The following is a 72,089-nucleotide window of genomic DNA, read 5'->3' on the forward strand; positions in this document are numbered from 1 at the left end:
GGACTGTTTACTGTTTTTCCATTGGTAGGCAGAAATAATTTACCATTATCATATTGCATTTAAATAAATATTAGGTATTGGGAATAGGTTGCAAAGCAAAAAGGAGTTAAAATGAAAGAATAAAGTCTAAATAATATAGTAATGAGTTATTAAAGCATAGATTAACTATAGATTTGTATTAAAAAGATGGTATGCCTTTTAAAAATTTGATTGATTGGCTTCTTTTAATGAATACATACTTATTTTCTTTATTCTCTTCACCTATTATTAAATATGTAATTTGACAAATATCAATAAGACAAAAGCCTATGCGCAGACTATTCAAAATAAACTAGAAACATAATTTAGGACTAATGAGATATGGTTGGGCTGTGTCCCCACCCAAATCTCACCCTTGTAATTGTAATAATCCCCATGTGTCAAGGGTGGAGCCAGGTGGAGATAATTGAATCATAGCGTTGGTTTCCCTCATACTGTTCTCCTGGTGGTGAATAAGTCTCACGAGATCTGATGGTTTTATAAATGGGAGTTGCCCTCACAAGCTCTCTTGACTGCCATCATGTAATATGTGACTTTGCACCTCATTCACCTTCCACCATGATTATGAGGCCTTCCCAGCCATGTGGAACTGTGAGTCAGTTAAACCTCTTTCCTTTTTAAATTACCCTTTCTCGAGTATGTCTTTATTAGCAGCATGAGAGCAGACTAACACATAATGCCAATAAAATTACTAAATCTTTAAGAACATAAAGTAGAGCATATGCATTTAAATTCTGCTTGTATTCTCTTAAATGATTACTTATTCCCAGGACGGAACATATTTTTCAAAAGTTAGGGAGATTTTCAGTGCCTTTATGGTAAAAATCTCTACTTTTTTGTTTACTCAGTGAAATTAAACGTAGACTTTTTTGAGATATTTATTAAATTCAAAGAGTCAGATTTTAATACTTTCAGTGAAAAGTAATGAGAATATCCACAAACTCTTTATATGACCTCTTATTTCTTATCACTACAAAGTTGGGTAAAATTTCATTTCATATGTAACTGTAATTAAAGTAATTCCATTCCTCATCACTTGATAATGTTATTATTTCCCAATATTTTCTTCACAGCAATTAATTAACATTATATTATTTATGTTTATTAACATTTAATTTCTGTCTATTAATCCTAAGTGTGTGATACAGGCAAGCAGAAATTTTGACTAAATTACTTACTATGTATGTAGTAGATGCTTAATAAATGTTTAAAAATCAAGTCCACTCTCTGTTTTGGCTCATAAAGAAAGTGCATCTGTAAAGCAATGTGACAGAATTTATCCTTGATGAAAGTTAATTTATACTGATGAAAGGTAATTAAAACCAAGACTTAAATAAATCTTAATTTGTAACAAGATTGCTACACTCAGTCAGATTCTAGAATGTTTATTAAAATATTTGTCTTGTGATGTGGTATGTCTGACTTAAGCAGGTTTGAAAATAATGATTAAATAAAGTCATCAAAATGACTTTCTTAGACTATGAAAAATGTTTCTACAGGTTAAATCTTCCTATAAGGTAGTTGGCTTCATCCTGTCAAACACGCTGCCTTCACAGGCATATTTTATACCACTATGAGATGCTAGAGAAAGTGTGTAGATATGTCAGTTCAAGTATATAACTCTCATGGGAAAAATTCTAAAATTAATTTTGCATTAATATTCACTTATTCAAGTTCAGCAAAGATGAATTAAGGGTGTACTATATCCAGGTTTTGTATTTCTCACTTCGAATGTTACAGTGGCTAGTGCAATCTACTTTCAAGGGATGCAGAGTAGTGAAAAATGTAGATGAATGAAATAGTCTGTTAATGCCTCTGAGTATATTGAATGCAACTGACTGAATCATGGGGATAAACAGGTAAGTCAGCAATTCTAGCTGAAGAGTTTAACACATCCCTTTCAGAAATTGACAGATCAAGGCCACAAAGTCCCAAATAAGAAACAGAAGATCTGAATAACATGATTAGAAACTCTACACTCAGCCTACAAAGACCATACGCTCTTTTTAAGTATTCACAACATTTTATCATATACTAGGACAAAGTGATCCTTAATATATTTCAAAAAATGAACGCAATATAGCATTCTTCTCAATAAAATGTGCTAATACTGGAAACTAATAACTAAAGAAGAACTATAAAACTCTTATGATTGGAAACTAGATAACATGCTATTAAGTAGCCATGTATTACAAAGAAAATCTTAAGGAAAGATATAAAATAATTACAATAGAATGATATTTAAAAGAATGTATGTCCAAAATTGTGACACACAACGAGATCAGTATTTAAAGGGAAACTTATCATTTAAATATATTTATGAAGAAATCAGAGGCATTAATAGCATATGAACTAAGTGTTCAAGAATTAAAACATCAGCAAACAAAACCAAAGAAATAGATACAAAATAAATTATAAAGGTAAGAGTATATGTCTAAACTACACACCTCTGAAATGCAGAAAAACAGCACATTGAGTGGAGAAACAGTAGGTGTTTTTCTTTAAGATTGGAACCAAACAAGAAAGTATACTGCATCTGATGGGATAAGCTACACTAAGATGTAATAATAAACACCAGATATCAGAAGTTTAAAAACAATGAAGATTATTTCTCACCATTACTACATACCCATCACTAGGAGATCTCCTGCACATAATTCTTGCTCAGTGAACCAGGCTAATGAAGTGTCCATAATCTGTAAACCTCAGGCTGATGTGGCAGAAAAAAAAAAAAAAAAAAAAGGTATGTGGTAAATTGCACACTGGTTTTTTTAAGATTTACTTCTAGAAGTCACAAAGGTTATTTCTGCTTATATTTTATTGGCCAAAGCAGGTCACATGCTTCTTTCTTCCTTCAAGGGAGAAGGTAGACACAATTCTTAATTTTACCATATTTCTTGAAAAAGGAAAATGGATGGTCGTGGGGTATGGTGGGGTGGAGGGGGAGTAAGGAGGCTTAATGAATACCACTTTAGTATCTTTTTTACTATTTACATATCACTAAAGATCATGAGAACATGGCAAAAAAAAAAGGTGAAGATTTTTGTAGGTATGTCAGGTAAAAATTGCATTTGGCAGCTCGTAACAGAAATGCAATTACAATTCAAACACACAAATATTTAATCTTTCATATACAGTCAAGAGTAAATAGATTTAGGCTAGTATTGTGTGTCCACACAACCATCATTTATCCAGTTTCTTCCTACTTTTCTGTTCTGCCATACTCTAGAGAAAAAAAAAATCATCTTTTTATTCTCTATTATGAGACTTTATAAAATGAGGGTCTTGCATGCAAACCTGGAATCAGGCTGACAAAATAGCAAGTTAAAAAGTAGAAATAATTAAAAATCCATTAAGTGTTTTAATATTATGTATAAAAAGAAAATTCTCATGGAACCCAACTTTTACAAAGATTTCAGATCAAGTTTTATAAAGATAAGATCCATTTTGATTTCATAAGGCCACCTCTGCATTCTACCATTAACAAGAGCCTAGAAAGACTCAGAATAACATAACACCACTGCTCACCTACAGCCTCTATTTGCAAAACACAGATCTTCTTCAGCAGGAATCTATCAAAAGTTCAGAAACATGTGCTCCTGGTAAGAGCTTCCATCCATCCTGACCCTCATCACTCGTAGTCTTGATACAACCATCTCTAACCATCACCAGAGCAGACTTCAACATGCCCTTTATTCGTGTTGGTCACCAGAAGCAGCCTGTAAATCCTTGGTCGCCAAGATCCCCAAAGAAATCTGTACATTATGTTATCTGTTTCTATCTGCCCTTCCTCTCCATTTCCTGAAACCTTTGCTCTGTGCCCTCTGAAACTTAAGGTAACTGTTAGCTAAATCACCTACATCCTCAACTCATTCTCTGATTGATTGATCTTTTAAATTTAAATTGCTCTCACTGGCCATTGGCTGTCCTTTACTTCTTTGGAATTTCTCTTTCCAGTGGTAAACACTTCTTCTTTCACACCCATGTGAGAATGAAGAAACAATAAGCATCTTGCTATCCCTCCAAAATGTGTTTCCCCTACTCTCTGACTGCTACCTCTTCTCTTCCTTTCTATTTCAGTTACTCTAGGGCCCTAGTTCCAACCATCCTTTGATTATACGGAGAACCGCCACTTCATCACTGTTTTTCACTCCATGTGTTCCCACATTTATCTTCATATCGAGCTTAAATTCCACATCGGTCATTATAGTTACTCCTTAAATCACCCTAAACTCCTTTGATCTTTTCTAGCATCACCTTCCTCCCTTGACTAAACCAGAAGCCATCTTCCTGCTTGCCTAGTATCTGTACCAGCACAGATAAACATAGGGAGAAGGAAGAAGCATACAATCATGCTGACTGTTTCATTTTAAAATCTATGACCACTAACTTCAAGACCATTCACGTTGCTTGGGAATCTTATTATGTTTCCCTCATCTGTTCACTGTCCCTCTCTCCTAGTGGACTATTCTATACATTCTTCCCCTTCTTCAGGTCTTTGACACTACTCTCTAACCCTTAAACTTACAAAAGGAATTTGAGATAATGAAAGCAACAAGAAAAGAATTTTCATAAGCACCCGCCACCACCAAATGTACATGACAGTTTGCATTTGTGCTCACATACTCTCTGTTCTTCTCTAATAAGATAGAAGGACTCACAACACATTTGTCTCCGCTTGCTGTCTACATACTGTTTCCTCTCTATTCACTCAACAGCAATGCTTCAGCCATTTTTCTCTCTCCAATGTCATTTTTCTTCTCTTTAATAAATCATTTCCATCAGCACAAAAAATGTAGATATTTCTTCCATATTAAAGAATCACTGCTGGGTGCGATGGTTCACATCTGTAATCCCAGCACTTTGGGAGGCCAAGGCAGGTGGACCACCTGATGTCAGGAGTTCAGGACCAGTCTGGCCAACATTTTGAAACCCCATCTTTACTAAAAATACAAAATATTAGCCAAACGTGGTGGCAGGCACCTGTAATTCCAGCTACTCGGGAGGCCGAGGCAGGAGAATCACTTAAACCCGGGAGGCAGAGTTTGCAGTGAGTTGAGATTACGGCTTCACACTCCAGCCTGGGAAACAAGAGTGAAACTCAGTCTCTAAATAAATAAATAAATAATAAAAAAAACCTCTAGATTTTAATTTACTCTAGGTATTTTCCTATTTCTCTCTTTTTTTAAAAAAATAGCTGAAGTCCTTGAAAGAGTTGTCTTTACTCAATGACAGTAAATTCTTCCTTTCTTTTTTTCTATTGAACTGACTACAATCAGATTTTTGCTCCCCCATTCAACAAGTTGGCTATTGTGAAGTCAATAACTTTCATTGGGCTAAATCCAATGGTCAATTTTTAAATCTTTCCTTATTTAACCTATGAAGGAATATAAAATATCATAATTATATTAGCAATTACATTTGACATTTGACACACTTGATCACTCTCCTTGGAACATTTTTTTTCCCCACTTGGCTTCTAAACTAATATCAGTGCCTGATTTTGAGTTTTCCTCTTTAGCAGCTTCTTCCAACTTTTCTCCACTATTTCTGCCTCCCTTCTTGGCCAGTTAACATTAGCTTTTTCTCAGACCTTTTTTTCCTTTTAAACAATGTTATTAAGATATAATTAACATACCATGCAATTCATCCATTAAATGTTTATAATTTGTTTTTATTATATTCACACATAGTTGCAACCACTGTCAGTCAATTTTAGAACATTTAGAACACTTAAAAAATAAGGACATCATCACTTCAAAATAAACCATGTCCTCTTTAGCTATCTCTCTGCTACTCTCTCCTCCAGCCCCAAGAGCTAAGCAACTCTTCGTATGTTAACATTGCCCTGTTTTGGGCATTTCATATAAACAGACTCATATAATATGTGATATTTTGTAACTACCTTATTTCACTTAGCATAATGTTTTCAAGGTTCATCTATGTTGCATTATGTATCAGTAATTCATTCCTTTTTATCACTGAATAATATTCCATTGTATGGATACACCACATTTTGTTTATTCATTCATCTGTTGATGGACATTTGGGTTCCTATCTTTTGGCTACTATGAATGATATGTTTTCATTTACCTTGAATTATGTCTAGAATACCATTAACTGATTTTTGACAAGAGTGCCAAGATCATCTGATTGGCAAACAATCATTATATCAACTAGAAATGTTGGAACAAATGGATAGTCAAATGCAAAAGAATAAAATCAGTCTCTTACCTCTTACTAGTCATAAAAATTAACTCAAAGTGAATCAAAAGTCTAAATGTAAGAGCTAAAATTATAAAACTTTTGAAAGAAAACATCGAGAAAATTTTCACGACCTTGGATTTGGCAAAGTATTCTTAGACAGAACACCCAAAGTAAAAGCAACAAAAGAGAAACACCAGAAAAATTAAATTTTTATCAAATTAAAACTTTAATGTTTCAAAGGACACCATCGATAAAGTGAAAAAAATTATAGAATGTACCAAAATATTTGCAAATTATATCTGATAAAAAAAGTATTGAGAATATATGAGAAACTCAAACAATTCATCAATTAAAAACAAACAGCCCAATTACAAATGAAGTATTCGAGTGGATATTTCTGCAAAGAAGATATACAAATGGCCAATCAACACATGACATAATTTTCACCCTCACTCATTATCAGGCAAATGCATATCAAAATAACAATGAGATACCACTTCACATGCCACTATGATCAAAAAGTCAAATAATAATAAGTATTGGGGAGGAGAATAATAAGTATTGGGGATGACGTGGAGATTCAGAATCCTCACATTGCTAATATGAGCATTTTACACCCCTGTCAGGTATGTAAAATGTAGAGCTGCTTTGGTGAAGAGTCTAGCAATTCCTCAAATGATTAAATCTTTTACTATATGACCCAGAAATGCCACTCTTTTCTTGTTTGTTTTTATCTCCTACAGCCTTCAGATGAAAGAATTCCACATTTATATATACATTTCTTTATTAAAATATCTACATTTATTTCCTTTGTGCTCTGATCACTCATCATTTTAAACACTCTATATGCTGATGAATCCCAGATTTATGTCTTCAACCCAGACTTCTCACATGAAATTAATTGCCAAGTAAACACATCTTGAATATCTAATGAGACTTCTTAAACTGATTTCCTAATATATCCTCATCCTCACTCAAACCTATTTCACCTACATTCTTTCTCAACTGAGGAATGACATTTCCATATTTCCATTTGTTTAACCTATTTGCATTTTTCACTCTCCCATTTGATGTCTCTCATGACACTTCTCTTCATCTCATTCAATCATTCCTCAAATGCTTTTAGCTTTGCTTCCACCCTGGTCTGGATCACTATCCTCTCTCCCATGCACTATTTCAGTAGCCACTTACCTGGCACTCCTTCTTCTACTCTTGCTTTCTTTCATTCTATTTGCCCCATATCATGAAAAGAATCTTGTTTAAATCTAAGCCAGATCACGTCAGTCGTACTCAAAACTTTCAAGTGGTTTCTACTATTCTCAGAATACAATAAAAATTCAAACAATAACCTTAAATGTTTGCATAATTCCTCAGCACATCCTTCCTTTTCCAACTCCCCACTCTTACTACTCTCCTCTCATTCTCGCTACATCAGTCACACTGGCCTCCTTGCTGTTTCTCCAGCTTGTTGGACATACATGTGCTTCAGGGCCTTTGCTCTTGTTTTTCTCTTCTTTTGATATTTTCTTCCTTTAGATATTCAAATGGTTTTTCCTTCACTTACTTCAAGCCTTCACCTTAATGTTAAATTTTCAGTAAGACTTCCTCTAGCTAACTTTGAAGTTTCACAAACATATCTGACACTACCTATCTGCCCCTCTTCTCTGCTGTATTAGTTTGTTTTCACGCTGCTGATAAAAACATACCCGAGACTCAGCAATTCACAAAAGAAAGAGGTTTAATTGGACTTACAGTTCCATGTGACTGGGGAAGCCTCACAATCATGGTGGAAGGCAAAGAGGAGCAAGTCCCGTCTTACATGGATGACGGCAGACAGAGAGAATGAGACAGACGCAAAAGTGGAAACCCCTGATGAAACCATCAGATCTCGTGAGACTTATTCACTACCATGATAACAGTATGAGGGAAACAGCCCCACGATTCAATTATCTCTCACCTGGTCCCTCCCACAACACATGGGAATTACGGACAATTCAAGATGAAATTTGGGTGGGGGCACAGAGCCAAACCATATCACCTGTTTTCCTTTTCAGCATTTATTATGATCTAACATAAAATATCTTTTACTTATTTATTTGTTTATTGTCTGCTCCCCGATTAAAGTACAATCCTTATGATGGCAGAGATTTTGCTTTTTTTGTTTACTGCTGGCTCCCAGTGCTTAGAATAGTACCCACTCTAACAGTAGTCACTCAATAATATTCAGTCAAGGAAAGATGGTAAATTTTTCAAAGACAGAGGATACTATTCAGAAAGGAACTTAATTTTCTCTGGAGGGAAATGTTTTCACTGGATAATTTATTTGGCTAGACTCCTTGGAATTGCACCACATGAGGGGCATTTGCCAAGACTCAGTCAGAAATTGGTATATATCAAAACACAGAAGATTCGGTTGAATTTGACTTATGAAGCCAGTCAATTCAGTTGAATTTGACATGTGAGCCTCCAAATTGTCAAGCTAAATCTAAGCCTCCATTATGTCATTCAAAAACTTCATCACATACATAAAAAAATCCACAAATCTTCCTTCTCTATGTATAATGAAATGGTCTCATTTCACAGGGTCATACATTACCTGATTTTTTTAATTATGAAAGCTTTATATGAAAAAGGCTTTCTTTCATCATCACTGGCCATCAGAGTAAAGCAAATCAAAACCACAATGAGATACCATCTCACACCAGTTAGAATGACATCATTAAAAAGTAAGGAAACAATAGGTGCTGGAGAGGATGTGGAGAAATAGGAACACTTTTACACTGTTGGTGGGACTGTAAACTAGTTCAACCATTGTGGAAGACAGTGTGGCGATTCCTCAAGGATCTAGAACTAGAAATACCATTTGACCCAGCCATCCCATTACTGGGTATATAACCAAAGGACTGTAAATCATGCTGCTATAAAGACACATGCACACATATGTTTATTGCAGCACTATTCACAATAGCAAAGACTTGGAACCAACCCAAATATCCATCAATGACAGACTGCATTAAGAAAATGTGATGCATATACACCATGGAATACTATGCAGCCATAAAAAAGGATGAGTTCATGTCCTTTGTAGGGACATGGAAGAAGCTGGAAATCATCATTCTCAGCAAACTATCACAAGGACAGAAAACCAAACACCACATGTTCTCACTCATAGGTGGGGACTGAACAATGAGAACACTTGGATACAGGAAAGGGAACATCACACACGGGGACCTGTCATGGGATAGGGAGAGAGGGTAGGGATAGCATTAGGAGACATACCTAATGTAAATGATGAGTTGATGGGTGTAGCACACCAACATGGCACATGTGTACATATGTAACAAACCTGCAAGTTGTGCACATGTACCCTAGAACTTAAAGTAAAATTAAAAAAAAGAAAAAGAAAAAGGCTTTGTTTAATAAGACCTTGGATAGCCTGTTTGAAGTTTCACCCCAATTACTTTACTAATCACACCAAATTTGTATTATTATCTTTGTTATTTTCTTGTTTGTATATAGAAACCTTCAATATTGTATATTCTTCAATCTGGCACTAAAAGGGCAAGACATATTTGCTAGAATGCAAAGAGGAGAAAGGTTGCTTTGATTTGTCATAGATAATCATAGGAAAAGATTACCTTTCCCTTAATGTACCAGACAGTTTAAAGACATCTTTATATAAAGAAAGATTCCTATGGGAATTAGCATTTCCCACCTTTTTGCAACCCTCACTTTTACTGCAAGTGGACATCACACACAAAAACAAAACAATTTGTTACTTACATTTGCTAACTATAACTCAGGTGATGAGACTTATTAGGCACTCAATAAATATTTGATACTTTTGACATTTTTAAAACCTAAATTTGTGTTGGTAAATGCTAAGGGCCTCCTCAGACTTTTGACAGTAAAAAGTTAATAGTACTAAATATCGGAAACTTTTAGTGATATTAAACTTATGACTATCCCTATGAATATTCATATACATACGCGGCAAAAGGATGACAGGTAAAGACAAAAACATCTAGGATTTCCATTCAGGCTTATGTTTGACATCCATGTTTTATTATTTTATGGAAATTGGGTAACGTGGGACATTAATGCAATTCTTTCAAAGTCAAATGAAGAATCATGCTAGAAAATTTTAGGTAATGCTTATCATAATAAAGAGTGAATATTACAGAGTCATAAAAATAGGCAAATTAAAACATAGATTATTCATGTAGTAGACAACTTGTGATGATACATTTCAATATATAGGATAAAACTGGAAACATTTTGATAAACTAAAACTTTTGCGTTTCTTCTCTTTCATTTTATTTTATTTTATTTTATTTTATTTTATTTTATTTTATTTTATTATTTTATTTTATTTTATTTTATTTTGTTCCAGGGAACATGTGCAGGATGTGCAGGTTTGTTATATATGTAAATGTGTGCCGTAATGGTTTTCTGCACCTATCAACCCATCACCTATGTATTAAGCCCAGCATGCATTAGCTATTTTTCCTGATGTTCTCCCTCTCCTCCCCTGACAGTCCCCAGTGTGCACTGTTCCCCTCCCTATGTCTATGTGTTCTCATTGTTCAGCTCCCACTTATAAGTGAGAACATACGGTATTTAGTTTTCTATTCCTGCATTAGTTTGCTGAGGGTAATGGTGTCCAGTTTTATACATGTCCCTCCAAAGGACATGATCTCATTCCTTTTTATGGCTGCATAGTATCCCATGGTGTATATGCACCATATTTTCTTCATTCAGTTTATCATTGATGGACATTTGGGTTGATTCCATGTCTTTGTTGTTGTGAATAGTGCTGCAATAAACATACACATGCATGTGTCTTTATAATAGAATGACTTATATTCCTTTGGGTATATACTCAGTAATGAGATTGCTGGCTCAAATGGTATTTCTGGTTCTAAATCTTTTAGGAATCACCATACTGTCTCCCACAATGGTTGAAGTAATTTAGGTTTCTACCAAGAGTGTAAAAGTGTTCCTATTTCTCCACAACCTTGTCAGCATCTGCTGTTTCTTGACATTTTAATAATCACCATTCTGACTGGCGTGAGATGGTATTTCATTGTGGTTTTGATTAGCATTTCTCTAATCATCAGTGATGTTGAGCTTTTTTTTCCCCCCTCAATGAGACGTTTGCTTATATTCCTGAAGATTTTTGTGGACAAAAAAATGTGTTACCCACAAAAACTCAGAATATCTCCAGAAAAAAGCCTCATGAATCATCTCTTCCCCCAGGAACCTCCTCCCAGCCTCTAGTCATCAGGTATCTCTTCTTTTCCACGCGACCTCTTGTGATTTTTGCACATTGATGTTGTATCCTAAGACTTTGCTGAAGTTGCTTATCAGCGTAAGGAGATTTTGGGCTGAGATGATGGGGTTTTCTAAGTATACTATCATGTCATCTGCAAACAGGGACAATTTGACTTCCTCTTTTCCTAATTGAATACACTTTATTTTTTTCTCTTGCCTGATTGCCCTGGCCAGAACTTCTAACACTATGTTGAATAGGAGTGGTGAGAGGGGGCATCCCTGTATTGTGCCAGTTCTCAAAGGGAATGCTTCCAGTTTTTGCCCATTCAGTATGGAGATACTGGCTGTGGGTTTGTCATAAATAGCTATTATTATTTTGAGATATGTTCCATCAACACTTAGTCTATTGAGAGTTTTCAGCATGAAAGGCTGTTTAATTTTGTCGGAGGCCTTTTCTGCATCTGTTGAGATAATCATGTGGTTTTTCTCTTTGGTTCTGTTTATATGATGGATTACGTTTATTGATTTGTGAATGTTGAACCAGCCTTGCATCCCAGGGATGAAGCCAACTTGATCTTGGTGGATAAGCTTTTTGATGTGCTGTTGGATTCAGTTTTCCAGTATTTTATTGAGGATTTTCACATCTATATTCATCAGGGATATTGGTCTAAAATTCTCTTTTTTTGTTGTGTCTCTACCAGGCTTTGGTATCAGGATGATGACGGCCTCATAAAATGAGTTAGGGAGGATTCCCTTTTTCTATTGATTGGAATAGTTCAGAAGGAATGGTACCAACTCCTCTTTGTACCTCTGGTAGAATTTGACTATGAATCCATCTGGTCTGGACTTTTTTTGTTTGGTAGGCTGTTGATTATTGCCTCAATTTCAGAGCCTGTTATTGGTCTGTTCAGCAATTCAACTTCTTCCTGGTTTAGTCTTGGGAGGGTGTTTGTGTCCAGGAATTTATACATTTCTTCTAGATTTTCTAGTTTATTTGCATAGAGGTGTTCATTGTATTATCTGATGATAGTTCGTATTTCTGTGGGATCAGTGGTGATATCCCCTATATCATTTTTTATTGAGTCTATTTGATTCTTCTCTCTTTTCTTCTTTATTAATCTTGCTAGCAGTCTATCAATTTTGTTGATCTTTTCAAAAAATCAGCTCCTGCATTCACTGATTTTTTGAAGGGATTTTTGTGTCTCTATCTCCTTCAGTTCTGCTCTGATCTTAGTTATTTCTAGCCTTCTGCTAGCTTTTGAATGGGTTTGCTCTTGCTTCTCTAGTTCTTTTAATTGTGATGTTAGAGTGTCGATTTTAGATCTTTCCTGCTTTTTTCTTGTGGGCACATAGTGCTATAAGTTTCCCTCTACACACTGCTTTAAATGTGTCCCAGAGATTCTGGTATGTTGTATGTTTGTTCTCATTGGTTTCAAAGAATATCTTTATTTCTGCCTTCATTTTGTTGTTTTACCCAGTAGTTATTCAGGAGCAGCTTGTTCAGCTTCCACGTAGTTGTGCAGTTTTCAGTGAGTTTATTTATCCTGAGTTCTAATTTGATTGCACTGTGGTCTGAGAGACAGTTTGTTGTCTTCCAACTATGTGGTCAATTTTGGAACAAGTGTGATGTGGTGCTGAGAAGAATGTATATTCTGTTGATTTGGAGTGGAGAGTTCTGTAGATGTCTATTAGGTCTACTTGGTGGAGAGCTGAGTTCAAGTCCTGGATATCCTTGTTAACCTTCTGTCTTGTTGATCTGTCTATTATTGACAGTGGGTGTTAAAGTCTCCATTATTATTGTGTGGGAGTCTAAGTATCTTTTCAGGTCTCTTGGGACTTGCTTTATGAATCTGCATGCTCCTGTATTGGGTGCATATATATTTAGGATAGTTAGCTCTTCTTGTTGAATTGATCCCTTTACCATTATGTAATGGCCTTCTTTGTCTCTTTTGATCTTTGTTGGTTTAAACTCTGTTTTATCAGAGACTAGGATTGCAATCCCTGCTTTTTTTTTGTTTTCCATTTGGTTGGTAGATCTTCCTCCATCCCTTTATTTTGAACCTATGTGTGTCTCTGCACATGAGATGGGTCTCCCGAATACAGCACACTGTTGGGTCTTGACTCTTTATCCAATTTGCCAGTCTGTGTCTTTTAATTGGGGCATTTAGCTCTTTTACATTTAAAGTTAATATTGTTATGTGTGAATTTGATCTTGTCATTATGATGTTAGCTGGTTATTTCACCCATTAGTTGATGCAGTTTCTTCTTAGCATTGATGGTCTTTACAATTTGGCATGTTTTTGCAGTGGCTTGTACCGGTTGTTCCTTTCCATATTTAGTGCATCCTTCAGGAGCTCTTGTAAGGCAGGCCTGGTGGTGACAAAATCTCTCAGCATTTATGAAGCTTAGTTTGGCTGGATATGAAATTCTGTGTTGAAAATTCTTTTCTTTAAGAATGTTGAATATTGGCCCCCACTGTCTTCTGGCTTGTAGGGTTCTGCCAAGATATCCGCTGTTATTCTGTTGGGCTTCCCTTTATGCATAACCTGACCTTTCTCTCTGGCTGCTCTTAGCATTTTATCCTTCATTTCAACCTTGGTGAATCTAACAATTATGTGTCTTGGGGTTGCTCTTCTCGAGGAGTATCTTTGTGGTGTTCTCTGTATTTCCCAAATTTGAATTTTGGCCTGCCTTGCTAGGTTGGGGAAGTTCTCCTGGATAATATCCTGAAGGGTGTTTTCCAACTTGGTTCCATTCTCTCTGTCACTTTCAGGTACACCAATCAAACGTAGATTTCAGGCAGGTGGGCCTTGTTGCATTGTGGTGGGCTCCACCCAGTTCGAGCTTCCCAGCCTCTTAGTTTACCTACTCAATCCTCTGCAATGGTAGATGCCCCTCCCCAAGCCAGGCTTGCCACCTCGCAGTTCCATCTTGGACTAGCAGTGTGCAAGGCTCCCCGTGTGTAGGGACCCGCTGAGCCAGGTGGGATATAATCTCCTGGTGTGCTGTTTGCTAAGACTGTTGGAAAAGCTTAGTGTTTAGGTGGCAGTATCCTGATTTTCCCAGAAAGTCTCTCATGGCTTCCCTTGGCTAGGAAAGGGAAATCCCCTGACCCCTTGTGCTTCCTGGATGAGGTGATGCCCTGCCTTGCTTCAGCTTGCCCTCCGTTGGCTGCATCCACTTTCCAACCAGTCGCAATGAGATGAACCAGGTACCTCAGTTGGAAATGCAGAAATCACCCGTCTTCTGCATTGATCACTCTGGGAGCTGCAAACGAGAGCTGTTCCTATTCAGCCATCTTGAAACTCTCCAATGTTAAGCTCTTTTTCATGTTTTTTGGCCATATGTATGTCTTCTTTTGAGAAGTGTCTGTTAATGTCCTTTGCTCACATTTTAATGGGGTTGTTTTTCCTTGCAAATTTGCTTAAGTTCTTTGTAGATTCTGGATGTTAGACGTTTGTCAGATGGATAGATTGCAAAAGTTTTCTCACATTCTGAAGATTATCTGTTCACTCTGTGACAGTTTCTTCTGCTTTGCGGAAGCTCTTCAGTTTGTCAATTTTTGCTTTTTTGCAGTTGCTTTTGATGATTTCATCATAAAATCTTTGCCCAGGCCTATGTTCTGAATGGTACCGCCTAGATTTTTTCTAGGGTTTTTATATTTTTGTGGTTTACATTTAAGTCTTTAATCCATCTTGAGTTAATTTTTGTATAAAGCGTAAAGAAGGGGTCCAGTTTCAATTTTCTGCACATAGCTAGCCAGTTCTCCCAGCATCATTTATTACATAGAAAATCCTTTCTCCATTGCTTGTTTTTGTCAGGATCCTTTTTAAGATAAGATGTTTGTAGGTGTGGGGTTTTATTTCTGAGTTCTCTATTCTGTTGCATTGGCCTGTGTGACTGTTTTTGTAACAGTACTATGCTGTTTTAGTTACTGTAGCCTTTTAGTATAGTTTGAAGTTGGGTAGCTTGATGCCCCCAGCTTTGTTCTTTTTGCTTAGGATTGTTCTGGCTACATGACCTCTCTTTTAGTTTCATAATTTTTGTTTGTTTGTTTGTTTTGTTTTGTTTTTGAGATGAACTCTCACTCTGTCACCCAAGCTGGAGTTGGAGTGCAGTGGCACAATCTTGGCTCACTGCAACCTCCACCTCCTGCATTTAAGTAATTCTTCTGCCTCAGCCTCCTGAGTAGCTGAGACTAGAGGTATGCTACCACGCCCAGCTAATTTGTGTATTTTTAGTAGAGATGGGGTTTCACCATATTGGCAAGACTGGTCTCAAACCCCTGACCTTGTGATCTGCCCACCTCAGCCTCTCAAAGTGCTGGGGTTACAGGTGTGAGCCATTGCTCCTGGTCTCATGTGAATTTTAAAATAGTTTTTTTAATGATTCTGTGAAGAATGTTAATGGTAGTTTAATGGGAATAGCATTGAATCAACAAATTGCTTTGAACAGTATGTCCATTTTCATGATATTGACTTCCTATCCATCAGCATGGAATTTTTTCCCATTTGTTTGTTTCCTCTCTGATTTCTTTGAGCAGTGGTTTGTAGTTCTCCTTGAAGAGGTCCTTCACTTCCCACTTCCCCTTGTTGCCTGTATTCCCAAGTATTTTATTCTCTTTGTGACAACTGTGAATAGGAGTTCATTCATGATTTGGCTCTCTGCTTGTCTGTTGCTGGTGTATAGAAATGCTTGTGATTTCTGCCACTGATTTTGTATCCCAAGACTTTGTTGAAGTTGCTTATCAGCTTAAGAAGCTTTTGGGCTGAGTCAGTGGGGTTTTCTAGATATAAGATCATGTTGTCTGCAAACAAAGAAAACTTGATTTCCTTTCTTCTTCCTTCTTTCTATTTGTACTGCATTTCTTTTAGTTATTGAGACTTCTATTAAGATAACTCAAACAGTTAACTAAAAATTACACTAAAAATGTTTTAGAGTTTGCATCTCCTACTCTGGCTGAGAAATGAAAGTTCTTTTTTTTTTTTTTTTTTTTTTTTTTGAGACGGAGTCTCGCTCTGTCACCCAGGTTGGAGCGCAGTGACGCGATCTCGGCTCACTGCAAGCTCCACCCCCAGGTTCACGCCATTCTCCTGCCTCAGCCTCCTGAGTAGCTGGGATTACAGGCGCCTGCCCCCACCCCTGGCTAATTTTTTTCTTGTTGTTGTTTTTGTATTTTTAGTAGAGAAAAGGTTTCATCATGTTAGCCAGGACGGTCTCCATCTCCTGACCTCGTGATCCACCCTCCTCGGCCTCCCAAAGTGCTGGGATTACAGGCGTGAGCCACTGCGCCCAGCCAAAATGAAAGTTCTTTTGAACAAAAATGTTAACTACCTTTTGAATTATTAAGACATCAGAATGCAAAACTATAATTAGAATAGCTGAAATTCAGTAAAACCAATAGTATTATGGAAAAAAGGGAACGAAAGGAAATTCAAATATTCTATTGTATAGTTGAAATACATACCAGATAGAGAGCATTTGTTTCATTTTTTTTATGCAAGACAATTCAAAAAAAACCACAAATGTTTTATATTTTAAGATTATATTAATATTTACATAATGATTTAATGATTCACAATTTACTAGGCATTTTTATAAACATTTCTCCTTGGTAATCTTCACATCACCTTGCTATAAAAATTAAATCCCTTCCAGAATATGGAACACAGCTGTGAAGGTTAAACAATAGATGCTGAATCACACATCAAGTGTTGGGTGAGCCACTAACTCCACCTATAATTCTCCCATTTTCTCAACTGGCTAAGAAAAACACTGTTAACATCCATTATGAGCCAAATTCTGTGCCAAAGTATGTAGATACAGGGTAAAGAGACAGCCATGGTTTACATTATATTAAATTTACAGGAAAGCAGTTGCCAGATTCCCTATTTTTTCCTCTCCAGTACTCTTTCCTATACTGATTACTGAATTTCCTGTAATGATTACACTGAATCTCTCATGCTAGAAAACCACTTCAGGGGAAAAATAGAAAGTGTTCCTCTTTAATAGGCAAAAGATATTAAATTTTCACAAAAAGGAATATACTTTATTTCAAAAATCACATTCATCAAATTATCTGAGCTGGGCATTCAACAGGGTGCTGGAAAGAAAGAAATGAATAAAACAAGAGTCTTTCATTAGAAACTAATGAGAGTCACAGACAGAATAATTTGAGTGTTGAAAGAAAATACAAGTACTTTCTTATGGGAGAGTGGAGGACAAGGAGTTTCTCATGTTTACATCCTTAGTGAAGTACCACATAGTAATATTTTAAAGAGGATTTGTGGGATTTAATAAAGTAGCACTAACTTCTGTGTAAGGGGAGCCAGGGAAGGTCTTAAGGAAAATGTGCATCTAAACAGTCGTCAAAAAGATACCACATTAAAATTCCATCTCATTTACAGTTAGTACTAGTAGAATAAAAGTCAGCTAACTGGGGATAATTGTTTTGTTTAACTTTCCAAGTAATACATCTCAAATTTCTAAATTGCCTGTAATCTAATAAGCAACACATGACATTGGTGTTATCTCCTGAAAGCAATAAGGAAATGAGCCTAAATCTCAGAAAGTTAATTGACTTATACAGTCTGTGCCCATTATCCAGCAGATATGAAATTTTATATTTTTTTCAACTTCATCAAGTTTCCTGGTTTAAGTCAATGACCACAGATACTTTTAAAAATATTTTCTAATTTGTAAATTATCTCAGGTGATTGTCTCATAAATAGAAACAACTTTAAAATTTCTACTTTAAAACTTATTTTTAAATATAAAAACCCTGCTTATATAGATATATTTTATTTTGCTTGTGAGACCAAAGACTTTACACATTTTTAATCTCTTATATTTTCAGAATTTTTTATAGCAAACATTTTTGTACTGGTTCCCAAACAGAGGATACTTAGAAAATTTCAACATAATAGAAAGTTGATCAGAAGTAGGCCACATACAATCCTTCAGAAGAATTTTTGAAGATGAAAAAGTCAGTTAGATTGTTTGTTGGGTTCTGGCAGAACTTAACATTGAATATCATCAGCCTGAAAGTGGTTTGTAGGAAAAGGTTAGTTATTTTCCCCAAATTGTTTTTCCCATTTTTTTGCTCAAAACTATTAAATGGAATGGGGTGACAAAACTATTCAATTTCAACAAAGATAATCCAGAGCAGTTTTAGATGAAGAACCTAAGAAATAACTTGGGCAGAAATATCTATATACTTGTCATAAAATTGTGAGCATTCAGGATTTGACATTCCAAGGAGGCCTTGTTATACATGAAATAAAGAAGTTATCCAAGCACAAGCTCACTTGTCTTCAGATCGAGGTGTTAATGGCAGGTTGACTGTCATGAGTGGTTTTCAAAATCTTTATCAATAATCTTGATCAGTGACCTGAAAAATTCATTAAAAAGATGCATGCTCTCACTCATCTTTATTTTTCCCAAACATATTGTTGTTTTCATTTTGCTACCTCCACCATCGATCTATATAGCAAAGTATTTAAAATGAGAGAATTCTACAGATTGTGTAGAAGATATTTTCCAGTATTTGGTTTTGGGATTTTTAAGTTATATGATTTATCTTTTAGCTATTTACTCATGGATCATCAAAACAAAAGATAGCCATAACCATACAAATACAAATTTATAAAGACATTTAGTATACTTTGTAGCATATTACCTCTTAAAATTCCTCCCAATACTATATTATCTGCATTTCTACTACAATAATTTTGCCCACATACTCACATCCTTAGCTCCAGTCAACTTCCTATAGGTATGACAAACAGAAAAGACAGCATGTATAACTTCCATTGTAGGATAAAATGAGGTGCATTTTTCTATTTTTATAAAACTTGGATGGAAAGTAAAAGAAAATATACTCATATTCATGGTTAAACTATCACCTAAGCATTCTATGGGCTTTTCTACCCAATTGAACCATTCTTCTATGACATAGACTAGGACCTAACAATTTCTCTATTTCTAGTTTCTAGTACACTTACTAACATGTGCCTAATTGATGTTGGATGAAATAATATCCCAAGTTTCCTATTATTAAATTATAATGCTCATATGTATTCTGATAATGTCATCTCCAAGAATAAGGAAAAAATATATGAGAAACTGCTTAATCATCTCACCAGACATTTCATCCATTACAAATTGGAACTACCAGGGTGTGAGCAATTGGTTGCTGTGTCCAAAGTCAGAATTGTAGTCTTTTCCTAATATGCGTGCCTGTTTATTGGGTTTCCAGATAACATCTCTAAAAGAAAATTCCTCCTGAGATTTGTAAAGAGTATTTGGCATATACATAAAAGTATTTATTTAAAAAATTCCTCCTAGTCTGAAGCCCTATCTAACAGTATCAAGTTAGAAAGCTGCAGTATTAAAGATAGTTTTTCATAAATCAGCTGATAATTTGAGATTTAATTTTAATGCACAAGACGAGAAGTTGACTAAATCCCTAAAAACTTAGACTGTATAATCTGGCTATGGTAGGAAGCTGTTCTACAGTAGAAAATCTTGAACAAAATCTATCAGTTGCTCCATAGAGGATTATCAACCAGCCTATTGACTCCCTCTTCTGCATAATTGAAACATTTTCTCAGATAACTTAGATTCAACTTCCTGGCAATATAATCATTTTTCTACCAAGTATCTCTGTCTAATGTTGGTTTTAGCCTGAGGTGTAGTATTAATAGACAAGAAGAGACATAAAATATACAAATATATACATTTTTTAGACAGAGTCTTGCCCTGTCACCTGGACTGTAGTGGCATGATCACACTTCTCTGTAGCTTAGAACTCAAGGGCTCAAACCATCCTCCTCCCTCAGCCTCCAGAGTAGCTGGGACTACAGGTGTGCACCACCATGTCCAGCCATTAAAAGTAATGGCAAAAACTGCAGTTACTTTTGCACCAACTTAATGTTTTTGTGCTTTTTGTAGAGATGAAGTCTCACTATGTACCCAGTCTGGTCTCAAACTCCTGGGCTCAAGCAATTTGGCCACTTTGACCTCCCAAAGTGCTGGGATGACAGGTATGAGTCACTGTGCCTGGCCCTCTTATTTTCATTTACATACTTAGTATATAGTTTGAGAACTATTCTCAAAAACATTCAGTGCTGAATTTTATTTATTGAGTTAAAAAATAGCCATTGATTGAATGACAATGAAACATTAATGGAAAGACTTCAACACATTCACATTCAGGCTTAACTCTGTATTCACATTCTTGTCTTTCTGAATGTATCTGCATGGTTCTCTTAAGCTATCTTAAGGCTGGGATGAGTGTGAGGAAACCTGCATAAACAGACATTCAGGACACATACTCAACTTTAATCAGAGTTATTCTGCTTTTATAATAATTTTGATTTTGAAGTAAAATTTTCTGTGAAGAAAGTATTTGGTAGCTTTAAACATAATAATGATATAATGGATGTTTTGGTTGATTGCTAGGTGTGAGTTATCTAAAGTCACTACATTCATCTTTTCCAAAAATATTGAATCTTGCAATGTTATCAATTCTTAAGGAAAAAGAAATTGGAGAATTAGGGGCAGTAGGGGCTTTGAATTGGATAGGCTCTATATTCCTGATACCATCATTTATCATGTTGTCATGTTCTCTGTTACTGTTGGTATAAGTTAACTCCAATCTCTTGCAGGATCTGAAAATTATTATGTGGTATTCATCAGTTTATCCTATTAATAGAAACACGAAGCTCTTATTTACACCTCTCTGGTACATCATTAGTGAGACCAATCTTCAAGGCAGCTTTGTCTAATAGAAATATAATATGAGACATATGTGTCATATTAAATTATTTAATAAATGTTTTAAAAGAAAAAATGTGTAATTAATTTTCATAATCTATTTTATTTAACTCATTATAGCCAAAATATTATCTCTGCAACATTTAATCATTAACTAGGATAAGTTCTCAGACTGTTCCCAATATCTGATCTTACTCTGTATTTCAATAAAACTTTAGTGATGGGCTCTGAAATTTGATTGTCATAGAAATTTTGTGTCACAAAATATGATTCTTCTTTTGATTTTCTTCAACCATTTAAAAATGTCAAAAACCATCCTTCGATCATGATCCATAGAAAAGTTACATTGGTGTCTGAGCTGACACATCAGTGGGTACATAATTCATAATACTTTAAAAAAATTATCTTGACTTAATTTAATACCAACCAGTGAAAACAGGGTTAGAATTAAAATTTAAGCTGCAGCCAAACTGAGGAATTTCATGAATTCTCTTTTTTCATAATAATGAATAAATTCCACAAAACTTTGTTTATTCTGGAAAGTCACATTGTCCTATTTTGTAATTTTCCTACTGCTCCATTTCTGTTGTGGAATAAACTGAATGATCCTGACATTCTACATCTTTTTGCACAGTGGATTTTTAGTTTATGGTTATATTCTCTTGGGAGAATATACTATATTTAGGTGTATTTATTATAGTCATTCTTTTTGTAAAGTTGCAATTATATACTTTGTCTTTAAATATACTTGTATGTTGCATTAGATGAACTGATTATAAAAACACTTAGAATCTCTGTTTATATTATTTATTTTGGGCACCTCAGTATTGCCAACATTTATTAGGTATAGAAAATATGCAAAGATATTTCTGGGAAGAGATGTCAATGTTCTATGATCCAGAAAAATTAAAAAATCGCCTTTTTGTGAATTCTAAATGGAAGAAAATTGTCAATATAAAAACCATGATGCTATATAAATAAGTCTCCTTGTACCCACTTATTTAGATGTCTCTATTAATTCTCAGTCCAAGCAAATGCAAGAAGTTAAACATTAAATCATGCTTTAATTTTAATTTTGAACTTTTAGAGTCAGATTTCTTTTTAAAGACTAAACTGTTTTAAAATAGTCATTAAAACATATTTTTTCTTTTTACCAACTATTTCTAGGGTTTATCAGAGTCTAATAAAACCCCACAGATTAATTAGTCATGACCTGAAGTCATAATTTAAAATATTAGAATATTATGTTAATGGATTATTACATCAAAAACATATTTAACTGAAGTTCAAATGAAATGGATTATTCTCTATTATTAGAACTTTGGAATAATATCTTCAAAGTCAGTGTACAATGTCCCATTTTAAAATACTTTAAATACCATTTTATCTTTCTCTTGGGAAATTGGACATATAATTTATTTCTGCCTACCTTATGCTAGGCAGCAATTCACCTTTGTTTCATACTTGGATTGGGAAGAAATGTTAAATCATTTTTTCTTTGATTATTCTTATTATCCTCCAAGTTTATGTTGGTCTTAGAGTTAATTTTGAATCTTCAAACTGTACATGTTGTTGTGATAAAACATGCTTTTTAGTAACGTTTCATTTTTTCAAAACCCATTCCACACACTGCTTTACTTCTCTATGATCTTTTATGTACACAATGATGAAAAGACCTCATGCCTTGTATTCTCTTGTTTTGCCTTAACTGAAAGGTAAAATAAGATAAATAGATCTCAACATTTGATTGTCAAATGGATTGCTCTCCGTGTAAAAAGGATTTAGATCAGGAGACAAATTATACAGATTTGAGTCTTGGAAACTCTACAGCTACAAATGCATGCTTAATATTGACTCATAGAGGTTCAGAAGTTTTATAGTAGAGATACTTTGTACACTAAATGGAAGTGTTATTAGTTCTGTTGAACACAAGATTCTCCGAAGAAGACAATTAGCCTTAAGTCATTAGGCAGAAATGGTATTAACATCTATGCTAGACTCAAATAATGACATAAATAGGGCTGCCTGAAACGGATTATTTTGCCAAAACCAGTTGACATAAGAACTTTATAATTGAAGGAGACAGGAAAAATTGTATGTGTTGTACAATTGAATTAAAAACACTTTCAGATTTGAGTGTTCTTTCTTCTTTGCTTTCTCACTATTATTGAGTTATTCTAAGGTCAACACTGAAGCTATAATGAAACCAAATATTGGCTTATTTTACAAGAAAGAGCTTTAATTTTTCTTGTAAGTAGGATGAAGTAGTCTATGGAAGGCAAATCCTCTCACTAATAAAAATGAGAAAAAAAATGGTATATTACAGTCATTTTATAGTGAAGCTATCAGAGAGCCATGGAAGCAAACAGGACCAAAGGAGCTCACTTCCTGAGAGCAGAGAACAGAGAAGCTCTCAAAGTGCACTAAGGGTGCGAAAATGTTCCTGGGAGAATTAGCCAATTCTAGGTGCAGGCTAGACAAAGACAAAGCTTCTGCGTTAGACCTAGAAAGGGCCACTATTGAGAAACCAATAGAGGTTTTAATGATTATATATAAGGTCTGGAGTAACAAAATCGAAGACTCAAGGATCCTTACATGCATCAATGTTTTTAAGAATTCTAAATTCTGAAGATTTGAGGGTTAGGAAGTTAAAAGACTAAGCCAAACATTTCTGAAAGCAAAGTGTATTTTCCTCTGTCTCTTTAGCCTAGGGAGGTAAGATCACTCTAGATGTTCACTGAAAGATGTGGAGTCCATGTCCTAGGAACTTAGCATACCAGGAATAGTCTGAGTTGTATCAAAACTGGAGCCCAGGTTTGAGCCAGTTCACTGCATGTTTTAATTAAAGGGTTCAGCCCATACATTTTCTGCCTAGCAGAGGAAAGGACAAATTCTGTCTGGTAAGAGCTAAATTACCTTCAGCCACTAAAAATTTTAATACAAAATATTCATCATTAAATGTAATATTTAGAGACATTTAAAACAAACAGGATTGGAATGATAATCAAGGGCATAAAACAGATGATAAAAGGATACCATTAGATGATCCGGTTGTTGAAGTTAACACCAAATGACTTTAAGTTATAAAAACATTATTGAAAAAGCTAGAAGAAGATTAAAGGATAAATAAAAATATAGATTAAAAAAGACTAATTGCAACAGAGAATGGTAATATATAAAAATAATGAATGGATATTCTTGAATTAAAAGGTAGATATCTGAAATTAAGACTAGTGGTTGTGTTTACCAGCAGATTAGACAGAAGAGAAAACAGGATTAGTCAACTAGAGGTAATATTAACAAAAAATATGTATGTTGAAGCATAAGGAAAAAATAATAATAATCAGATAAGAAACCCATGGAGTATAATTTAACCATCCAAAATACTATTGGGAATAAGAGAGAATGATTAAGACACAGATAAATAGCCAAAGATTTTTAAAATTACTGAAATGCTTTAACACATCGTTTACAAACCTCAGCAAAACTCAAGCAAGATAAACATGACGAAAATACGATTTAGGAACAGCACCATCAAACTTTTAAAAACTAAAAATAAAGAGAAAATATTAAAGCTGCTAGAAAAAACATATTATCTTCATCTCATCTGATTCCTCACAGAAATTATGGAAGCTAGAAGAAAGTGAAATGTTATCTTTGGAAACTTTAGTCTTCATTCTAAAATGTTTGTTATGGAACAATTAGAAATTTGAGATAAATTTGACAAGAAAAAAGTAAGCAGTTCATCAAAATGGGACAGAAAAACAGTAAACAAATGCTTTTACATTGCCAAGTCTGACATGTACAATTTCAGTAAAGTAAGTAAAATTGAATAATTCATTATGAGTTTCCTGAATAAAGTGATTATCAATGTCCTTAAAAGGTAAAGTGAGAGATTTACACTTTTCATTATCAAATACTTTTTTCATAAACTCTGAAAAATGAATTTAGAGATGTACATGATAATTGCATACTTTACAAAATTTTTAAAGTACTCTTATGACTAATTCAAGCAAAATTTTACATAGATTTAAGTCACAATCAAATTAACATGAGATTGTTTCATGAGAATCTCCCTTTTAGTATATGAAGAAGTTAATCACTTTTATCTTTCAAAGTTCACTGACTTCTAACTCTTCCCATTTCTCTCATCATCCTTTTTTAGTGTTCTTCATAGGTGAAATTTCCTTTGCATAGGTTGCAATGGTGCCATCCCCTAAAGGTCTGTCCTGCGCATTTTCCACTATTTTCATTACTTTTGTAGTGTTTTTCTCACGCTATTTTATGAATCATCAAAATTCTAAAGAGCCAAATAAAAACATTTCTGATTCAATTTATTCTCTTATGATTCAGACTTGGATATTTACCTCCCTCATGTCTCCCTTTTGTTGTCCCACAGATACCTTAAATATGTTCAAACTGAATTCAGATTTTTATTGCTCCTCCCTCCTTGATTCCACGACTCTGCTGATCTTGGTTCTCTTAAATTTTTTGTCTTGATTACTGGCTCCACCATCATTGCTGTCTAATTTCTATTAATCCTTTCTTTTTCATATCTTTTCTCATTCTTCATTATATTACTACTGCCTTCTTTAAACATTTCTCTGCTAGAATAAATGCCTGATTTCTGACCTTCCCTCTGAATCCCCCCACCATAATCCTTACCAATGTAGGATAAACACATGTATCTAATTATGGCCCTCTACTGATTAAAACTATTTAATGACTCCTCATTACATAAAGGGAATAGGTCAAAATCCATAATAATGCAGACAAAGTCCTGCATTATCTGTTTTTTGACTGCCTTTATTATTATACTTTCTGCTATTGCCCATGACACCCTACCATCCATGCTCTATCATTTCTGAATATCTTGCTGGTCCCTAAAGCAGCTATGCTATTAAATATATTACTTATTAATGTTGCCCTTTCTGCTCAACTACAAAGTCAAATCAACATTAAATTTCCATGAAAATTTTCTGGAACACTATTGCCAAAACTAGCCCCAGATGCTGTGCCTGTGTATGAGTTGATATTACAATACCAAAAAGCTTTCTTTCACTGACAAATCTGTTTCTCTGTATTAAAATGATCTAACCTTTACAGACTGTTTCTGACTCACAGTCTACCCATCTTCAATACAATATATAGTAGCTAGTAAATGTTTGCTGAATGTTTGAATGAATACCAAATTTTTCTTAGGTTTTATTGGTGTGATCTAATCCAAAACATATCTAAATCCTTAATATTGTAACATAGTAAATACACAATTTCATCTCTGGAAAAATGGTTAAAAGAATGAAACCAACATATTTCGAACACATTTGACCTCAACTATGGTTGATTAGTATGTTGCTGCACCTTGTATTTTTTTCACTGAAAAATTTTCATCCTATAGGAACTGAAAATTTAGATATTTTTAATCAGTTTTTGTATTGTATGCAGTCCCTTGGGAATAGAATTAATAAAATAAAAGTAGAATGAGTTAGAATATGCATTTACATACTTTTAGACAATAAGATAGCTTTTAAAATCTATAGATTTTTGCAGTGTTTATTTTTACAACTAAAATAATTTAAACTTTGCTTTCATTTACTACAATGAGGGTAGTTGTTAAAAATGCAAGCTTTTATGACCTACAGGTCACTCTTTTTTATTGGGTTGATGTTATCTAAACTTAATATGTTCATAGATTTCTATACTATAAAGTGTAAAGTAATAGTGTTTCTCACATATTATTGCATTAAACTGGACATTTTCTAAAAAGAAATATAGTGTCTGGTATGAGGCTAACACATTATTGATACCTGTCAAACTTTCTTAGTTCTCAAATTAAAACGTGGACATTTAAAAGTGTACATTTAAAAACTGTACATGTTACAAAATAAGGCATTTCTTTTGGAACATGATACAATCCTTGCAATATAGTTAAATAATAGAATTTAATACTAACATTTTATTTAAAAAGAAATTACTCAACTATGTAAATATTTTGTTTATTATAAAATTAGAAGTTAAAAGAAGTGTGGAGAAGAAATTCTAACATTATCTATGAGATGATTAGTACTGATCTTGAGCAAACTTACTCCAGTCTTTCCTTTTTTTTTTTTGCAAAATAAAATATATATTGATGTGTGTTCTACTCTTTAAAATTAATATCAAAACAGGCATTTCATTTTATTATTAAAATGATCAATATATTTTAAAATATTTTGGCATTCTGTCTTTAGGATTTTTACACTATATCATATGCTTAAAATGTATTGCAAATTTTCTTGTAAAACTTTTTGTAAATTGTCAAAATTCAGGTTTACAAAATGACTTATGAAGCTTTCTATGGTTTTATTTTTTTAAATTATCTATAAAGCATTGAAATTAATTATAATTTGAAAAGATCTCAAGCAGAATCCTGCCATTTTTAAGATAATACATTATTGACCCACTCAGTTTTCTTCACATTATTGAGCTAAAAAATATTTCTATTGTGAAATCTCGTAAATTATACTTTTTCGGAAATGTATTCTAATTGATATTTTCAAGTATGTAAATCTATATTATTCTCCCATAAAGACAATATACATTTATATTGTCATATAAACTTTCCAGTTTATTATTTTTGAGAATGGGGAAATATACCATTTTCTATTTTTCTCTCATTTTTAAAACAGCTTGGCAGCACTTGTAGTTTTTAACTTTCTAAAGTCAGATCCACAAATTATTTATAAATTATATTTTTGCTTTTTTCTGCATATATTTACTTCAACATTATTTTTAATTTTTCCCTTTTCTATTATTGTCTGTTCATTTAATATTTTACTTTCAAACCACTTAAACTGTTAGTTTATTTATTTTCATATATCATTATTCTTTAATTATTTCAAAATGAAATAAAAATGGAAAATACATTTTTAAAATAAATAAAACTACTTTAATTTTTATCTAAAAAGTTTAATGCTTTATTGTTAAAGTAAGTTATTTAGGCTATTTATTTATGAGTAAAACTGTGCCTTTTGTCTCAAAGTTTTCACATACATTTTTTCTTGCCGCTGTAATTTTACTTTCCTTTTTTGCATCAATAAATCTTCAGATGTGGAAAAGTGTTTTAGAGGGTGTCTATACCATGTATTAGGCAGTGTTGGAGAAAAGGGGTTATTTCCAAGTGTTCTATAAGCATTGTTTAAACTTTAACATATATTTTTAATAACATGGTTAGAGAATGAAACGTTTTAGTTTCCCTGTCTTATACTTAGCAATGTTTTATTTTTAGCCTTGTGAAATATCAATTTTTAAAAAAATATTAATGAACACTTGGAAAGAAGAGGGTATCATATCATATTTGGGGAGTTCAAAAGCAAATGTGACTTCACCCAACTTTAATTTATTGTTCAAATTTTCTATACTCTTTGTAATTTGATGTAACACAGGTATATGAGATATAACAATGTTTCTCATGTTTCTGTGTTTTTCTACTATTCTTCTATATTTAAAGATATGGGCTGCCTTCCTTTGAAACAGATTTATGACTTTTAAACTGAAAAATATTCTAGAGAAATAAAATTTATGGCCATATAATGTAGAAACAAGAGCAAGGTATATTTTCTCTTTCTCAAGTTTCTACTTTTATGTCAAGTTTTCTATATCTTTACCTCAAAGCTATAATGTCCTCATAATTTTTATCACTTTCTTAAAACATTTCTTTCAGGGAGTTTATTGGTTTGTTTTTTATATGTTACTTTATTTTCTGTACTGTATGTTCTGCTTATACTATATGTTCTGCTTCTGTATCAAATAACCCCAAAACCGAGTGGATTAAAATATCAACTATCATCACATTGGTTCATGAATCTGCAGTTTGGACAGGTCCAGGTGGGGGTAGCTTGTCTTTTTAATCATGGCTCTCTATGGGGTGCTTCATGGCCTGGGGCCTGGGATAGCTGGACGGCTAAGAAATGTTTTCTTTTTGTGAAGTCTCTGGACTGCTCCAAGCAATTTTTCTACATGGTCTATTCAGAATGGTAGTGTCAGGGCAGTAGCATATACATGGCAAGTGTCATAGGAGTCAGGAAATGGAAGGTGCCAATCTCTAAGAATCTGGACTCAGAAACAGACACAGCATCATTTCCACCATATTGGGTTGTTCAGGCTATCACATAGCCTGTCTAGATTCAAGAGAAGAGAAAATAAATTCCACTTATGGATAGAGGGAGTAAAAAAGCATCTATTTTAGATGCGTCATCACTATTAATAATTTAGAAAGCCAATTTTTCGTGTCTAAATAGTTCTTCCCTAACTTGGATTATTCTCTTGCTTGATGACTTCTCTAAGAATTTTTATCAGATTGTTGCTTCCAACACTGTTGGCTGCAGAATGCTTTCACAGCATTGTCGTATCTTTGAATTACAAAAGGCTCCATGTCTAAGAACATGTTGAATGTGAGATTCTTGTTGCAACAGAAGTGGGAATTAGAGGCTGAAGCCAAGGAAAAGAATCCACATATGTTACATAAGTAATAAAAAGACATTTGGAGCTAAACTCCTTTCTCGGGACCTAAGAATTGGTTGAACAAGCTGTGCTATCCCCAACCATAACCCAACACAACACAGATTTTTGTCTATAAACATAAAGGCCCGAGGATAAAAATAAAAGGTTAAAATTAGGAGTTCTTGGTAGGAGGAAAATAGGAGAGGAAGGGGACTTCCTACCATTACATGCCAAGCAAAATGGAGTCCCACGTGAATAACTCATGGAAAACAGGATGCTTCAAGGACAGACTGTCATATTTTTCAACAACTGGATGTTTGGTGATTGTTTAATCTCTGCATTTACTCTAGTAATAACTTTTGAATAGTGTTATTAGTCCATCCTTGCACTGCTATAAAGAAATACCTGAGACTGGGTAATTACAGAGAAAAGAGTTTCAAGTGGCCCACAGTTCTGCAGGCTGTATAGGAAGTATAGTGGCTTCTCTTTCTGGGAAGGCCTCAGAAAACTTAACAATCATGGCAGAAGGCGAAGGAGAAGCAAACACGTTTTACATGGCTACAGCAGGAGCGAGAGAGAGAGGTGGGAGGTGCACACTAAACACTTTTAAACAACCAGATGTCACAATAACTCACTAATTCACTATCATGAGAACAGCACTGAGGGGATGGTGCTAATCCATTCATGAACACCACCCTCATGATACAATCACTTCCTACCAGGCTCCACAACCAACACTGGGAATACAATTCAAAATGAGATTTGGTAGGGACACAGAACCAAACCGTATCAAATAGAGAAGAGTGCTGTAAGGAGAAAAAATTTGTTTTATGTTGGTGCATCATCAAATTCATACAGTTTAATAAACTGCATATATTTGCCAATATTGACTTGAAATTAATAAAATACTTGAGTTGGCTTTTGTTGATAATAAGTATGGCTCTCCAATCAAAATTTTCACAAAGAAATTTTTATGATTGGGTGACCTCAGATGAAAGGGAGACTCCTAGTAGGGTACCAGTTGATGATTCAGTCACCCAGGAACATTGTGGGAAGAAATTAATTTTGATAATTCAGTCACCCAGGAACATTGTGGGAAGAAATTAATTTTGGTAATGACTGTTTTTAAAATGTTCTTGTTTCTTGATGGTGATAGAGATCCAAATGATGTTTAATGAAGGCTATGTAGTTTTCCTTTCTGAATTAATGGGTAGCATTTGAAGGAGTCTACTTAGGGTTTTACTTTTAATACTGACTAAAAATACCATGTACTTGAAAGAAAGTTGAGGAAGTGGGATCATGTAAAATGTTGCTAATTAGTGTTGTAGTGATTTATCTTTTTTTATTTGATTTGATTCAAAATGGTGTCTTGGACATTGTATCTAGCAGAAATTCCACCAGTTTTCTAGTATATGGGTGATACTTTTTTTTAGCTATCTTTTCTGGCACGAGCATTTTCCTTTCACATTTTAATAGTTTGTAGATAATTGTAATGGGAATTTTGGAAGCAGGATTAAGGACTTTATCATAAGCCCAGGAATCTAATCTTCTGCTTTTGATTTATATTTGCGCCATATCCATTTATATTTTGGGAACAATAAATGAAAAATTAAAAATACTTGAAATCATAGTGTTTTGCTAGCCAGAATGACACATTATGTCTTAGCTGGACCTGAGAAAAATGTATTTCTAAGCTACTTATTGTTTATGGTATAAGTTTCTTCTGTATACATTTTTTTCCGTGTTAGGTAATGTGCTGATGTTATAACAAGGTTTGAGGAAGGTACATTTCACACAGGAGTGTGAAAACCCAATCATCATGCTTATGAACTGCAAAAGGATTCCACATACATTTTCAACTAACTATAGATGATTGATAGATGGATAGATAGAGATAAAATTGCAGTTATTTTATTTATGTGGCATAGGTTTAAGAAAAAATGGAAAACACCATATGAACAAAAGGATGAAATTATCTGAAATTATAACTAAAGTAAAAATGAAACAAAGATTTTTGAGAACATGGGATAAATTTTCTGAGGTATAGCTAAGTTCACATACTTTAAAATATAGAGGGTACCCCTATAGTAACTTCTTTTTAACTATGTAAGATTTTAGAATCCTAGTAATCATTTCTCTCAGCTATCTTCCATTCCTTATCATCCCCCTGCCTCTTCCCTCAATAGCTTTAAGGGAAAAAGATAGTGGTAAAGGATGAGATATAGTATTGGGGAAGATTGAAACTCAAAGCTCTGTTCAGACAGAAAAGAAACCGGAAGAAAAATGATGCTGTCTTCTGAGTCCTGGTTTTGGTTGCTTCCAATTATTTTTCCTTTCTCTAATATGTCTCACTTTTGTACTTAAAAAAATATATTAATTGAATCACATTACGCCTCAACATTATTTTGTCCCTTTTGATCATCTTTAAATAATTATACAATTGTATGTGATATTTACCCAGTCAATAAATTGAATAGAGGTCCTAAAACATTTATCCAATTTTTTCTCATTGAAATGTATTGCATTCTAACTTAGAAAATGATTATTCAAGTGATACTTTTTAAGAAGAGGATTATTTCAAAATACAATATTTATTTAGGGTCTACCTTTATGGGGATTTTGTTTCCTTGTTATTTAATGAATTGGTTAAAATACTTCAAGAATTATCTTTTCGTATAATACCACTGTTTTAAATTTCAGCTTCTAGAGATGAAATTTATAAAAGTTTAACATTACCAAAGTAAACTAATCTTTGCAATGACTTTTTTTTTTTTTTTTTTTTTTTTTTTTGGTGACATTTAACAAAGTCTAGACTACAAGCCACAATTTATCTGATTTGTAAATGGCTATGACAACAGTGGTTACTTACTTCCTTTAGGCACTATTTCTGTTTTTGCTTGCTCCAAAAGGAGGTATTTTCTTTAGCTCTTCTCTGTACAATGCCACAGATCTATTGGCTAGGGAGAACCATGTGTTAAGTATTTTTTGAATTTTACAAATGAGTTTTTGTCATTGACTATGGGGATAAACAACTACTTCTTTCTCTTCTTGCCATCTTCCTGCTCCTCCTTCTTTCTCCTCTTTCCTCCTCCTCTTCCTCTTCCTTCTTCTTCTTTTGTTTTTGTTGTTATTAGTTTGTTTCTTACTGTGAGGATCAATGAACTCTGGGGATTAGCTTACTGAATTGAATAGTTCTACTGCAGCATTTAGAGCAAGCTGTGGCAGGGCCTGTAAGAACAGTCAATTATTGATTTGATAACCAGTTAAAGAATACATTTCCTAGCATCCCATTTAAATAGATGTATGCATATGACTAGATTTTGTCCAATAAAAAATAAGCAGTATTTATGTGAACCAATTTCACAGTCTTGCCCTAAACTGGAAGATGTGTGCCTCCCTGCCTATCATTGTCTTTCCTGTTGATAGGAATGTAGATAGAATAGTGGGAAATGGAATATTTCCAGGAAATAGTTCAGGAGAGCAGAGAAATAAACCAAAATAATTCTGGTTTTAAAAAGCCAGAATATTCAAATGTTGGCTCTTATCATCTCAAGCAGTGTAATATTGGGAAATCTCTGAAGTTCTCGGAACTTCAGTTTTCTAATTTTAAAAACATGGATAATATTATTTTGAGAATCAAATGAGGTTATTTTTGTTGTAAGAATTATTGTATTTTAAGAATAAAATGAGATATGTGCAAGGTACCTAGGACAGTATACAACTACAAAACATGTTATTTCTCTTCCTTATTCTTTTCTATTTAACTCTAAGTTTATATTCTATATAACTATTTTTTCTAAAAAGTTTATTTTTAGATGTGTGAAGCATATTAATTAATTACAAAAGTGTGATCTCTTCTATCTAATGTGCTGTTGATTCTGTCCAGTGTATTTTCTTATCATCTCCCACTACGTAGTTTTCATGACAAGAAGACTGATTGATATATATCATATATCCCTAGTTAATGTTTTGAACATGTGTAATTCAACTATAATAACTTTGTTAATATCTTCTGCTAATTCTAACATCTACGTGAGTTGAACTTAATTCTATATTTTTCTCTTCATTATAGGGCATATATTCTTGCTTCTTGAGAACTTAATAATTTTTATTAAATGCCAAACATGGTAAATTTACCTATGTGAGTTCTGGGCATTTTTGTGAATCTGTAAATATTCTTGAGTTGTGTTCATTGGATGTGGTTAGGTAACTTAGAAGTGATTTCTTTCACGTCTTGTTTTCCAGATGTGTTAGGTTGGACTGGAACAGTGCCTATTCCAGGAATAACTATTCCCCACCACTAGGCAAGACTCTTCTATGTATGCTACTCAGTGCTCCTTAAGTCATAAAGTTTTCCAGTCTGATTGATGAAAACAGGACTATTTCTGGCCCTGGGTGAGTTCTATGTCCCGTTAACTTGCAATCCTTTCAGCTGTTTTTTACCTGGGCATGAGGTAGCCCCTTCACATGCTTGTGTTGAGGAGTACTCCATTGAATACTAGAAAGGAGCACCCTGAGATATCCAAAATTCTCTCTCGGTGAGGTGCTCTCATCTCCAGTACTTCTACGAATACTCGATGCTTTGATCTGTCTCAGCTCCAGCTCCTCAATTCATGGACCATCGGACGCAACCTGTGTTCCCCCTCTTTCTGTCACAGCAAGGAGACCCTCAGGGTAAGGTAGAGCACTCATAGCACCACTTGATTTGTCTTCTGTCTTTTGAAGATCACTGTTCTTTGCTGTTTGATGTTCAGCATCCTGAAAACTGTTGCTTCATATATATTATCTCCTTTTTTATTATTTTAGGTGGGAGGGGAAATGAGTTAACGGTTACTTTATCTTGACAAGAAATAAATATAGGAGAAGAAAATTTAGTAAGCTAAAATATTTAAAGAACTTTCTATGCTATTCTGTATTGGAGATCATTCTAATTAGTCTTTAAAAGTCTCTTGATTAAATATTATTCATTCCTCCATGTTACACATCAAGAGGCTGAGAATTTTTTTGAGGTTAAGTTACACAGACCAGGAGCTCAGACTGTCCGAGCAAAAGTGTATTTGCTTAACCTCATCTTATTCTACTAAAGAAATACACATGATCTTAGACCCACATATAGTCTAAACAAAGAAGCAGGACACATAAAGTAACAGTTAAAATGTATTAAAAAAAAAAAAAAAAAAGAACTATGATGGAGGACTGTAAAAAAACTTAGTTAGGAGAACACAGAAAAAGAAGCTAACAAGACTTTTAGTTTATTATTGAATAAATAATGAACTATTTAAAGAATAAGTTATTTGTAAATGCATGGAAATGATATTTTGTATAATAAATGTTTTTATACAATCTGAAAGGTAGTTTTCCAGTTACCTGTTGCTGCATAAGAAACTAACCTTAAATTTATTGGCTTAAAAAAAATCAGTCATCTTATTATGCTCACAGTTTGGGCATTAGAGATTTAGATAGGATTGGGCTGGGAGAGTATTCTATTTCATGAGGCATCAACGTGGATCAATCAGTGGTATTCAGCTCTTAACTAGGACTAGCCTGAGGGTCAAAAAGGGCTCCCCTCATATACCTTGTGTTTTGGCAAAGACTATGGGAAGGCTGAGCTCATTTGGTTTTTTTTTTCTTCTCCATGTGGTTTCAGGGTCTCTCCACACGGCCATTTACAAGCAGGAATGCATGGGCGTTTCAAGTACGAGCATTTAAAGTAGCAAAGCAGATATTCCTAAGAAAAGACACTTCACATTCATTCAATTCCTTAGTCAAACAATGGTTGGAAAAAAGTATCCGTGATCTCTTTTATATACATTGGTGTCCCAGGAATAAATAAAGGTGGCAAAAGGTAAATTATCAGAATCATCTATGGTTGCAAATACAGATCCCCAAAATAATAAGACCCCTTATAAATACATAAGACTACACTTTTCTAACTAAAAAAAAAAATGTTTTCTATGAACACTATTCTAACTACGTGCTAAGGAAAGCACTAACAATTCACATTTCTGATTCATAATCCAACCACTAAAATATAACAAATTAGAAGTTATTAGTTTTACAGTACAGTGTCTTTTAAGGATAAATGTGATAAACTCTCAAGTCCTTAAATCTTTTAAGATGTTACAAAGCATAACACCATCACTTTATGTAAATAATACATATAATTAAAAATAGTCCTTATAAGTAATAAAAAGTTACTTCAAAACTTTTAAAATCATATTCAAATGAAACCTTCAAAGTGGAGGGCTAAATTCTGTGAAAAAGAAACATAAAAAGAGGATGCTAAATTTTTTATTATTGTTTACAACTAGGAACAGTATGTAAAGATGTTCATGTAATCACAGTTTTATTACCTATTTTGATCCTTATCCATTTCAATATGTTTCTTTCTTTACTTGATTTTTAACATGTAATTATAGATGCATTTATAGATTTGTTCCCATTGGAATAAATATTATACTCTCTTTTCTATAATAGTTCTTTGCTCATGTTAATAAAGTATTGTATTAATAGATTAGTAAATTGTATCTGAGAATGAAGTTAAAAAGGAAGAGTAAAGTGCACACACATGCACATACACAAACAAACACGCACAGCCCTTCCCCACAATTGTGAGTGGAAGATTGTAGGAAAAAAAGAAGTAACAAATATAGTTCCCCTGAGATCTATACTAGGGCCAATCTCATTTAGCTACTGTATAAATGACCTTGAAACAGGAATAAACTCTCAACCATACCTTGGTTTGAAAACAGTAGACAGACCAAAGTATGGGATAAAGCTACAGGGAAATCTTAATAGAATATAGCCGTGACCGGGAATGTTACAAATGAAATTTAATGTAGTACAGTCTTGTTTTCACATTACTTGGGAAAATGCCAGAATCATGGTAGATGGAAAGCAGAATAGCTTATAAAATTTAAAGCTGGAAATAAAGGTATTTTTTAAGTATTTATAATTTTTAATTTATAAAGGTATTTTTAAAGGTATTTATAATTTTCCAAAATGCTGCAAATCCTGTGAATGTGTGTATTTTGAAAGTTTGCATATAGATTCTAAGAAAATGAAGTAAACATATAGGTGCTAATGATTAAAATATATAACCCTGTAGATGAATTAAAACCTTGGAGTCATAATAATCATGTGTGAATATTTCCGAGTATAGGGAGTTTGTTTCTGTTTCTCTCATTTTTATCTATAACACAGTAAAACTCATAGTATAGAGAGATGATAAAAAGTGAGAAAGTATATGAGATGTTAAAATCTTACTTGTAAGTGAAATAAGATGTTGAACTACATGATCTAAAGATCATTGAATGAGCAATTATTTTTCTCCTTTTAGCCAGTACCTCTTAAAATTCTGCTGCCTTTGTTCCTTTAATAGTCATGATAGCTCACTTTTGATACTGAAGAAAACACTCATCTTTGTAGACCAATCCTTGGTAGGGAACTGTTCAAATGGTAGATGACATTAAATTTCTTGCTCTTAAATTTTTATTGCTATTGTTAAGTTTTGTAAGCTTATATAAAAGTAACTCACATTCACTCTACCTTCCAAACTTGAACTCATTAGTCAATAAATACCTCTTTTCTTCATGTATATTTAAAATATTTTTGTTAATATGTGAGAAAGTAACCATATTAACAAATCAGCCTTTATCCATTTAAGGATAAAATCAGAGAAGGGGTAGAAGTGGGGTGAGAAGAGGTCAGAATACCTATGATTATTTTCTTTACCTCAGGCTCCAAATCAGGCTAAGAAATTAAATGGATGAGAGATAGATACCATCATAGGGATGCTGGAAAAGTCTAGATATAGTTGTTTTCCTTTTGAAAACACACAGAGATACATTTTCCCCTAAGGAACTGAGTCTTAGAACTTCAGAACAAGGTCAAGTCCCTAAGCTTTGAGAATGACTTCTTGTACCAATACATGAAGAGCTTGGGTGACTAATTCATGTTGCAACTGCACAGCTTTACAAGTACATGTATGAAAGTTGAGTAAACACAGTCATCTTAATTCTTTTCATGACTGTCTTTAGCTTATGAGCTTGGGCTCTGGAGTCAAAAGCCCTGAGAGTCGAGGTTTGACCCTGGTCCCAATGTATGACCTTGAGGAAATTATTTAACATCCCTCTTCACTGGTTTCCTTATCTTTACCACTAGCTCATAGAGTTGTTGTGATGGTTACCAAGCATAATTCATGTAAGAAAGGTATCACAGTGGCTGGAATATAGTAAGTATTCATTACATGTTAGACATTGATAATGTCCTTGTTGATATGATAATTATGCCTTTCCATCCTTTATATGTTTATAAAACATCGGAAATGGCAGGACCTGCTAAAGATGACGATGATTATGATGATGATGATGACAGAGATGAAAAGGAGTATTTTTTTACAAGTGATTTTGCTCTAAGGATATGGCTAATTATTACAACTTTTGTAGGAACTTTGTATTGTGCCATTTATAGAGAAACTTAGGTGATGATGATGATAATGATGATGATATTAATGTAACGGCTTCCCTAAAATACACTATGTCTTCTTTTAATCTAAGTATGCTTATGTTTTAGAATCATGAACAGCTCTTTCAAACATAAAAATCAGGGAATCAACAACTACTCACCAACTGTTTAATATTTGCTAAACATGGTGGAAAACCAAAAGGATCTTGCAATATTTTGAAGAAAATAAGCTCCCTGTGGCTAAGAAATTTATCAAACTCACCATTCACTCAGCTCAGGGCCTGTGCTTAGCAAAGCAGTACTTATGTGTTTCAGATTAAATTGATAGTATATAAAAAATAATAATTACAAACAGTACAGCTGGAGAATTAGCTGTACCATAAATTATCACTTAAATTACTATATTCCCTCCAGAAAAGATGAGGATTTTAAAAGGTACCCAGATATTTAAAGCATAATCTCTTAGATAGTTCACAGTCCTGTAACTGACCAACACAGACACCAATTCCTAATGTATTTTAACTTTATACGTGCCATGGATCCTTCCCCTAGGAAAACTACTAAACTGAAAATTCCATATTGTGAAGCAAAACAGCAGAGAAAAAATAATTTTTATGGGAAAAAGATGTGTTGTGATCAAATAAATTTGAGGAACACTAGGATAAACAAAATTACATGCATTTCACTTCTGCAAGACTTTTCAGGTTATCAAATATAATAATGTGAATTGTCAGCTTTTAAAAATGTATTCTAATGTGCTATCCTTAACCTGAAGCATCTCAGTAGACAGATGGCATAAGAACTTCAGTTCTATGTGGAAAACACTTAACTAGGCAAAGTATGTGTGTACCACAAATTCAAATATACCAAAATAGTTCTCAGTTCATACGGTTCTGCCTTGCAGGGGCATTTTGGAAATTTTAGAGGGTATTTTTAATGCCCTCAATGTTTAACATATTTTAATGTATACTAGTTTATTTTATATCATGAATTGTTTTCTTTTTTCTTTATGCTTAAATTAAAGCATTACATTGCTTATTTTTAAATGTTATTTTTAAAATATGTTAAATTATCTATGAATTTTATTTCATTACACATGTCAAAAAATATTTATTATAGCAAAAGGACATTAAATCTTAAAGTTTTAACCACTACTCTGAAATTATTATTTCAACTTAAAAAAGTAACATTTATTTTAGATTATTACTACTAATAATAGTTTTCTCCTGTGTCATTAAAAGCTCCGTGGACTAGAAGAAGGAAGAGATAAAGTGAAGACAGAGAATATGCTGTGGCTTTCTGGAATACCATTAAGGTATTTTTTTTTTCCTTGTTGGATTGAAGTACATTAAATTTACCTAAATCATCCAGGGGCAACTCCCCCTGAGCAAATGACCACCACTGGGCAGGAGAATTCCAAGGTATACTTTTATTTAAGCCTAGATTCTCACTGGAAGCTCAGAACCTATCATTTAGAAAGCTTTCGTCTCCTAGCAAACAATCTTCCTATTTACTTAGCAATTTTGAGCTGTGAATGTTTCAATTATGTCCCTGGCCATTGTTTTTAAATTAGAGAACTGTCAGCCTAAGCAAGGAAAAGTACACTTTTACTTAATTGATAAAAAGGTTAGTTTAATCCTTACTCTGAACTGTAACTTTATGGACCTTAAGCCAGTGACAGAGTTCTCACAGCAGCCATTAAAATATGTTGTTTTTCAGAATTTTTATTTTACTTCATGATGTCAGCCCTCTTTATATGTATTTCTAATTCAGGCTGGGGCATCTGGATCTCACAGTGACCTGAAAGATATTTTTGATGATTTTGAATTGGTTCTCAAAATTTAAATGCCTAAAGATTTCCTATTAATATATGAATATATAACTTCTCTTAAAAAGTCAGGCTATCTGGCAGCAGTGGTTACACATTTTCATATGGGAATAATCAGGTGGAACTAAAGAGTAGCTAGCCCTTTCAAGAAGATATATTTTATCCATTCACCATAGTCACTGCTATTCCCTCATGTCTGCTTTACTTACTGTCTGTGTTACACAATTTTTCTCTCGCTCCTGAAGAGAAAAATAAAGAGATTGCATATTTCATGAAATATAACCCTATGTATTTACTATTCAAGGAGTATCTCTGCCTAAAGAAAATTATTGAGATCCTGTGTTAGAGCAAAACTTGTTTATATCACCTGCCTGACATGAAAGTTATCTGAGTTACAACAGTTGACCTAGGGGACTAGATTCAGCAATCAAGATGCAATGAATCCCCCTCCTTCTTCTGCCACCTTTGTAAAATTCTGTGGGTCCTTTGTATCTTTGGCTAAGCACTAATTTCAGGTTTGCTTAAGGTTGACTGCCTACTTACCACCTAATAATTTAAGATTTGCTTTTGCCAAGAAAAAAAGTTGGCCTTTGAAGTATGTTAATAAGGGAAGTGTAAAATTGAAGCCATTCTTCAGTAAGATTGTTTTGTAAACAGAAAATCAGCTTGAAAGAGAATGCCTTTAAGAATTTGCACAAATGCAGATGAAGGCAAGTGTAAAAATAATTGTAATAATTCAACAATAATTACAGTGCCATTTAATGCAAAGGATGTTATACTAAGTGACAAAATTATCTCCTTGACCAAACTCTACAAAGACTTCTCGAAGCCCTTTCTCAATTTGGGCCCTTCAGTGGGCATATCCTCAAGAGCCCAGTTTTAGCAGTAATTCAATCAAGTCAATTTAATCATCATTTCCCACCCAATATCCGATCACCCTCAATATCTTGTCAAATTCCTATTTCCAAAATCCGATCACCCTCAATATCTTGTCAAATTCCTATTTCCAAAATCCGATCACCCTCAATATCTTGTCAAATTCCTATTTCCAAAATCCGATCACCCTCAATATCTTGTCAAATTCCTATTTCCAACTACCCCCAGGTGATATCTTGAAGGAAATTTAAAACGATACTCTAGATAACACACAAATGATAAAAAAGCAGAACAGCCTTATTATTGATATGGAGAAACTTTTAGTGGTCTGGATAGAAGATCATAACCGCCACAATATGCTCCTAAGCCAAAGCTTTGCCTAGAGCAAGGCCCTAGCTCTCTTCAATTCTATGAAGGCTGAGAAAGGTGAGGAAGCTGCAGAAGAAAAGTTTGAAGCTTGCAGAGGCTGGTTTATTAGGTTTACAAAAAGAAGCCATCTTCATAACACAAAAGTGCTAGGTGAAGCAGCATGTGCTCATGTAGAAGCTGTAGCAAGTAACTATCCAGATTTAGCTAAGATTATTGATGATGATGATGGCCATACTAAAAAATAAATTTTCACTGTAGATAAACACCTTTCTATTGGAAGAAAACTTTCATATGTAGAGAGAAGTCAATTCCAGGCTTCAAAACTTAAAAAACAGGCTAACTCTCTTGTTAGGGGTTCATGCACTGGTAGCTTTAAGTTGAAGCAGTGCTCACTTACCATTCCAAAAATCATAAGGCCTTTAAGAATTATGCTAAATCTACTCAAACTGTCCTCTAGAAATGGAACAAAAAAGCCTAGATGACAGCATGTCTGTTTACAGCATGGTTTACTGAATATTTTAAATCCACTGTTGAAACCTACTACCCAGAAAAAAAAAAAAAAAAAAAAAAAAAAAAAAATTCCTTTCAAAATATTTAGTGCTGATTGACAATGCACCTGGTCACCCAAGAGCTGTGATGAAAATGAACACAGAAATTAATGTTGTTTCCATGCCTGCTAACACAACCTCCATTTTGCAGCCCATGAATTGAGGAGTAATTTTGACTTTCAAATCTTATTATTTAAGAAATACATTTTACAAGGATATAGCTGACACAGACAGTGATTCTTATGATGAATCTGGGCAAAGTAAATTGAAAACCTCTGGAATGATTTACCATTTTAGATACCATTTAAATACATTTGTGATTCATGGGAAGAGATCAAAATATCAACATTAACAGGAGTTTGGAAGAAATTGATTCCAAGCTTCATGTATGACTTCGAGGGATTCAAGACTTCAGTGGAGGTAATAACTTCAGATGTGGTAAAAACAGCAAGAGAACTAGGACAAGAAGTGGAGCCTGAGGATATGACTGGATTGCTGCAATCTCAATCAAACTTGAATGGATGAGGAGTGGCTTCTGATCAATGAACAAGAAAAGTGATTTCTTTGAGATGGAATCTATTGCTAGTGAGGATGTTGTGAATATTGTTGAAATGACAACAAAGTCATTTGGAATATGGAATATTCCATAAACTCGGTTGATAAAGTAATGGCAGCATTTGAAATAATTAACTTTAATATTGAAAGAAGTTCTACTGTGGATAAAATGCTTTCAAGTAGTATTGCACAACTTATTTTAAGAAATTGCCACAGTCACCGCAAGCTTTGGCAATGACCATCCTGATCAGTTAGCAGACATCAACATCAAGGTAGGAATGTCCACCAGCAAAAAAATTACAACTCACTGAAGGCTTAGATGATCATTAGCATTTTTTGGCAAGCAGTATTTTTTAAATTAAATTATGTACATTGTTTTTTAGAGATACTGCTATTGAACACTTAATAGACTACAGAATAGTGTAAATAATTTTTATATGCATTGGAAAACCAAAAAAAAATCATATGACTTGTTTTATTACATTTGCTTTATTGTGGTGGTTTGGAAGTAAATATGCAGTATCTTTAAGCTATGCCTGTGTATGATATTTTCTACCTCCCGATGGTATTACCAAGTTAATTTGTAGAATCTCATAAAGGATTCTAGTCTTATCGGCTTGGAGATAAATAAATGCTAATATAATTCAACGTTTCCAGAAATACAGAAACTAGCCCAAGTGCTTTTCAAGTACACATGTCTTGGGTAAATCTTGGTAAATAAGATTAGTTTAATATTATTGGTTTAATATAAGCAGCTCTATCTTCTGAGTTATCAGCATTAAGTATAATATGAGCATATGTTTTTATTCTACTTGGATTGTCTCGTGCAATAAGGTAATATTATTTCCACTTAATGTTTAAGACTATAAAAATTATAAATTCAACCTAAGAACAAGTATTGAAGTAAAGAGGCAATAAAAATGAGTGACTTGATATCTATTACCTCGTGTGTGTTTCAAGCACAACAGTAAACTTTTTTTTTTTTTTTTTTGAGACGGTGCAGTGGCACGATCTCCGCTCACTGCAAGTTCTGCCGCCTCCCGGGTTAACGCCATTCTCCTGCCTCAGCCTCTCCAGTAGCTGGGACTACATGCGCCCGCCACCACGCCCGGCTAATTTTTTTGTATTTTCAGTAGAGACGGGATTTCACCGTTTTCGCCAGGGTGGTCTCGATCTCCTGACCTCATGATCCGCCCGCCTCGGCCTCCCAAAGCGCTGGGATTACAGGAGTGAGCCACCGCTCCCGGCCAACAGTAAACTTTTATAAGACATGTATTTAACTTTTTTTAGGTTTTTGATTTGTGGTGAAGTCTAACATTCATGTGTTGAAAAATAGCCAGCAGTTGAATTGCGATGACGGCTGGCTTTGTTTAATGTTGCACTATGTCTGCCTATTAACAGTTTCAATATTGTTTTAATATCTTGAAATTGTTGAGTTATGCTAAGCTAAATTAAGTAATAGACACTTATTAAATATCTAAATTATTTCTAACAAAGATCAACTACTTAAACATTAATAGCTAGGCATAAGTTTAAGTTGAAGTGCTTGTAATCTGATACTGAATACTGGTATGCAACAGACAATTCACAAGGTTTACTTCCTAGTTTTCTGTGTAAAAATTTTACCAAGCATTAAAAATTATAATTGACGTTTGTAAGTGAAACCACCTAAAATAGTAAAGAAAGTTCTATGAAAACGATACAAGGAAAGTAAGTTGTGTCATTGATAAGAAAAGGTAATGAATATGAAGGATCTGGTTTCTTAAAGGAAAATGAGAGCAATTTTGTCCTAAAGTAAGATACTGGCTATTCCAGAAGGAGAAAGAGGAAAATACAGGACAAATACAAAATAAGCATAGAAAATTATAGATGATTTGTGGAAAATAAACTTCATGGTGATCAAAGATGGTAAAAATGAATGGATTTACTTACAGAAATTAAAAAAAAAAAAATAAGCCTAAAGAGTACTATTACAAAAATTGAATTTAGTTTCTTGTATTATATTAGTCTCTTCTTAATGAGAGATTGTGAAGGATTTTTGTTTACTTTTTTAGTAATCTGCCTAGGAAATTAAAATTTTATGTTCTATGAGAATAATTTCCCTAGCTTTATATTAACCTTTATTATGTCCTTAACTATTTAAGAGAATCAAGACGCCTGAATTTTAAAAGAGCAAATTTTTTTTCTTCTATATTGTTTTTATAATTTTGCCTTTCCAAAATAAAATCCTAAATTTAAAGTGGTTTTTTTTTTTTTTTTTTTGGAGACGGAGTCTCACTCTGTCTCCCAGGCTGGAGTGCAATGGTACAATCTAGGCTCACTGCAACCTTCACCTCTTGGGTTCAACCGATTCTCCTGCCTCAGCCTCCTGAATAGTTGGAATTACAGGTGCCCGCCACCATGCCCAGCTAATTTTTGTATTTTTAGTAGAAACGGGGTTTCACCATGTTGGCCAGGCTGGTCTCGAACTTCTGACATCATGATCACCCCACCTTGGCTTCCCAAAGTGCTGGGATTACAAGTGTGAGCAACCGTGCCCAGCAAATTAAATCTTCTTGTTCTTGAACTGACCTTAAGATTTTGCAAAAAGCCCCTGGAAAATCTTAAAGCATTTATTCTTTTACCTTATAAAGAGAAATGTTAAAAATAATTTGGTTTATTTGATACTTGAGTGACACGGAAAACATTGCCAAATAAGAAAAGATACTTAACGCCTCCTAGGTTACTATATGGATTGATAAAATGCAGTTATTTCAGAAATTGTATGAAATTCCTAGGAATTTGTTCCTAGTTTCTTGTTTTATTCTAAAATTATTCTCTGAAAGTATTGGCTATCAGCTACTGAACAGAATGCTTCATGATCGCGCTGCGTAAATAATTTTGAGACTGTACTATTACAGTAGGTATCTAGCCAGATATGAGTGGGACAGGAGAGGGCTCCCCCGCACACCCACTAGGAATGTCAGGCAACCATCAGGTGATGGTTCAGCAGTTATCACACTGCCTCTCTAAAAATGAAAATTGGCAGCAAGTTCCAGGGAGAGGCAATTTCCTGATGGTCCACAGCTGTCACACTAAAGTGATAATTGATCATAGGTACCAGGGAGAGGCAATTTCCCAAACAGATAAAAACACTTGAAATTGGTAATCAACTTCCAATAAAATCTCAGGAATTGTGCAAGTGAGCTCAAGCATGTGCATTAAGAGACAAAATGGTGGAGTATGATCTTCTGGGGCCATTCCACCACAAAAGGGATGAAAGCCTCAGGCGGGCATGTGTACAACTTCCTAAACACACTGCACATGCTCTCCTCCTAAGCGCAAGGAGGGCATCATGCATGCAAGCGGCCCATCCTAAGGGAGCAATCATGGGAAAAGGGACTCAAGACCCCAGAATTATGCCAGGATGTAAAACCCCAAGTCAAAACGTCGAACGCCACACTTGTCCTTCAATTAGCCTGCTTTGGTTTCTTCCAAGTATACTTTCCTTTCTTTCCTGATCTAAAGCTTTTTAATGAACTTCCACTCCCGTTCTGAAAGTTGCCTTGTCTCTTTTTCTGCCTCATACCCCTCAGTTAAATTCTTTCTTCTGAGGAGACAAGAATTGAGGTTGCTGCAAACCCTCCAGTAATTTAGTAATTAGAATATTTATCACACCCCAAACAATGCTACTGGATTGAGTAAGAGTTTCCAGAACTCAAGGGTAGAAGCTGACAGCTTCATTAAACATCTAGTCTAAAATTAAGTAGAATACGAATTAATTACATGCCATTCAGTGGACTGACTGGTAAAGGATGATTACAGATTTTCTTTAGAATTTTGCTGGATGTTTTATGTTCTATTTTTCAGATACAAGAACTCTCTTTCCCTTTTAAGTTATCTATACTTGGGGCAATTTAGTAGATTATACTTTTGTTAACAGAAATAAAACACTTATATTTGTCCCCTGCCCTGATACCTCCAGAATTTAGAAACTATTATTGATTATTCTTATTTTCATGGCAACATAATTATTTGTTTAAGTTAAATAAGAATCTTTTTTCTTTACAACAGAACACAATTGTAAACATTGGTTTGCAATTACCAAGGCTTTGACTGGAATGTCATATTTGAGCATGATGCATAGAATTACATATGACCAGACGGTTTTAAGGAACCAAAGTTAACTTTATGGAGCCAATGCTTACAAAACTGTGTTGGAAAAACTGACCTATCACCTGACTTACAGGGTTTCCAGGCTTATAGGTGAGCAAGGAATGTCACTTCCTGGCAAGCTTAGTCTGATACTGTGAAATATATTGACTCCTAAAATCATTGGAATCTCCAAATTGCTGTCTTTTTTGTATGCTAAGTGATGACTGATAACTTCAGGGTGGGGCTAGACAATAGAAAGACAAAGGCATGATTAACTAATTGAGACAATCAGCCTCACCCCTCAACCTTCAGGGAGGGAAGAGGAGCTAAAGGCCAGGTTGATCACTAGTGGCCAATGATTTAATCAGTCATGCTTTTATAATGAAGCTTTCATAAACATCCAAAAATATAGGGTTCAAAGACCTTCCAAATAGCTGAACACATGGAGATTCCTGGAGAATGGTACACTCAGGGAGGGCACGGAAGTTCAACAGCCTTTCCCATACCTCACCCTATGCATCTCTTTAATTGTATCTTTTGTAATATCCTTTATAATAAACCAGTAAATGTGTTTCCCTGAGTTCTCTGAGCCACTCCAGCAATTGAACCCAAAGTGGGGGTTATGAGAACCCCAACTTAAAGCTGATTGGTCAGAAGTTCCAGAGGCCAAAACTCCTGACTGGTGTCTGAGGGGAGAGCAGTTTTGGGGACTGAGCTCCCAACCTGTGGGATCTGACACTGTCTCTAGGTAGATAGTGTTGGAACTGGATTGGAGGAAATCCAGTTGGTATCTGCTGCAGAATGGATTGCTCACTTGGTCATGGTGAGAGACAGGACTAGCTGGATTTCCTAGCTGACTAAGAATCCCTAAGCCTAGCTGGAAAGGTGACCGCGCATCCACCTTTAAACACGGGGCTTGCAACTTAGCCCACACCCGACCAATCAGAGAGCTCACTAAATTGCTAATTAGGCAAAAACAGGAGGTAAAGAAATAGTCAATCATCTATTACCTGAGAGCACAGGGGGGAGGGACAAGGATCAGGATATAAACCCAGACATTGGAACCGGCATTGACAACCCCCTTTGGGTCCCCTCCCCTTATAGGGGAGCTCTGTTTTCACTCTATTTCTATTAAATCTTGCAACTGCACTCTTCTGGTCCGTGGCTTGTTATGGCTTGAGCTGAGCTTTCGCTTACTGTCCACCACTGCTGTTTGTCGCCATTGCAGACCCGCGGCTGACTTCCATCCCTCTGGATACAGCAGGGCGTCCGCTGTGCTCCTGATCCAGCCAGGCACCCATTGCCACTCCTGATTGGGCTAAAGACTTGCCATTGTTCCTGTACAGCTAAGTGCCTGGGTTCCTCCTAATCTAGCTGAGCAGTAGTCACTGGGTTCCACGGTTCTCTTCTTTGACCCACGACTTCTAATAGAGCTCTCACCGGATGGCGCAAGATTCCATTCCTTGGAATCTGTGAGGCCAAGAACCCAGGTCAGAGGACACGAGGCTTGCCACCATCTTGGAAGTGGCCCACCTGCCATTTTGGAAGTGCTCTGCCACCATCTTGGGAGCTCTGGAGCAAGGACCCCCTGGTAACAATGGTATTCTTGGTCCCAGAAGTCTTCTGTGTTCATGATTGTTGCCGTGTAAGAGCAGAAGAAAAATTATTTGGGATTTTCCTAAGACCCATGAAACAGGATATTTTGAGAACCTCAAGAAGAGAGAAATTCCCTCAGATCTATATAGATCCTTGTAGGATTTTCCAGAGAAACAGAAACAATAGTGTGTGTAGATACATATGTATATATGTAATGGAAATTGACTTACATGATAATGGAGGCTGAGAAGCCCCATCATCTGCTGTCTGCAAGCAGAAGATCCAGGAAAGCTATTGATGTAATTCAATTTGAGTCAGCCTGCCTGAAAGTCAGCGGGTGATAGAAATTCTAGTCTGAGTCTGAATGCCCAAGAGTCAGGAGCTAACACACTTGTGAGTGTTTGAACAAGCTACTTAATCTTCGTGGACATTAGTCATATATAAAATGAATATTGTAAGATGTTCTCTACAAGAATGGTGAGAGTTAAAATTAGAATCTATTTAAAATTAATTAAGAAGACTTTACATAAGTTGTATTGTTTAATTATACATTTTTCTTTAGAACAATGCTGGTTCTTTAATGTTTTATTTTCCAAATATATTCTATAGAAAAAGATGCTATGTAAGTTTTAAATTTATAAGTAAAAGGGAAATGAGAAATAAAATTGCCAAAAATATTTCAGAATCTAGAGAGCACCATATTCTTCTCATAACAATCTTGATCTTTGGATAGATGGTTGCTATCCTAGACATAAATGTTGGTCAAAATGCATCTGAAAACTAAGGCCAAAGACTCAATGATAGGAAGATAGATTATAATGAAGCCTATTGAAATGTATGAAAAATGGAAAGAACATAGTTGTGAACACTAGAGGTAGGAATTGAAATCACTGGGAAAAGGTTCAAAGCAACATGTAAATCATATTTTGTTGGTTTCGATAGATGAGTTTTCAGATCATAATACTCTTGTAATATACTAGAGTATGGGAGTAATAGTTCACTCAAATTGGGCCCATTTTATCTTTTATCCCTGACCACAGTGATCATTCTAGGAGTAAGCAAGTAACAAAGAGTGGATACGAAGTTCCTTTTCTGAAGTTTTTCATACTGGAGCGGTTGGGGAAGATGATTTCTAAATGTATTTTAGTCCTCTTTGGTCATAGAGCCTATAGGATCTAAAGTTCTAAACTGCTGTCAGCCATTCATTTGCTGCTTTCTTATTCTACTTAGATTAGAATCGAGAATATAAACTGATACTCAGAAAGGAGTAGATGTAAGAAATAGACAGAGCCAAGAAGCATTTAATTCCTTTAGTGTTAGCACCCTTACAGCCAATTCTACCATTTTTCTGGCGATTTGGTTCTCTGATGCAATAAATGTCCCATTTCTATTGAAGATAACGTGAGTAGCTTGCATATGTATTGGTTACCAAGGAACTCTGAAAATTATCATGAAAGATAATGTCAGGAGATGTTTTTAGGGAATAATAAAATCATATTTTAAAATCTCAAAGAGAGGAAGGCACTTAGAAATGAAAATTTGAGGGTTAGCTTAGAGAAGTTTCTTCTTTATTACTATATCAGAGCAAAGACAGGTTTTAGTGTTAGTTACTGTATGTAGAAAACTGAAGAAAATAAGCAAAGATAATTGTGCGTTCTGGTTGTTACCAGTAGGAGAAAATTTACTTTGCAGAAATGAGATTTTTTTAATTTCAAGAATTTAGAAATTTAAACTGCATAAATTTAATACTTAATACAAAATGCCATCTATCACCATGATTTTAAAAGAAAAAAAAAAAAACCCTTAAGTTATGCACATACTTAAGATTGGAAAATATCTTCTGAGTACACACAATGGATATTTTTTCATGCTTATCATAATTTTATTTCCATTCATTTGAATGCAATTTACCATCATCATAACATTCTAAGGGAGAGCCTATAGAGATTGCCTTGTAATGTCAAATTGCTATATGAAAACAATTTTGATAAGCCCATGGACACCACATTATAATGACAAATTATAATGACAAAATGGTTTCATGTTTCCATGGAGACTAAATTACAATGTCAAATTGATGGCAAAATGAGGTCAGTACAAATCTACACAGACCAGATTGTGATGTTAAAACAATGCAAAGCAATATCATCACCAGTCTGGGTAGGCTATGCTATGATGTCAAGATGATGGGAAAGTGATATCTAGGATGATGTCAAAACAGTCACAGAAAAGATGTCAGTGGAAATATCGGCAGCATCCTTCATGATGACAGAACAAGAGACCACTATTATGAATGCAAATTTCACCAAGATAAAGCTAGTAAACCTAAGAAAATGGAAGTTTAAACATCTAACTATTCTAATTCTAAATATTATTTCATTTTAAGTGCTTAGGAGATAAGTTCTTAGTCACGGAAGTTAGGGTGAAAAAAACTAAGCCATGTTACTCAGTGGTGGAAGTTATTTGTTGAAGAATCTGTGTAGATGTAAATTACTTTCCTCATTTACAATAGAACTGTGAAAGGACCCACAGGGAGACAGTCTGATTAATTCAGTACTCTCTAGAACGCTTCACAGGCAGACTTTTCTGTTGAAATGTCTTTGGGGCATGCTTTCCCCGCCCCTTGGGTTGGTTGTCACACCTTTTAATTCTTTTTTCATAAAGATGTTAAAATATTTACAGTTACATTTTTGTATTTTATAAATTATAAACCAAGTAGTTTAACACTTCCTTAAACCTGCCATTGTCAAGAATAGTATGAGGCACAATCTTATGTTCACTAATATAGATTATTCCCATTTGTTCTTAAATAATAAATTATATTGATGCAATTTATTTTGAATAAGTGTGATAAATATTTTAACCTAATACTAATGCCAATCAGTTGAGACATTAAATGCAAATGAAATAGAATACATTTATTATGGTTTCTCAACCCAAATCTTTTTGTTGTTGTTGTTCTTGATAATTCTGACTTCTGGCAGAAACAAAAGAAACAACATGCTAGTGAGTCATAAAAACATTTTGGTTACTTAAAAATAATCCTTTCATCAAATGAGGAAAAGAGAATTTTACTTTGGTATCCTCTTTTAGTTTATGACATTTGTTCGAGCATGAACCATTGCAAGTTTGTGGATTTAGACTCTCAGTTCTTTAGGTTTTAGATTCTCTTTCCTTTATTTTGTTTTCTGTTCCTTTTTAAGGAAAATATGGTGTTGACTGAAGAATGACGAGCTTCATAAATTTGGAAAGGAGATCTTTACTTCTCATAAAGGGTTGCAGCCTTCTGGGTGGACATTCTGACAGGCCTGGAAGTGTAGCTTCCAGTCAGAAGCCGGAAACAGGCACTTGGAGGGTGAAAAGAATAAGGGAAATGTATGCTGAAGTGGGTGGCCGGATGTACATATTCAATTTAGGTATAAGAGGAGCCATGAATATTTTGAAAGGAGAAATGTGTGCATGCAAATTGAGCTTTATGTCTCTCCATGGCATCCATGTTTAAAAAAAGTCAGTGTTAGCATAATCCAAGGCTACACAGTGGAGGGTTTTCATGTCCTCTGTGCACCCTTCATAGACTGGCCAGACCACTCTGTGATCAGCAGTCTCTTATCAAGAAGGAATGTTGGTTGACTGTTTTGTTAAAAATGCAAAAGGGCAAGCAGTGTCAGAGTTGGTTGACATTAAGTGTGAAGTGAGTCTTCCCAAAGGACTTGTTTCTGTTTAAACCTTAGGAAAGAAAACCTAATGATGATTAGTGAGGGAGGGATTGAAGTTGTATCCAACCTTCCACCCTATCATGGCCAGGAACTCAGTCTTCAAGGTTTTTTGGGATGTCCTTGGCCAAGAGAGGATCCATTCAGTCAGTTCGGGGACTTAGGATTTCATGTTTATTTCTCTGTTAATAAAGTGGTATAAGGGGAACAGGCACGGTGGCTCAAACCTGCAATCCCAGTACTTTGGGAGACTGAGTCTGGCCGATTGCTTGAGCTCAGGAGACTAGGCTGGGAAACAGTGAGATCTCGTCTCTACTAAAAATTTTTTTTAAAAAAACAAAAAATTATTCAAGGTTGGTGGCACATGCCTGTAGTCGTAGCTACTCAGGAGGCTGAAGCAAGAGGGTTGCTTGAGCCTAGGAGATCGAGGCTGCAGTGAACTATGATCATGCCGCTGCATTCCAGCCCGGGCAACAGAATGAGACCCTGTCTCCAAAAAAAAAAAAAAAAAAAAAAAGAAAGAAAAGAAAAAGAAAGAAAAAAGAAAAGAAAATGTATAAGGTATAAGGGAAGAGTTCCTTGACAATCCTTGTTCAAATACCTAATGTGGTTTAAAACCCACTCAAAGTGGAACACACAGAACTTCAAGAAATAGCACATAATTTTCAATCTTGAGGATATGCAGAGTCAAGGACAAAATATGCCTACATTAGTATATTTATCCAACTGAAGCCAGTTCAAACTAAACACATAAAGAGGAAACATAAGTAGAAGGAGAAAGAGTCTAGCCATGGTGATTGACACCTGTAATCCCAGCATTTTGGGAGGCCAAGGTGGGCAGATTGCTTGAGCTCAGGAGTTCCAGAACAGCCTGGACAACATGGCAAAACCCCAATCTCTACAAAAAATACAAAAAGTTAACCCAGTGTGGTGGTACATGCCTGTGATCCCAGCTACACAGAAGGCTTAGGTGGCAGTATTGCTTGAGCCTAGGAGGTTGACGCTGCAGTGAGCCATGATCGTGCCACTATACTCCAGCAGCCTGGGTGACAGGGTGAGACGGTGTCTCAAAAAAAAAAAAAAAAAAAAAAAAGAAGAAGAAGAAGGTGAGAGAAACAGAGGAGGAGAAGGTAAAGGAAAGAAAGAAACCAGTGGCCTTCCTGATACAGAGTCTAGACCTTCAGTGGAATCCCAGCTCTTCCATTGGGTAAAGTTGCAAAGTTCTTTACCTCCCTGAATCTCAGTGCTTCTCAATCTAAGACAAAGCATTTCATTATAAAAATAGCATATTTCACATAGAAGTGTTGAGAGAGAAGAGTAAATATTGATGGCCAAGCTCAAATCCTTACAGATACGTAATTTAGGCTACAATTGCTGATAAGAAAACTTTTGCAAATGATAACTTGAATCAGTATGTCTCCGCTAGGCAAGAGCTCACAAATGACTCTGCTGGCTTTCTATCTCTCTAGATTGAAAAATATGGCTCTCAGTTCCTGTTCAGCAGGCAACTTAAAAGAGCTACATGCAAGGATAACATGCCAATCTCCTTTTACTGGAAACTGTAGGGGAGAATCTATTTGTCTCTTATAGTTCCTATGGGCTGTTGGCAATCCTTGACTCTATTAGCATCCCTCCTATCTGCCTCCATGGTCCCATCCCCTCTTCCTCTTCTGTCTGTGTTCTTCTCTTCTGTCTCCTATGAGCTGGATTTAGTGACCACCCAGATGATCCAAGATAATCTCTACAGCTCAAGACCCCTAACTTAATTACATTTGCAAAAAAATTATTTTTCCAAATATGGTATCATTCACCAGTTCTAGGGATCATGATGTAGGCATATCTTTGTGGGGGAGGAGAATCATTAAATGTACTTCTAATGCCCAATATAGTTAAGGCTTCCAGGCTCCTTTCAACTTTTAATCGTATCTCTCAGCTTTCTTAGAGGTATCTGACAAGTATTCATATATTAGCCCACAATGTCTTATCATTTTCCTGATTTTGATCACTTCTGGCCACATTTAGTGAAGTCTTGTGCCAGTATCTCTGATGTCTATGAAACCTTCTGAGGTAATTTCATCAAAGAAGATTCTATAGATCTATGCTGGCCCCTTCCAAGGGTGTCATTTCATGAAACACAGCTTTAGCTTTTTTTAAAAAAAAAAAAAAAAAAAAAAACAATGTTTCATTCTGTTGCTGTCACCCAGGCTAGAGATCAGTGGTGCCCTCTCAGCTCACTGCAACCTCTGCCTCCCGAGTTCAAGTGATTCCCCTGCCTCAGCCTCCTGAGTAGCTGGAATTACATGCAGGAGTCACCGCACCTGGCCCAGCTTTAGTTTTTGATATTGCTGATCTTTCAAGTACTTCAACTGTCTTGGCCATCACTGCATCTACCGGATGCTACCTTGGGACTCTGCCAATGTTCATTCATTGCCAGAAGCCTTTGAAGTTTTAGAGGAGCAAGGCTTCATTTTTATATAGCCCTCTATGCATTTGTGCCACACTTTAACAATGGTCAATCTGTGGCAATATTGTTTCAAACCATTTCACCATTCCACCAATAGATTAATTGAAGTAAAATCACTGATATTATAGAAATGTTATCCCTAATGTATCACTTCTCTTAATTTGAATATCTTTCAATAATGTTTTTATATCAAATATTCAGTTCATATTCAAATATTCCTGATTTCCTTTTAATTATTTTTAGGAGGCTTATTGAATGAGAATCTAAATAAATTCTACCCATTGCAACTAGTCAATAATCTCTCAAATATCTTTTAGTCTATTCTCTCTCTTTCTCTCTCCTTCTCTGTCTCTCTTTATCCCTCCTTTCCCACCCCTTATTTTTTGGCAATAACACATCGCACTTCCCAGGTGGTGTCATATACTTCTATAAGGAAGCACGGGAATATCCAGCAGCCTTAATTGTATGATTAATCAGTCAGTAGGTCAGTGGGTTCAGTTGCTGGCCTAATCCATCTACCATAAAGCCCTTATTTAGCTTTTTACATAATGGTTTTAGCATCTCTTGACAGTCATGACCCAGATTCAATATTTTATTAGGGGTAAAAATTTGATGATATTCTAATTCCATCACTTGTTCTTTATTAGCTGAAATACTCCTAAGAGAGAAATTTCCTCTCGTCAACTATTTGGTTACCCAAAGGTATTAGTCATACATATGAGTATGCAGATGTAGGATGCCTACAAGATTCTGTCCTCTCACCACATTTCAGAATAGTTGTTTCCTTAAGAACCCCCCAAACATAAAACAAAGTGTACTTGTGTTTTTAATAACATAGTGAACTTATAGATTAAAATATGTTTTGATATATTTCAATCTATCTTAGCTATTATGCACTATTATATTCTGAAAAACATACCATAGCAGTGTATAAAGATATTCCTCATTCTTTTTTAAGCCTGCATAATACTCTTTTCCATTGGAGATATGCCATAGTTTATTTATACAACCTTCTACTGATGGACCTTTGAGTTATTTCCAGTCTTTAGCTAATATAGATTTAATAAATGAACTAATACTTTTTCTAGCCTTTAAAAAATGATGCATAACATTTGTATTACTTATGGGGTACTTGTAATATTTTCTTACATACACAAAATGTGTAGTGATTAAGTCACGGTTTTTAGGGTATCCATCACCTTGGGTAATTATCTTTTCTATGTGTTGGGCACATTTCAAGTCTTCTCTTTTAGATGTTTTGAAATATATAATACGTATTGTTAACTGTAGTCGCCCTTCTCTGCTGTCAAATACTAGAACTTATCTCTTCCATCTAACTGTATGTTTGTACCTATCAACCAATCCCTCTTCACCACCACCTCCACTCGCATATCCTTGCCACACTCTGGTATCTTTCATTAGACTCTACCTGCATGAGATCAAATTTTTAAGCTCTCATATAAAAGGGAGAACATGCTGCATCTGTCCTTCTGTGCCTAGCTTATTTCACTTAACATAATAACCTCCAATTCCACCCATGTTGTTGCGGATGACATTATTTCATTCTTTTTATGGCAGAATAGTATTCTGTTGTGTGTGTGTGTGTATATATAGAAATATATGTATAATTATATATATACTTATAGATATGTATGTATAAATATATATAATTTTCTTTATCCATTTGTCCACTGATGGACACTTAGGTTGATTCCATATTTTTGCCATTGTGGATAGTGCTGTAATAAACATGGTAGTGCAGGTGTCCCTTTGACATACTGATTTTCTTTTCTTTGGATAAATACTCTGTAGTAGGATCGTTGGATTGTATGGTAGTTCTAGTTTTAGTTAACAGCTGATTTTCCATACTGTTTTCCATAGTGGTTGTACTAATTGACATCCCCACCATTACTGTATAAGAGTTCCTTTTGCTCTGTATCCTCACCAACGTGTTTTTGTTGTTGTTGTTATTGTTTTGTTTTTGTTTTGTCTTTTAAATAGTAGCTATTCTAACTAGGGTGAGATGATGTCTCATTATGAGTGTAATTTGTATTTCTCTGATAATTAGTGATGTTGAAGATATTTTTCATATACATGTTGATGATTTGTATGTTTTCTTTTGAGGAATGCCTATTCATGTCCTTAGCCCACTTTTTAATGGAATTATTGTTTGTTTGTTTTTGCTGTTGAATTGTTTGTGTTTCTAATATTCTGAATATTAGACCCTTTTTATAAGAATAGTTGGCAAATATTTTCTTCCATTCAACTGATTGTTTCTCCACTCTTTTGATTATTTCCTTTGCCATGTAGAAGCTTTTTATTTTAATATAGTCTTATTTGTCTACCTTTATTTTTGTTGCCTGTGCTTTTGCAGTCTTAGCCATACAATCCTTGTCTAAACCAATGTCCTAAATTTATGTCGGAATAGTATTTATATGTTTTCTTCTATTAGTTTTATAGTGTCAGGCTTTACACTTAAGCTTTAAATTCTTCTTGAGTTGATTTTTGTATATGGTGAAAGATAGTGGTCTAGTCTCATTCTGCTGGATATGGCTATCCAATTTTCCCAGCCGCATTTATTAAAGAGTGTCCTTTCCCTAATGTTTTTTCTTGTCACCTTTGTAAAAAAATAGTTGACTGTAAATACATGGATTTGTTTCTTGGTTCTCTATTTCTGTTCTAATGATCTATGTGTCTGTTTTTATACCAATACCATGCTGTTTTGATTACTACAGCTTTGTAATATATTTTGAAGTTAGGTAATATGATGTCTGCAGGTTTATTTATTTTGCTCATGATTGCTTTGGCTGTTTGGGCTCTTTTGGTTCTATGTAAATTTTAAGATTGGTTTTTCTAATTCTGTGAAAAATGAATTGGTATGTTCGTAGGAATTGCACTGAATCCGTAGATTGCTCTAGGTAGTATGTTCATTTCTACAATATTAATTCTTCTGATCCATGAACATGGGATGACTTTTCATCCGTTTGTATCCTCTTCAGTTTCTTTCATCGGTGTTTTGTAGTTTCCCTCATAGATATCTTTTACCTTCTTGTTTAAATTTAATCCTATGTATTTTTCTTCTGGTACATACTGTAAATGGATTGCTTTCTTAATTTCTTTTTGGCTACTTCATTATTAGTGTATATAAATGCTATTTTTGTATGTTAATATTAGATTCTGCAACTTTACTGAATTTATTTATCAGATATGAGTTTGTTGGTGGAATCTTTATGTATTTATAAATATAAAATCATGTCCTCTGCAAAAAGAGATAATTATACTCTCATTTTTTTTCTGATGTAGATGCTAATATAGTTTTAATATTTGTCCCTGCCAAAATCTCATGCTAAATTGTAATCTGCAATGCTGGATGTGGGGCCTGTGGGGAAGTGTTTGGGTCATGGGGGCAGATTCCTCATGGTTTGGTGCTTTCTCCACAATAGTGAATAAGTTATCATGAGATCTGTTTATTTAAGTGTCACTTTCTCTTCTGTCTCTCTCTCTCTCTCACTCTCTTTCTCTCTCTCTCTCTCTCTCTCTCTCTCGTTTTTGCCATGTGATATGCCTGCTTCCCCTTTACCTTTTGTCATGACTGTAAGCTTCCTAAGGCCTCCTTAGAAGCCAAGCAGATGCCATTACCATGCTTCCTGTAAAGTTTGCAGAACCATCAGCCAATTAAACCTGTTTCTAAAAAATAAATTACCCAGTTTCACGTGTTTCTTTATAGCAATGTAAGAAAGGTCTAATATAGATGCCTTTTATTTCTTTCTCTTGCCTGATAACTCTGGCTAGGACTTCCAGTACCGTGTTGAATAGGAGTGGTGAAAGTGGGTATCCGTGTCTTGTCCCAGTTCATAGAGGAAGGGCTTTCAGCATTCAGTAAGATGTTAACTGTCGGTTTGTCATATACAACCTTTATTAAATTGAAGTATGCTCCTTCTATTCCTAATTTGTTGAGCATTTTTATCCTGAAGAAATGCTGAATTTTATGAATGCTTTATTTTCATCTATTGAGATGATCATATTGTTTTTGTCCTTTATACTGTTGATGTGATGTATCACATTTATTGATTAGCATATGTTAAACTAGCTTGCATCTCTGAGAAAAATCCCACTTGGCCATAATGTATTATTATTATTTTTTGATATGTTGTTAGATTTGGTTTGATAGTATTTTATTGAGGATTTTTTTGCATCTGTGTTCATCAGGGATATTGGCCTGTAGTTTTTGGAGTTTTATGTTTGTTCATTATTATTTAGTTATTTTTTCTTGTTATTTCTTTGTTTGGTTTTAGTAGTGCTGGTTTTCTAGAATGAGATAGAATTCTCTCATCTTTTATTTTTTGTAATAGTTTGAAGATAATTGGTGTTAGCTCTTCTCTGTAAGTTTGATATAATTTGGATAATTCCTCAGTGAGCCCATTCAGTTCTGGACTTTTCTTTGTTAGGAGACTATTTATTACTTATTCTATCTCATGACTTGCTATTAGTCTGTTCAGGTTCTCTGTTTCTTGCTGATTCAATGTTTCCAGGGTGTGTGTGTTCGGGAATTTTTCTTTTTTCTGTAGGTTTTCTATCACTAATACATTTTAAAAATTAAATTATTTACTTCCTTAGGATAATTTCTCTTCCAAGCAGACATTTGATGCTTCATTTTAATATACATTTTTATGTAACCTGGCTCTTCTATTACAAACATTTCAAATTATGTAATATTTTAAAAATGTAATTATGGGACATAGAATTTTCTAAAGAAAAAGCTATGCCTAAGACCCCTTGAAGCTTGTCACAAAGTTGATTTGACAACAAAGTATTTTGTATGAATGAAGTACTGAGGAATTCAACTGGAAATAAATCAGCTCCCCTTAACATATGGTTTTAAAATAATTTGTATCTTCGTGGAAATCAACATGGGAAAAAGTTGTTTGATAAGTTAGTTGTAGTCAGAAAAGTATATAATTTTAAAGTTACAAAGTAATTACTCCATATTTTTGCATTTTGCAGAACTATATTTTATTTACCATTGATATCAGGAACATATATTTTGAAATTAGAATTAAAGCCAAAATCATGGTTAGATATTCATTCTTATGATATTGTGGCTACTTGAATGTTAACGGAACAATTTCAAATTATAAATTTCATTGTAATATAAATTTTACATCCTAGCTTCTTCATAATATTTTTAATGTTGAACAGAATTACTATTTTCTTCTTTCTTTCAATAATGACCTACTTGTGATATATTTTGAGTTTTGGCTAATTCTTTTTCCTAAATTTACTTCTCTTAAACATAAAACTAAATTGTACTTCTTATGAAATCATGATGCACAAATATCCTGTAAAAACTTAACAATTTTAGGAGCTTTCTTTCATAGAACATACTAAGAAGATTAATAAACAATTGAAAATACAAGAGAAACATTACTCATGAAAAAAAATCTATGTTAATTGAATTTTAAATTTTCTTTTCAGATTTTTCTTTTTCTTTTTTTGGTCATAAGTGACAAAAACCAAATGTAATTTGCCTAAGGGGAAAAGAAAAATGGAATGAATGAAAGGAATGAATTAATCCATAATGGAATGATTGAAGAGTAGACCTAGGTTCAGGACTGGATTAAACAATTTAGGACTGGGATTTCCTCCCATTTGTTGGGTCTGCTTCCTCTACATTAACTCCATCCTCACAAAACCTCATTCACTGGTGGTCTCAGAAGGGCTGCTAGCAACTCTTAGAGCTGTATCAGAGAGCAAGAGATTTTGTTCAGAATATATTCTGAGATTAATTGTAATGAAATTTACTGTAAACCAATTGCTATGGTCAGGGGAATTCAGTGTTATGATTTTCTATGGTCTGAAAAGCTCATAGATAAATTGTGGGAATCAAGGAGCACTGTGGTTCCTAGAATAAAATTCCACTTTTTGCTTGCAAAAGGGTAGGTGGATAGAACAAAACATTCAATAAATGTCACAAGAGTTTCCAATAATTGCCAGTGCATTTTCAGACATTTTTCTAATAATTCAAACATGTTTTAAAAACAATTTTTTCTAAGCTTACATATTCATTGTTTAGAAGATTTTGTTAGCCTTTGGTATCTATACAAGATACAGCATTTTGTCTATTGATTTATTTATGAGAAGAATAGGAATGAAAAAAAGAGAAATTTAAACATTGCTTTATTGCTTTGCAAGCATCTACTTTCTTTACTTTCTTCTTGCCGGCCCTCCCCATTTTTCCCCTCATCTTCCTGTTTCCCATTTGCCTTTCTCATTCTCCATTTCTTTTCATTTCTTACTCCTCTTTTCCTCTTCTTCTTTCATTATTCTTTTCTTGTCTTTCGTTTTCTCCTTACTCATGTCTCTTCCTCCATTTTTGCCCTTTTCCTTGGTTATGTCTTTTTCTCATTCTTCAATCTACTTCAAGCCTTTCAGCCTCCATCATGGAAATCTCTTTCTCATATTTCTAAACCAGATGGTATAGCCAACAAGGCTTAAATATGATCATAATGAATTAATTTATTTTTGTGTAAAGCAAATTGTCGATGGACAGAAGAGACTCTCCATGTGTTCTGAGTCCAATTCTATTAAGGTTCTTATACACCAATAATCCCTGTTACCCCTTTGCCTTCAAGGATTTTTCAACACCTTTCCTTCTCTGGAATACAATAAAAATTTAACTTACCAAGAGCATTAATTAAATCCAGTTGATCATTTTAGTTTTAGCTTAATATTACTTTGGACACATTATACTGCTTAATTACCCCCCACATTGAAAAACATTGTCTTAATTGTCAGGAAACCATCCTTGATTCTAACCTAAATAAATTTCTCCTTTATGTAAAACCATATAACAGTAACTGTCAGTAACATTCAATTGAAATTGATACATTTATATGTATTGCCAGTTTTCTTTTTGTGTTTAGAGTCTTTTCTCCATTTCCTGAAACTATGCTCTAAATGTTTGTGTCTTTGTAAATAAGTATCTGACAGATTGATTAATCAGCTTCCACAATCAGAATTTTTTAGATTATTAATTAGAACATGAGTAAAATATATGCAAGACAGAACTGAAACTTATAATATATGGGTTTCTCTATAACATCAAATAACAAAATATTGCATTTTGCATCAATTATTTGAACTGTAATAAAATGAGATTCAAAATTTGATAACTATTTCACTAATTTGCACTTAAGGCACATTTACTGAACATTTACTTTGTGATTCTTGAGTCAGATACTAAAATTAAAAGTCGGTGTCTTGAGTTATTGCTTCATCTGATGAATGGTCTGGTATAGCCTTGAAACAATATTCTGGTTGGGGGGATTTCCACAGGTGCCTGTATTATTTCAAGATTTAGTTTCTAGAGCTTTTAAAAAATTAGATACATTAGCAGCGTGAGGTGGTGCCTAGTGCTTAAGTGAATGCAAAAAAAAAAAAAATTAAATTGGGTACTTGGTCACAATAATGTTATACTACAGAAGGAAGTGCCGGAAATTTGGTGGCCAAATAGCCATCTCTGGCACATAAAATATTCTCTCTGTAGACTGGCATGGAATATGACATCTTGTGGGAGCACGTGTAAGACCATTTTAATTACTTGACTTAACTGGAAAAAATGTTTTAATTTGTTTTCCAGATGAAGGACAGAATGTTGAGTCATAAAGCAAAGCAACAAACAAACTATCACCACCGCACCAATAAAACAGGATATTGAAAGAAAATCAGAGATAAGGAAGACCATATTTTGATTTTTTTGAACTTTGGTTTATAATAACACTGTGGGTCAAAACTAGAATAGAAGTTAAATTTACCATCTGAATTCTGGGGAGAAATATATTTGGCAGTGATTTTGAGACACTTAAATTTAACTATATAATAGTTTTTTAAAAGGTGAAATGTACTTACTACAAAACAGATACATCATAAATGTATTGATTGATTTTAAGTAAATGTGTACAGCTACACAACATCCACACAGTCTTGGTTTAGAACATTTCTCACTACAAAAAGGGCCAAACCTCACTCGCACCTTCAGCTATAATTAATTTCCCCTTGTATCTATAGTTTTACTTCTAAGAATTCCATAAAAATCATATTTAAAAATATAAAATCATTTGTGTCTTGCTTCTTTCCCTAAGTATGATGTTTTTGAAGTACGTCTATATTGCTGCAGATGTCAATAGTACTTTTCTTTATATTGTTGAGTGTTATTCAATATAGTAGCTTTAATATACTTTATTTCTCTTTCATCAGTTAATGGACATTTGTTGGTTCATGTTTTTTTTCTATCATGAAGCATACATATTCACATACAAATCATTTTTGGACTTTTGTTTTTATTTTTTGGGGGTGTAGACACATAAAAATGGAATTGCAGGATCATAAAGTAAATACATGTTTAAAATTTTAAGAAGCTATTTTCCAAAATGGCAATTTTATTTTACACTCCTACAGTTAATATATGAGAGTTCCATTTCACACATCCTTGGCAAAACTTGGTAATTTTCAGTATCTATGATTAAAGCTATTCTAGTGAATCTGTAGTGATATTTCACTGTGGTTACAATTTGAATTTCTCTAATGAATAATTACATAGAACACATTTTCATATGCTTATTAACAATGCATATATCTTCACTGGTGCAATATCTATCTATTTTCTGTTAGTTTTTTAGTGTTACAAGATTCCTTTTTATCTTCAGGATAGAACTTTTATCAGACATACATTTTGACAGTATGTTACTCCAATCTGTAACCTATTTTTTTTTTTTCATTTTTTTTTCCATGGTGACTACTTATTAGCAAAAGGTTTTAGTTTTTATGAAGTCCAATATATCAATATTTTCCCTCTGAGGATTGTACTTGTAGTATAATATCTATGAAATCTTTGCTTAATCTAAAGTCATAAAAAATTCTCATATGTTTTCTTTTAGAACTTTTACTTTAGCTCTTATATTTAGGACAATAATACATTGAAAAAATTATAAAACTTCGTAAGATTCTAAGCAATTCTTTAAAGGAGAGAAATATATTTAATCATAGGAAAAGTCATTTTTATAAAGCTATGGTTTCCTAATTTATCTATACATTAAGCCTAATTCTAGGAACTTGACAAACTAAAGCTAAAATTTGTATAAAAGAACAAAAGTCTAAAAAGTACTTTTAAAGAAGTATAGGAAGGGAGCAGCCAAGATGGCTGAATAGAAAGAGCTGCTCTCTGGGACTCCTACAGAGAAGCACAAAAACTGCAAGTGAATTCTGCATCTTTGGGAGTCATTGGGAGTTGCACAGGGCAAAGGGAACTCCCTTGCCCTACCAAGGGAGGTGGTAAGGGATTGTGCCTCCCCTCCCTGAAAACCATGCTTCTCCCATGGATCCTTGCACCCTGCGGATCAGGAGGTCCCCTCCTGAGCCCACACCACCAGAGTCTTGGGTCCCAAGCACAAAATTATGGAGAATTATGGTGGCTGCTAGGGTAAGCGGCCACTAGAGCAGGCACTGAGGAAAAGGAATATTTGCACATTTCAACTCTGGGAACTCCCATGAGGCAGGAGATCCTTCTACTCCCATGCGGAGGGGGCTAGAGCCAGGGAGTCAAGTGGCTTCATTCCCACAGAACCCCACAAGCTAAAACCTACTGGCTTAGAATCCCAGCTAGCCAGTGCAGCAGGCTAGAGAATGCCTAAGAAGACCAAGTTCCCAGGGGGAAGGGGCAGCCACTATCACTGCAGCTCCAGTCGGCCAGTTTTCCCCTGCCATCAGTGCCGGTGAGATGGGGCAGTCTGGACCAAGAGTAGTTTCCCACAGCACAACACAGTGGCTGGATCACTTCATGACCAGACCGCTTATTTAAGTAGGACACCGATACACTCCTCCGCACCAGGTGGGACCTCGCTGTGGGAATTTCAGCATCCCCAGCCAGGGGTTTATGGACAGAACTCTGATATCCCTGAGAAGAGTCCCTAGGTAAGGAGGGCCGCTGTGGTATTGTGGATCAACTATTTTAGTCTTTTCTGCCTGCTGGCTCTGGAGAATCATGGAAGCCCGGACTAAGGGGATTCCCCCCAGCACAACACACCCACCTTACCGTGGGGCAGCCAGACTGCTTTTTTAAGGGAGTCCCTGATGTTGCTCCTCCTGACTGAGTGTGGTCTCACATAAGACCTCCCAACAGAGGTCTCCTGACACCATATAAGAGAGTTTTGGCGGGCATCAGGTTGGTACCCCTCTGAGATAGAGCTTCTAGAGGAAGAACCAGGCTGCCATCTTTACTGGTCTGCAGCCTCCACTGGTGATACTTCCAGGGGTGGGAGGGACCCAGGCAAATAAGGTCTGGAGTAGACCCTAAGCAAACCATAGCAGCCCTACAGAAAAGGGGCCTGACAGTGAAAAGAAAAACAAAAAGACAGCAACAACAACAACAAAATCTATGAAAAAGACCCCACAAAAACCCCAACCAAAGGTCTGCAACATCAAAAATCAATAGTAGATAAACCCGTGAAGATGAGAAAGAATCAATTCAAAAATGCTGCAAACTTAAAAAGCCAGAGTGTCTCTTCTCCTGCAAATTATTGCAACACATCTTCAGCAAGGGCACAGAATTGGACTGAGACTGAGATGCATGAATTGACAGAATTGGCCTTCAGAAGATGGGTAACAATGAACTTCACGGAGCAAAGGATTGTTTTCTAACTCATTTCAAGGAAGCGAAGAACCATGGTAAAACATTACAGGAGCTGTTACCAGAATAACCTAGTTTAGAGGAACATGAATGACCTAATGGAACTGAAAAACACAGCACGAGAACTTCATAATGCAAACACAAATATCAGTAGCCAAATATACCAAGCAGAAAAAAGTATATCAGGCCTTAAAGATTATCTTTCTGAAATAAGTTAGACAGACAAGATAAGAGAAAAAAGAATTTAAAGGAACCAGCAAAGCCTGTGAGAACTATGGGATTATGTTAAAAGACTGATCTATGACTGATAGGCATACCTGAAAGAGTTGGGGAAGATGAAACAACATTGGAAAACACACGCAGGATGTCATCCAGGAGAACTTCCCCAACCTGGCAAGACAGACCAACACTCAAATTCAGGAAATCCAGAGAATCCCAGGAAAATACTCCAAGAGAAGATAAACCACAAGACACATAATAATCAGATTATCCAAGGATGAAATGAAGCAATATGTGTTTAGGGTAGTCAGAGAGAAAGGCCAGATCACCTATAATGAGAAGCCTATCAGTCTAATAGCAGACCTCTCATCAGAAACCCTACAAGCCAGGAAATATTGAGGACCAATATACAACATTCTTAAAGAAAATAATTTCTAACCTAGAATTTTTTATCCAGTCAAACTAAGCTTCATAAGTGAAGGAGAAGTAAAATATTTTTCAGACAAGCAAATGTTGAGGGCCACCAGGCTTGCCTTGCAAGAGCTGCTGAAGTAAGCACTAAATATGGAAAGAAAAATCATTACTAGCCACTATGAAAACACACTGAAGGCCGGGCGCGGTGGCTCACGCCTGTAATCCCAGCACTTTGGGAGGCCGAGATGGGCGGATCACGAGGTCAGGAGATCGAGACCATCCTGGCTAACACGGTGAAACCCCGTCTCTACTAAAAAATACAAAAAACTAGCCGGGCGAGGTGGCGGGCGCCTATAGTCCCAGCTACTCGGGAGGCTGAGGCAGGAGAATGGCGTGAACCCGGGAGGCGGAGCTTGCAGTGAGCTGAGATCCGGCCACCGCACTCCAGCCTGGGTGACAGAGCGAGACTCCATCTCAAAAAAAAAAAAAAAAAAAAAAGAAAACACACTGAAGAGCACAGACCAGTGATACTATGAAGCAAATACATAAACAAGTGTGCAAAATAACCAGCTGGCATCATGATGTCAGGATCAAATTCACACATAGCAATATTAACCATAAATGTAAATAGGCTAAATGCCCCAATTAAAAGACACAGAGTGGCAAGCTAGATAGAATTAAAATCCATCAGTGTGCTGTATTCAAGAGACCCATCTCACATGAAAAGATACACACAGACTCAAAAAAAAAGGATGGAGGAACATTTACCAAGCAAATGGAAAACAGAAAAAGCAGAGGTTGCAATCCTAGTTTCTGACAAAACAGACTTAAAACCAACAAAGATAAACAGATAAAAAAAGACAAAGAAGGGTATTACAAAATCATAAAGGGTTCAATTCAACAAGGAGAGCTAACTATCCTAAATATATATGTACCCAATACAGGAGCACCCAAATTCATAAAACAAGTTCTTAGAGACCTACAAAGAGACTTAGACTCCAACACAATAACTAATAGTGGGAGACTTTAACACACCCCTACTGTGAAAATTACGCAGAACATTGAGACAGAAAATTAGCAAAGATATTCAGGACTTGAACTCAGTCCTGGATCAAGTGGATCTGATAGATATCCCAAAACAACAGAATATATGTTCTTCTTGGTGGCACATGTCACTTACTCTACATTTGATCATGTAATTGGAAGTAAATCACTCCTCAGCAAATGCAAAAGAATGGAAATCATAACAAACAGTCTCTTAGACCACAGTGCAATCAAATTAGAACTCAAGATTAAGAAACTCACTCAAAACTACACAACTGTATGGAAATTGAACAACAGGCTACTGAATGACTCCTGTGTAAATAATGAAATGAAGGCAGAAATCAAGAAGTTCTTTGAAACCAGTGAGAACAAAGAGACAATGTACCAGAATCTCTGGGTTGCAGCTAAAGCAGTGTTAGAAGGAAAATATATAGCACTAAAATACCCACATTAAAAAGCTAGAAAGGTCTCAGATCAATACCCTAGCATCACAACTAAGAGAACTAAAGAACCAAGAGCAAACAACCCCCAAAGTTAGCAGAAGACAAGAAATAACCAAGATCAGAGTGGAACTGAAGGAGATAGAGACATGAAAAATCCTTCAAAAAATCAATGAATCCAGGAGCTGGTTTTTGGAAAAAAAATTAATAAAACAGATAGACTGCTAGCTAGACTGATAAAGAAGAAAAAAGAGAAAAATCAGATAAGACACAATAAAAAATGATAAAGGGGATATCACTACTGACCCCACAGAAATACAAACAACCATCAGACAATACTATAAATAGCTCTATGCAAGTTAAAGTAGAAAAACTGGAAGAAATGGATAAATTCCTGAACATACCCACCCAAGACTGAACCAGGAAAAAGTTGAATTCCTGAATAGACCATTAACAAGTTCTGAAATTTAGGCAGCAATAATTTAGTCCTTTTTCATGCTGTTGATAAAGACACACCTAGAACTGGGCAATTTACAAAATAAGAAATTTAATGGACTCACAGTTGCACATGGTTGGGGAGGCCTCACAATCATGGCAGAAGGCAAAAAGGGGCAAGTCACATCTTACATGGATGGCAGCAGGAAAAGAGAGAGCTTGTTCAGGGAATCTCTCATTATTAAAGCCATCAGATCTCGTGAACTCATTCACTATCACAAGAACACCACAGGAAAGACCTACTCTCATAATTGCATCACCCCTCACCAGGTTCCTCCCACAACATATGGGCATTGTAGGAGTTACAATTTGAGATGAAATTTGGATGGGGATACAGCCAAAACATATTATTCCATCTTTGGCCCCTCCCAAACCTTATGTCCTCACATTTCAAAATCAATCCTGCCTTCCTAACAGTGTCCCAAAGTCTTAATTCATTTCCACATTAACTAAAAAGTCCACAGTCCAATGTCTCATCTGAGACAAGGCAAGTCCCTTCCCACCCATGAGCCTGAAAAATCAAAAGCAAGTTAGTTACTCCCTAGATACAAAAGAGGTATAGGTATTGGGTAAATACAGCCACTCCAAATGAGAGAAATTGGCCAAAACAAAAGGACTACAAGCCCCATGCAAGTCTGAAATCCAGCAGGGCAGTCACATCTTAAAGCTCCAAAATGATCTTCTTTGACTCCATGGCTTGCATCTTGGTCACTTTGATGCAACAGGTGGGTTTCCATGGTCTTGGGAAGCTCCACCCTTGTGGCTTTGCAGGGTACAGCCTCCCTACTAGCTGCTTTCGCAGTCTGTTGTTTAGTGTCTGTGGCTTTTCCATACACATTGTGCAAGCTGTGGGTAGATCTACCATTCTGGGGTCTGGAGGACGGTAGCTCTGTTCTCACAGCTCCACTAGGCAATGACCCAGTAGGTACTCTCTGTGGAAGGATCCGACCCCATATTTCCTTTCTGCACTGCCCTGGCAGATGTTTTCTGTGAGAGCTCTACTTCTACTGCAAACTTCTGCCTGGACATCCAGGCATTTCCGTACCTCCTCTAAAATCTAAGGGGAGGTTCCCAAACCCTAATTCTTGACGTCTGTGCACTGGCAGGCTCAACATCATGTGAAAGCAGCCAAAAATTGAAGCTTGCACCCTCTGAAGCCACAACCCAAGCTATATATTGGCCCTTTTCACTCATAGCTGTAGCAGCTGGGATGCAGGGCACAAGTCCCTAGGCTGCAAACAGTATGGAGACCTTGGCTCAGCCCACAAAACCAATAATAATAGTAACATTTTCCTCCTAGGCTTCTGAGCCTTTAATGAAAGGGACAGCCACAAAGGGGACATGCCCTGGAGATATTTTCCCCACTGTCTTGGAGATTGACATGCAGCTCCTCATTACTTATGCAAATTTCTGCAGCCAGCTTAGATTTCTCCTCAGAAAGTTTTCTTTTCTATTGCAATGTAAGGCTGCAAATTTTCTGGACTTTTATGCTCTGTTTCACTTTTAAAACTAAATGCCTTCAACAGCACTCAAGTCACCTCTTGAATGCTTTGCTGTTTAGAAATTTCTTCTGCTAGATACCCTAAATCATTTCTCTCAAGTTCAAAGTTCCACAAATCTCTAGGGCAGGGACAAAATGCCATCACTCTCTATGCAAGAGTCACCTTTAGTCCAGTTCCTCATTTCCATCTGAGAACACCTCAGCCTGGATTTTGTTGTCAATTTCACTATCAGCACTTTGGTCAAAGCCATTCAACAAGTCTCTAGGGAGTTCCAGACTTTCCCTCATTTTCCTGTCTTCTAAGCCAGCTAACCTCTTCCTGTTACCCAGTTCCAAAGTTGCTTCCACATTTTTGGGTATCTTTTCAGCAGCACCCCACTCTACTAGTATTCATTTACTGTATTAGTCCATTTTCATGCTGCTGATAAAGATAAACCCCAGACTGTGCAATTTACAAAAGAAAGAGCTTTAATGGACTTAACAGTTCCGCATGGTAGGGGAGGCCTCACAATCATGGCAGAAGACAGTGAAGAGCAAGTCACATCTCTAATGGATGGCAGGAGGCAAAGAGAGAACTTGTACAGGAAAACTCCTGTTTTTAAAACCATCAGGTCTTGTGAACTCATTTACTATCATGAGAACGGCACAGAAAAGACCTGCCCCCATAATTTAATCACCTCCCACCAGGCTTCTCCCACAAAAAGTGGGCATTGTGAGAGTTACAATTCAAGATGAAATTTGACTGGGGACACAGCCAAACCATGTCACCTACCAACCAAAAACAGCCCAGGACCAGATGGATTTACAGCTAAATTGCATCAGAAATACAAAGAGGAGCTGATACCATTTTTTTCTGAAAGTATTCAAAATAATAGAAAAGGAGGAACTCCTCCCTAACTCATTCTATGAGGCCATCATTATCCTGATTCTAAAACCTGGCAGAGATACAACAAAAAAAGAAAACTTCAGGCCAATATCCCTGATAAACATTAGTGCAAAAATTCTCACTAAAATACTGGCAAACTGAGTACTGCAGCACATCAACAAGCTTATCCACCATGATCAAGTTGGTTTTCTTTCCAGGATGCAAAGCTAGTTCAATATATGCAAATCAATAAAGGCAATTAATCACATAAACAGATCTAAAAACAAAACAACATGATTATCTCAATAGACGCAGAAAAGGCCTTCAATAAAATTCACCATCCCTTCATGTTGAAAACTCTCAATAAACCAGGTATTGAAGAAACATATCCCAAAATAATAGGAGCCATTTATGACAAACCCACAGCCAATATCATACTGAATAGGCAAAAGCTGGAAGCATTCTCCTTGAAGCTAGTCCAAGACAAGAATGCCCTTGCTCACCACTCCTATTCAACATAGTATTGGAAGTTCTGGCCAGGGAAATCAGGCAAGAGAGAGAAATAAAGGGTATTCAAACAGGAAGAGAGGAAGTCAAATTGTCTTTGTTTGCAGATGGCATGATCCTATATCTAGAACCTGCACACTCTGCACATGTACCACCAAACTAAAACTAAAAGATAAAACGTATAGTAGACCAGATTTTCAAAATATCAAAATTGATTCTGATGCTATAATAATTGAAATGGTGTAGAATTATTCAGAATGGAAAAATTGACCAGTGAAATAAAATAGAAAACACAGAACTAACTGACCCTCATTCATTCTGATGGAAATTATATTGCAGGTCAATAAGTGAGTGAAAGACTCTGCAATAAATAGTGCAAATCAACTGTTTATCTATATGGAAAAAAATGAAATAGGATGCCTACTTCTCATTGTATATATAAAGTGATGCAAGGGAACCAAGTAGTTAAGGAAAAAAGCAATACTTCAAAAATTTTGGAATAAAATAGAGAATATCATTATATTCTCAAGATTAATCAAGGTTTTTTTTTTTTAAATAAATCTGAAAAAATCCTAAACACACACACAAATGCTAGAGTATCTTAATACTAAGGATCTTCTGTCATTTAAAACACACCATGAAGAATGTGAAAATACCGTCTTTGAACAGTCCTGAGAAGATACACACACACACACACACACACACACACACACACACACACACACAGAGTTATGTATCTATGAAAGGATTAGTGAGAACATAAAGAAATATTGTAATCAGTCATAAAAGACAAGCAAAACACAATGAGAAAGTGAGCAAAGGACAATAGATCCACTTTCCAGAAGAATAAGCAGAAAGCAAACCAGCATGTGAGAAGCTGAACATCCTTCATTGAGTATATTACAAATAAGGACCACAATAAAGATGATTTTGCATTCAGTTTTACACCACATAAAAAGTTTAACAATATAATCATGAGAGTGTGGAATAGTATGAATTTGTATTCATTGATCAAAAGGTATATAAATTGCTTTCAGCCTTATTGGAAAAAAAAAAAAGTTTTATCTTGTAAAATAGAACATTCATATGACCTAAATTCCATCATTTCCATGCCTGAGAATGTAACCTAGACAAATGATTTCATATGTGTAAACAGATACAAGACTTTTTTTCCCTGAATATCTTCTCTCCCTTGAGGCAAAGAAAGTGACATCATATCACTTTTACCATACGTTCTGGTTAGAAGTAAGTCACTAGGTCCTGCCTACAGTCAAGTGGAGAGAATTACCAGTGGCTGTGGATATTAGGAGGCAGTGATCTTTGAGATTCATTGTAGAAGATGCTTACTCTAATACATTTTTACAATCTACACTGTTTTAAATCTAAAATATATTGATTTTACTTTTATAATCCATTGATATTTATTTTTATACCTCATTGACTTTTTAGTATGATAAAAGGGATGGGTCAAATTTTATTCTTTTCTGTGTGAATGTCCAATTATCTTAACCACCGTTTATTAAAAGTCCTTTTCTACTTCTTTGCAGTGACATCTTTACAATGACTCAAATGTCCATAGGTGATTGGATCCAC

The 72,089-nt window shown here is 35.0% G+C and overlaps 1 non-coding gene across 1 annotated transcript; it reads right to left on the reverse strand.

The window, feature by feature from the left end:
- Positions 1–31,520: 31,520 nt before the first annotated feature.
- On the reverse strand, positions 31,521–31,620 carry LOC123575415 (small nucleolar RNA U13). The gene has a single exon (XR_006700704.1). It is a non-coding gene; the product is annotated as a small nucleolar RNA U13 (small nucleolar RNA).
- Positions 31,621–72,089: the final 40,469 nt, after the last annotated feature.

Source organism: Macaca fascicularis, chromosome 8 (assembly GCF_037993035.2).
Source record: "Macaca fascicularis isolate 582-1 chromosome 8, T2T-MFA8v1.1".
NCBI lineage: Eukaryota > Metazoa > Chordata > Mammalia > Primates > Cercopithecidae > Macaca > Macaca fascicularis.